General features: G+C 41.8%; 1 non-coding gene and 1 pseudogene across 1 annotated transcript; one reads left to right on the top strand and one right to left on the bottom strand.

Annotated features, from left to right (window-relative positions):
- Positions 1-32,360: 32,360 nt before the first annotated feature.
- LOC115577463 (uncharacterized) lies at positions 32,361-32,533 on the bottom strand (annotated as a pseudogene).
- Positions 32,534-55,951: 23,418 nt separating this feature from the next.
- LOC115577456 (U1 spliceosomal RNA) lies at positions 55,952-56,115 on the top strand. The gene has a single exon (XR_003983163.1). It is a non-coding gene; the product is annotated as a U1 spliceosomal RNA (small nuclear RNA).
- Positions 56,116-72,089: the final 15,974 nt, after the last annotated feature.

Genomic DNA, 72,089 nt, shown 5'->3' with positions numbered 1-72,089 from the left:
ACCGAAAACATAAACTGTTGCATCATTTGTATTACTTCTCAAACAGAGGGTTCCAGAGCAGATGATGTTTATCTAAAGCAGCATACATGTGAGAATTGATACAACACAGGCAAGGATCTAGTCAGGAGAGAACATGATTAAGTGCCATGAGGCAAAGTTTGAGTCCGATATTTGATGTTTACTTGACTTGTTTTTTTAAATCATGAAAAAGTCTGCCCAAGACACCATTGTAATGGCGTACACCTAACCAGTGGTGCCACTCTATCATCTTCAGATGAAGCTTCAGTGACTCAGGAGTACGATTACCTCTATGGCGCCATACTTCCAGCTTGTAGTTCTGCCATGCACGCTCAATATGCTGAGTATGAGCACCAGTCTCTCGGTCAACAAAGTTTTTTTTATGGCAGACAGAATACTGACCATATCCATACTGAGCAAGTTGCCCCTTGTAGGCACGCCATTCATCAGTGAGAATGGATGTTCTGGGTCTTATATGGCGTCTAATTTGGCCTATAAGGGTTTGTCTTGTGCGATCCCTGACAAGTCTCAGAATGGGTCTTCTGGAATTCCCGTCAACCTCCAGCATCCCGAAGACCCACTGCCGTTCACGGCTCCAAGTGTTGCCACATCGACCACGATGGTACTGAAAGTAAATAAGAAAAGACAAAAACTTTAATAAGCTTTGGGTTTCAATATGTGTCCTTTCCACATGCACTGCAGGATAAAGTATTATTCTGCATTTTAAAAAACAGGTCAGAGGGTGTGCTGCACAATCCTCATTTACAGCTTGTATATCGTCACCCTCTTAAAATATTTGCCGTAGTCATATTTTCAAGTTAAAAAAAAAAAAACTGAAAAAACTGAACCAAATATAGATATTGGTTCAGGTTTCGAAAAACTTTAAAATATGACATAATATTGACTGCCTGATTGTTCTCATGCTGATTGAAAATAAAACATTGCGGAACAAGAACATTTGCATTTCTCCTTGACAGTAATCATAGAATGATAATGAGCAGAACCGCCCCTTGTCATAAAATCTTGGTTTAAATATAGTACAGATGCATACAAATATACAGCCCACCTTTCGTTTGTGGGCAAATTTGCTCTCGTCGATAACAACAAATCGATGACGACCACCAATCCTCATTCCTCTTTTCCTCAGTCGCTTGAGGGCAGCAATGCACACCTTCAAATGAAGAAATAAAACATTAGCACGTTGAGTTGTAACAATGGCTGAAGTATGGAATTTGATAAATATGTATGCACAAGTTTAGGACTATGTAACATTGCATGTGTCACTGAATGTACCAAATAATTGTGTAGCAATATTGAATCCAATTGTCTACAGTAGTAACTTATCAAGCATCTATTTTTTTACCTAATCAATTATAGTTAGAGACTAGTATGTAATGTGACAACCTTTCTGAGTACTTTCGCCATTTTTGTCAATGTCCTGGAGCTTGCTGCTATCCCCTCAGTGATCATGGCAAGTTGCTTCAACTGCAAACCTTGTGCAAATCTGAAGGAAAGAGAAAAGTCATTAGGAAACCTAATTGACATGGCCTGCATAATATCCTGTCATTGCATTGGGCTGACATGAAACTAAAAGTAAACTGTACTAGGCGAGCATGAGTTAGTGCCATTCCAATTTGTACTGTATGAGGTGCAAGAAGACACCTGTGACTTTTCAGAAAGGTGATAATTATACTTTATGTTTATTATTGAGGTTGTAATGGGTTGTTCTGGTGTACTGGAGTGCAATGTATTGAAAAGTGTTCCTAAAATTTTGTCTCCCTCAATGTATGTTAATGGATGGACAATAGTATAAGGAACACGACTCAATATGATGTGCTCCAGTCCACAAGCACCATCCACTATGTAAAGGATCCTACATCAACTACACATATATAAATCACACTGCTAAATATGTTATTTAAGAAACTTAAATTTGATTTCTTTAATATATGAATACTGTACCTGTGCATGAACTCAATTTTGTCAAAGGGATGTGAGATTTGCTGAATATTGAGCCACTGCGTACAGATCGTGGGGAACTTTTATGATGCTTACAGACCCTGAAGAAAAAAAAGGTAAAATCCTGAGAAGTAGACTACCACACAAAAATATCAAATAGCATATGATACGGGATAACTAGAACATATTGTAGTGATTTCCAAAAGTTTTATAATATTAATGCTACTGAAGTTAGGGCTAATTTCAGACTTCTGGCTCTTTAATATGACATGATCCAATTATAACGTTACACCCAAATGTTACTTTTTGCTGCTATGTTGTCTGTCTTGATGGCTAATAACTGTTCTTAAATAACAAACGATAATATAGCTAGATTAGAAAGTTAGAGTTAGCTTCTGCTTACCACCACAGCCCATCCTTGACATGGCATGTCACCAGATGCATCCTTCGATTGCATTTTGCGCACTTCATCGTCCTCTTCATGATACCACGTTTCTGCATCCATCTAATTATTCTTCTTTTGTTCTTCTTTGTATCTGAACGCCTAATAGTTTTAAAAGTTCTTCCATTAGCGCCATTGCATCAACTGTTCACCCGCCTCATCTGGTTGCGTGTGTCGCGGTCTCACCTAAACGGTTGAGAACCACGTCACTTCGTCTTCCTCGTCGCTCTTTTGTAAGACAATACACGCTCCACTGACCAGACAGAACAGCGCCCCCATGTGTGTCTGCAGGGAAATGTCATCTTCATTCATGAAAACAGTCAGCAGAATTAAGCTTGTGAAAGACGTCCACAAGTGTGTTTTATTTTTATATTAAAAAAAAAAATACACTCTATGCAGTACAAAATATCTGAAACATATTTGTTAGTATTTCATCACTGTTTATGAAATCAGAGGTATGATTGTGGTGACCAAATTTACTTTTACTTTTATGTCATCCTTGGGTTTTTCGTTAAAAATATGTATATTATACACACTTCCTTGATGCTTTGGCAATATTGTTGTTGTAATAGTGATAATAGTGTTGTAGTTCAAATTTGAATTTGATCTGAATGCGCGCGTAACGTAACGTAACGTTAACGTTACCTGACTGTCCAATGACAGTTATAGATCTCTGGAGTGCAACCCCTTGCAACACATGGAAACAGAAGAGTATCAAGGAAACAAAGTACTTTCAAAGTTTGCTATTTCAGGTAAGCTAAAGTGAAATATGTAATTTGGGCAATTTTATTTTATTATATTTGGGGAGAATATGATAAAATTGACGTCAGTCTTTGGCGTTTTAAGTAAAGTTAGTTCAACAATTAATGCTAGTTAGTTAGCCTTTACGTTCATGTATTTTATGGCAGCCTACAGGCTATAGTTTGCCCCCCAGTTTTCATCTAGCTAATTCTAAACAACTACAACATTACGTTTGCCAAAGTTGCCTCAACTATTGTAGCTGCCATGACATGGTGCTGGTGTTCTTTGCTTTACACAGCTGTAGCTAGATGGAAACCCGTTTCAACAAAAGGGCGCATAGTGGGGTGAGGAAGGCTGAGGAAGCCCTGCTACAAGTCGGGGAGGAGGCGAACAAGGACGAGACACGAGATGTGGAAGAGGTCGCTATTCCACCAAAGAAAAAGAAGTCAGTCAAATGTTCCCCGAAGAAACTAAGTAAGTCTAGTTATTTTCTTAATTATTATTTTGACTACTTTCGCCAGCAGGGCTTGAAATGAACTCCTCCCACCATCACAGTGAATAAATAAATTGCTTTGCAGCAGAAGTTTTGGCTGTGGTTGTTAAATCTGGCAATTGTACTAGTCACTTTGGCAGCAGATTTCCAACCTGTGTTCACTCTGTTTATTCATAGTCCTTTGGTTGATTGTGGCACATACTATTTCTAATGTTCTCATTTTCTACATACACTATATGTACAAGAGCATTGGGAGTATTGTGCTGGTGTAGTGGAGTGCAATGAACGTAATGTATGTTACAGAATTAGACATAAATATAGGGAACGCAGCTCAACATAATGCACTCCAGTACTCCACCACCATTCACTGACCTCAATAATAAACATAAAGTAGAATGATCAATGGCCCTGTTCCAGTGTCTCCAACAGGGGCGTTGGAGTTGGCCAAACTTAAACAACAAGCCAAGATGGATCGACAGAAGATTGAACACCTTGAGGACTGCATTAAATACCTGGAGGAGGCCAACAGGGATCTGAAAAATGACAAGGACTTCCTACTTTCCCAAATGAAGGGACAACCCAGCATGCCTGCATCTACTGGGAAAGGTACAAATGTACTACAATTAACATTATTCATGCAGTACTAGATATTCAGGGAAGTCATGGGGGAGAAATTGAAATAGGCTGGGCTTTCTGGAGTGCAAGGATAGTTTATTATTTACAATTAATAATAATTATTGCATCATTGTAACACACCTGGGATGTCCACTTGATTGGAAATACTATTTTCCCAAGCCCTTCCAAAAACGTTTTCCCACGTGACCTGACGTAGGTCTCTGATGATGACATTGCTACGCATAAAGTGATATAAACCCTTGCCCAGCTAGTAATGTTAGCCACTGAGATGGACTGAGCCATCGCTGCATGCTGCAGCTGCTGCCCTACTGACATGCTAACTGACACACGCACAGACGGTTCATTCACTGTTGCTGCTGCTAAAAGTTTGAAAAATTAACTCTGAGCTCTCCTCCTGCCAGTAAGCAGCTCTGGATCACTCTACAGCACAAAATACTTAAAGCCATTATCTGTAATAAAACAAAGCCTGTTTTACAGTACAGTTGTCTGCTTTAATAAACTTAAGGCAGTACCAAGAGTGAGCCTGCATTGAAAAAAGTATATTCTTTTTTTGCTTTGTTACCTTATACACCTCTATGCTTGTCCACCCACCCCCACCCCCCTTCTCCCAGGCTCTGGAAAGACTTCTTCATCTTCAAGTTCGATGTCTCCCTGTTCCTCCTCAGACTCCAGCTTCTCATCATCCTCAGAAGAAGAGGAGAAGAAGAAAAAGAAAAAGAAGAAGACCAAGAAGTCCAAGAAACAGCCTGTTTCTCACGGACGTTCAAGAAGTAAGCACAAGTATTGATCATCTTTATAACCACCCTAAAGTTGACCGTTGCTTAACTCCCTTCTATGGTTTATATTTGTACTACCACCATGGGCTTAGTTAATAATAATTAGATGGGACCTAAGAGTTGCTATGTTATATCCATGTCCCACTTTAATGTTATATTTTAGTATTCTCTCTAAAAATCAATGATTTAGATCTCTACAGCTTTCTCGTTCTCCACAGGTTATTCTGTGGTCTTCTCTGGTTTTGTTAGATATTTAGCCTCTGAAACAGATAAGAAAAAAGTCTACTTACTGTACCATGTTGGATCACTGTGCATCCTCTACCCAAGCTGGTTATGTTTGGTACAGCTTCTGAGGCAGGTAAGAAAGGACGATACTTGCTTGGCATCCTCCTTCCATGCTGGTGATGGCAGATATTGCTGCCCACAGAGGCAGGTAGTTAAGGAGCTAAATCTAATATAACCAGCCTAGAAGGAGGATGCACAGTAAACCAGCAGTATGATAAGTAGGATCCTTTCTCATCTGCTAGTACTACAGGACCTATAGGGTGACAGATCAACAATGCCAATGCATGCCTGAAAAAAGATGACTTTTTTTGTTTGTTTTTCTGTTGTTTTGTGAAGTGACCACAACGGATGGAGTTATCCGCCGCTACAAGAATGCCCTCCACATATTCAACAAGTCTGGATCCATGAAAAAGGCCTTTGCCAAACTTCATGTTGACCGCAACACAATTGCGAGAACAGCTGTAATTGCTGAGCTAGCGATCACATTTCCAGACACCTTCAAGGACCTGCTCCCAGGAGATGAGAAGATGTCAGCATTTGCAGAGCGGTGCAGGGGGGCTATAACAGAGGAGATGGCTGAAACCATCACAGCAAAGAAAAAAAGAGGAAAACTCCTCCCAATAATGTATAAATACACTTAAGACTGTTCATTGAACTTGTTTATGTTAAACAAGTTATTCTGTTTATACATACAAAGTATATGTTGGAACCCTCTGTTTGAGGAGAAATAATACGAATAATGCAACAGTAATGCAACAATAATGTTTTTTTTATGTTTTGTGTTGAAATACATGAAGGAAAAATCTCTTGACTTGTCTGTTGCTTTTGTTAAGGTATTTAAATCATTTGACAGTATAATTACACTTAATGACACCTTAAAGAAAGGTTCAAATTGTTCCACTTTACTTGAATTCATAGAAAGCAGTCATGACACTGTTATAACCTGATTTAACTATGTAATTACACTTCATGACATCTTAATGAAAGCTTCAAATTGTTCCACTTTACTTGAATTCATAGAAAACAGTCATGACACTGTTATAACCTGATTTAACTATGTAATTACACTTCATGACATCTTAATGAAAGGTTCAAATTGTTCCACTTTACTTGAATTCATAGAAAACAGTCATGACACTGTTATAACCTGATTTAACTATGTAATTACACTTCATTACATCTTAATGAAAGCTTCAAATTGTTCCACTTTACTTGAATTCATAGAAATTAGTCATGCCACTGTTATAACCTGATTTAACTATGTAATTACACTTCGTGACATCTTAATGAAAGGTTCAATTTGTTCCACTTTACTTGAATTCATAGAAAGCAGTCATGACACTGTTATAACCTGATTTAACTATGTAATTACACTTAATGACAGGTTCTAATTGTATATGACAGTTACAAACTCATTCGGCAGTGTAGTTACACTTAATGACATCATAATGAAAGGCACAATGTTTAGGACACAATCATAATGGTCTTGTGACAGCTAATGTCAAAATGAACCACATATGACAGTTTAATGTCATGTTATCATATAAAGCTAAATAGTTTTTTTAAAGTTTGACAGTGAGATCTACTGTGTCATGTTTATGACAGGGTATGTTGTCTTGGCTTATGTCAAGTTGTCATAACAAAGACATCTCAAACAATGTCAACTTTGCATCAAAGGTGACATAATTTACCGAATGACACTTAACGACAATTGTCATAAGTATTCATTAATGTTCATGACAGGTGTCATGTCACGATTATGATAGTGTTATGACAGTCTTATTCACCCCCATTCAAATAAAGTGTTACCGTTTTTTTTCAATATTAGTGTTTTTCCAATAATTGGAAGTTGTAAAAACTGATTTGATAGTATACTAAGCAGTTTAAGGGGGTGGTAAACACATATGTGAAATCACATTTAAAATATGTAATTGTTAAATGGGTGAAAATTAATTTAAACCATATTTGACAGCGCCCCAATTGGTGACTATACTCACATGATAGCTGAGATCAAGAGTTCTCTAGAACAGTTTCTCTCATGTCTCTAGCCCCTTTTTTTTTGCTGAATTATAAACATTCAAACTTGCACCAAGGTCAAGGTTCAAAGGTCAGCATTTCAAAGCAGGAGCTTTCATAAATCTTGATACTGACATATTTTACTCTCCAGGTCAAGACCTTACCAATGATGTATTTGGTTTAGCTCCACGTGAAAATTTTAATTTTTTCGTTTCATGGACACACACCATCCCAGGCCGAGAGCACTTTGAAGACCCCATTTATTAAACGAAGCTGTTTGTTTGTTTGTTTGTTTATTTTTTATTTTTTAGTGGAAATAGTGACCAACAGGAGTCACTTTAAGAGCTTATAATACTGCTGAAAATCTAGGGCATTACTACTGGCTTGGAGGAAGGAGGGTTTCCATGGCTGAGCAGCTGCATCCAAGCCATACTTCAGCAAGTGCAATGCAAAGCGTCGGATGCAGTGGTGTAAAGCACGCTGCCACTGGACTCTGGAGCTGTGGAGACGCGTTCTCTGGAGTGACGAATCACATTTCTCCATCTGGCAATCTGATGGATGAGTCTGGGTTTGGCGTTTTTCAAGAGAATGGTACTTGTCTGACTGCATTGTGCCAAGTGTAGTTTGGTGGAGGGGGATTATGGTGTGGGGTTGTTTTTCAGGAGCTGGAGGAACTCTGAATGCTTCAGCACACCAAGAGATGTTGGTCAATTCCATGCTCCCAACTTTGTGGGAACAGTTTAGGGATGGCCCCTTCCTGTTCCAACATGACTGTGGACCAGTGCACAAAGCAGCTCCATAAAGACATGGATGACAGAGTTTGGTTTAGATGAACTTGACTAGCCTGCACGGAGTCCTGACCTCAACCTGATAGAACACCTTTGGGATGAATTAAAGCGGAGACTGAGAGCCAGGCCTTCCTGTCCAACATCAGTGTGTGACCTCACAAATGTGCTTCTGGAAGAATGGACAAAAATTCCCATAAACACTCCTAAACCTTGTGGAAAGCCTTCCCAGAAGAGTTGAAGCTGTTATAGCTGCAAATGGTGGACCTATATCATATTAAACCCTGTGGATTAAGAATGGGATGTCACTTAAGTTCATACGCGAGTCAAGGCAGGTGAGTGAATACTTTTGGCAATATAGTGTAGCTCACTCTTTATTTGTATGGAAGCGTATTGCTGCCATGTCAGAAAAAGAAATACAGACTAACAGCACAGCCTGGGTCAGGGGGCATGCTGGAGACAAATATTCCAGTGCTGCCACAAGCTTCATGCCTGGCACCCTTGCAAGCAGTCTGTGAGAGGTCATAGGCTGGGGGTAGGAAACCTTTTTATATGAAGAACTACACTGGGTTAAAAAAATCCCTGACAGGCCAGGCAGCCTGAGTTATGCTAACTCATAGTTAGTATGCTTGAAGAGTAAGTGGGGGCTGAGTTTATTTCATGGATAATGCAACACTTTGATGACAAATCCAATCTGAGGCCTTTGATCATGAAGACATTGGCCGGATTAAACAGGCCACATGTGACCTACCTTGCACTGTCATAGGCCTTAGTAAACCACCCACCTGTTAAGTCATTCCAGGGTGACCAGATAGATGTCCTTAGTGTCCGGGCACATTCCCTATTGTAAGGGAAAACATAGGAAACCTACCTCTGTCCCTGGTTTTATGACAAGAAATTATTAGATTTTTAAATTATATTGATGGCCAAGCTGGAAATGTTCCTGGCTGTCTCAGGCTCATGTCTCCGGTTTTGATCTCTGAAGTCTGATCACCTCACATACTGTATGTTGACACAGAGGATGAGAAAATAATTAGTGAAACTTGACACCGATCTGTCTGTGTATGAGGTAAAGAAGATGAAAAAATGGCCTTTCTGAGTATTTTTCAATTAATATTTCCTATTATCCAATTACTGTCAAATTTGGTACTTGTTCGACACTGCATGCGACTTTCTGCTATCTCACTTTTTCCATCAAATACAGCACAAGTAAAGGATACAGCCAAACAGGTTACAGAACATAGGGGCCAAACAAAGATTTTTCAAGGAATAATCAACATAATGCTTCATTATTCATCCAAAATTTAATTAAATTGTGCACAAATATACATACATACAAAACAAACAGTAGAAAAAAAAGGAGTAGTAGGTGGTGTTAGGAGTTAGAATCTGGGAGGACACCTGGGAGCCAGCCATGAAGTTTGTCACTGTAAATAGTGCACAAGTCATCTTACACACAGCATATACAAAAAATATGGTACTGTGTTGTACAATAGGTCATTCCTTTCCAATAGGTCATTCCTTTTATAATTTGTTTCTTCACTTGGTCCCTTACAGCTCTCAAAGCGAACTCAAGACTTGTGACTCAGCATTTTGTGCGCATATGTGCCTTCCAACGGAAATCAGACCCCTTCACAGAGAACAGTTAGCTTCATAGTCCATTGTACGGTTCACGTTTTGTGTACTGTTAACAACATGACCCTTCCCATAGACCGCTAGAACATGCAGACCAGCCAACAACTACTCTTCGGGCTCAAGTTTGAATATTTATCATCTGAAGCTGATAAATAAAGGTTTGCCCTTTTTCTGTTAGGTAATTTTATTTTGGTTTGTTTTATGTGTTTTTTGTCAAACAGCAGTCATTTTGTTCCTAGTGAAAACTACTGTACCCATAATGCAGCAGAGATCTCCAGAGGGGAGAAGTGTGAACAGAAACAGGACTGAAGCCCAATTCATGGTTACATAATATAGCAAAACACTGGACACTCAGTCGCTTGGACACAGTCATGACACCTTTGAAGTTCTGTGTCGGGTTAACCGTGTCGCTATGTAATTCATTGCCATGGCGGTAGGGGGCACGGAAATGTGGTAGGTAGACCCTTACAGTAGTATCTGTCTGGCACCACAGAGCCCTCTGCACTCTGCGTCAACGTGTAACCCTGAATTAGGCTAAAGACCCCAATCAGGGCTTAAGTGGACTAGCAAGTGATCTGAGTCCTCTTTACGTGATGTCATTATGTGAACACAAGGGGACCCGAGTTATTTTTCTTCAGTCCACTTCACGGCCCATTTTAAGAGGACTGAGTTTGGTTAATTATGGGTACAGCAGTTTTCAATTTGAACAAAATGACTTCACCAAAATCCAAAATCCACCAAATAAAATTAGCAAATGTATGGGCAAAGCTGGTTCGAATGTTAGCTTAAGATGTCATACGACCAAACCTGAGCCAGAAGACTACTTGTAGGCTGGCAAGTACTGCATGTTCTCATGTAGTCTCAGTTTGGTTCACTTCAAGAGTGGTCTGAGTATGCTTGGAGTGTTCGTTATTCCCAAAATGGCTGAGTCACTGGTCTTTGTTCACTTTGAGGGCTGAAAGAGACCAAGTGTGAAAACAGTAAGCTATGGTATGTAATAACAAGTATATTAATATGAATATTATACTACCCATTTAATTGTGTAAGCAATACTCAATCATCATCGTTAAGTAAAACGATGAATAGCACTTACCATGAAGGGCAAGGCAACCAGCACACCTTGACCTCTGCCTTCCTCTGCAGAAACACACACACAGACACACACACACACACACACACACTCAGTTTAGTGAAGTTACTGTAAAGATTTTACCATTCAATTAATGGTTTTCACACTTGGCTCTCTACACTGGCTTGATAGCTCAATAATAATAATAAAAGTAACATCTGTTGTGGCATTCCATTTGCATTGTTCTTGGCTAGTATTTATTGTATGTAACACTTGTGAAAGGGTTGAGATTTGAAATAGGTTGATAACCTCCTGCTTCAGTGTCATTGTACTGTCACATGTGGAATGACAGATGAGCCACACAAGAGTCAAGAGATTATCAGACAGCTGAATGAAAAATATGGTTCTACATCTTACCCCATTCATCCGTCTCACGATTATCTGGTCATATGGAAAGACTGTCTGTTGCACACATTTTTTGCAACCTTAAATGACAAAAACAAAAAACAGTTGTCGAACAACAAATCAACAAGTAGCAGATGTTCGGTGATCCTGTGGGTATTCCAAATAGGTGGAGCAGAGTCATGCTAGGAAGCAGAAGCGCAGGCAGACAGAGCAATACAACAAGAGAGTGAGGAGGGCAACACATTCTGATTTTTGAGTTTACTTAGTTTAAATGGAACTATGACTAATTGTTTCTCCTTATGTGAGTTAAGGAACACGGACAGAGGGAGGCTCACAGCTCCAGGGGTCCTAAAGTAGTTTTTCAACTGGTGAGGGCTAAAGGTTAGCAGAAGGCATGCCATCATAAAGTACTAAAACCTGAGGTTGCCCCCCCATCCCCCCGCCAAATGGTGGGAGATGCCCAAACGTTTATGTTCCCGTAGAAGTATAGGAAACCCATTTGGGTCATTTTGGGGACAAGACCTACAGTTGACCGCAGCCAGGTCAGATGAGTTATGGGAGAAGAGTAGGGAGACAGGTCAACTCCTCTTTTAGATAATATGCCAAAATGACCAATTAGAAGAAGTGGGTGTTTACTGGAAAAGGGTATCTTAAGGCCGGTGCAGGAAGAGAAGAGGGGGGTGGCACTTGGTAGAACTCCTAAGATCAAGGGCTGATAGGAGTTCTGATCGGGCAGAGGGAGAAGCATTTTGGCATTGCTTTTTCCAGAGGTTTGATAATATCAGAACACGGTCGCTTCTGATCCGGACGCTGGGCTCTAAATTCTGCTTCAATAAAGACTGCTCTATCATTCCACCCAGCCTTGCCTCCACAGAATTCTTTTTATCATCAAACTACACGCCAACACCTTTGAGAAGGGAAGCCCAGAAACTACAAGAGCTAGGGAGCAGCTTGCTACTGGCTAACAAGGGGGAAAGAGGTAAGAAGAAGCTGGCAGAGAGATTGGATGGGACAATGTACACTGTTGTTTCTGTGAATGACACTACTCACACAAACAAGATCAAAAGTCACTTGGGCAACATCAAGACTTAAACAGTCACTTAAACAGTTTCTTAGAGTAGCCTCATGCAGTCTTGTGTACTTTTCTAACGCCTTTAATGTAACAATGCCTATGCCATAAAGTGGCCACAGGTACACAGTGAAGTTTGAGCCCAGCCGAAGGTCATTTCACAATCTCAAGTCCCAAGGGGCAAGTACATGCACATTGTCTGTAGTGACTTTAAAATGCTGAGCTGACACAAAAAGCTTAACCTTAAACAGTGTTGGGGAGTAACGAATTACATGTAACGACGTTACGTAATTTAATTACAAAATTTACGTAATTGTAATCCGTTACATTACTGGGAGAAAATATGTAATTAAATTACAGTTGCTTTTGGAAATTTCAATGATTACAACTTAAGTTACATATGAAAAATCGTATCCCTGTATTACAAAGGTGGCTCTCTTTTAACCCGGCTAGATCATCATGGTAACTTATGGTTAGCTCATAACCTGGTCCCGACCAGGTTCTGTTCAGACTTTCAGCTTAAAATCGGCTATAAAAGCGCCGCTGTTTCACGATTTAACTAATTTACAGCTGGCGTCACCTTTACTTTGAAAGTCCAGTGGAGCTGGATCAGAGCGGAGCATTTGTACGGAGGGAGAGATCGCGCTGATCCGCTGCTGTTTACTTTCTCTCCGCGTCTCCGCCTACAGATGTTCAGCTGAGTGGATACGCTGCTCAGCTGATGATCCGACTCATGTCAGGAGGTCATTTATTAGGCTATAGCCTATTTACTTTTATATACAGTCAATCACCACTGAAAGAAGTTGTGCGCTCGCAGCAGGACAGATAATTTAACTTAATGTGGCCATGAATAAATTATTTGTTTCGCCTGTTATGTGTTGCCCAAACGCAAATCTTGAGTAGGTCTTCTCTGTTTTCTCACATTTAAAAAGGTCTTTGTACAGAGACAACATGAGATTTGCTTGTAGCTACAGCACCTAAAAAACCCACTGTAACCTATTTTCATACGCACACCCAGCCTCGCTTTCAATAAAACACACACTGGCATTTTATAATTGCGATCAGTGAAATATATGAAAACACTATAAAACACAGTTTAAAACAACAGTTGTTGTTGCTCTAAAGCGTCATATTTGAAAGCAGCTCAATGTAGAGCTGTCAGAAATTAAAATCAGCCTCCTCTTGTCATATTTGCAGCAACACTGTTGCTTCAGGCTGTGATCAGGCTTTTTTTGTATCCTCATACTCTCTCCATTAAAACAACCTGCTCCTCTTGGCTGAAATCAGCCCGTTGTCGCTCCATTTAGTGAGGAAGTGAGCCTCCTTCGCAGGTCAGGCCTAAGGTCAGACTCATAATATATGGTTAAACCTTTGAACTGAAAGGTTTATCACACTATAGGTCTTAAAATGTGAAAATGGTTAGCAGTTGAGAGATTTCATTCAAAATTAAGAAAAGTAATCAAAATGTAATCAAATGTAATTAGTTACATTACTTTGAGAAAGTAATTGAAATAGTTACACTACTATTACATTTTCAACAGGGTAACTTGTAATTGTAACCAACTACATTTCCAAAGTAATCTTCCCAACACTGACCTTAAACTATAAGTTAGTATTGCTTACTTTATATTTATTTGCAGCCTTAGTGCATTATCATTAACATTCACCTTAAGGTGAACCGAACTAATACCTTTTATAGTGGACCAAAGCAAAAAGCACACCATTCTATTCATGCACACATTATGAGTTCATCTCAAAGAAGAGGACTCAGATCTCTTCCTGGTATACCTAAGCTCTGATGGGACCTCAGTTCTCTAGTGCTTTGTGGGCTGTGTAATTGCTCTGCGTTGATTGTATCATCAACGTCCTTATTATGAGACTTATATATTAAAATATATATAAGGAGTAAACATTACAAAGAATAAATGGAGTGCCTGTCAGTCCGCATGGAGGGAATAGCATCGTCCACATCAAAGTTGCGTCTGGAGGCCCCGTGCACACAGCGGGGCGATGCAGGAGACCAAGAGATCCAATCCAACCGATGGAGCCTGGGGTGAAGTGACAGCAGAGGTCCAGGAGCTCCTGCGCTGAACACCTGAAGAACCCGCAAGCGGAGAAGCGACCATCCAACATTGCTGAGAGCCGGGGAGACCACAGCAGCAGAGGAGAGCGACAAAGGAGCCAGGCGGTGAATAACCCCGAGGTTGTGGTGGAGGGATGACCAACGGAGCAACGATGGACAGCCCACAGAGTATTGAGTACGTTGGTTTGAAAGTTAGCATTGCAAGGCTATGCTAACAGCTGATAGACGGGGCTAACGGCTGTTACTTTAACTGGACACCTACTAAGTCTGTTGTTCTGTGTGCAATTGTGTAGCTGAATAACTTGCCTTTCCAGATTAAATGTTTGTCCTTGGTCTTGGATTTTGTGAAAATTAACTTCCAAATAGATTCGACTTATATATGCTTTTTTCCTCTTCATGACACATTTTTTGACTGATGCGACTTATAGTCTACAGCTACAGCTACAGCTCTATAGCTACTTGTAGTCCAGAAAATACGGTAATTATGATGATGACAATATATCATGTTTAGTATTTTTTTTGCTTGTTTCACAAACATAAAAATAAGTACACTATTAATGTCTGGGTGTTTTCTAATATAGTCCCCTTTAACTGAGCTAAACCTGGTCCTTTTAAACTAAACCAAGAAGTGGACCAAAGCAAAAAGAACTCAACATCGTTATGTTCACATTATGAGTTCTCTAAAAGAGGAGTCAGGTCTCTTTCTGGTCTACTTCAGCTCCAATGGGATCTCATCCTATTCCTATTCACACTCACCTGCAGCTGGGGCTGAGGGTGCAAGGGGAAAAGTTAAAGAATGACATTTTCAGATTCTTGGGGGAGGTGCTGATCTTGGAAATCAAAACTGAGCTGTAGTGGTACTGCTATTGATAGATAAATTAATAGTTTTCCCAAAAGTTTAAGTGGATAGAGAGATAATAAGAAGTGGTGAGCCATGTCACAGTATATAGTGTAATTCACTGACTTATTTGTTGTTGGCATGATCAAAGTTATTCATTAAAATTAAGCATTTTCTGAAGAACAAACTTGTTGGTTATACAATTAGAAAAGTAAACAACTTAAAGGAAAGGCGGAGGATTAACTGTGTACATCAGACTGGCATGGGTGTATTTTACCCTTTATTGACCAATTTACAAACCAATGTTTCTGGCTAATACAACAATTTATAAAAAAAGGTGCAAATTTACAGATTGGGTACAACGAGTGTGTACTTACACTGTTTTTTTCTTTTGTCGTGGCTGCTCAGGGTCTGCAGCTGCGGAAAAAGTTAAAGAATGATATATTCACAGTCTCGGGGGAGCGGCTAAGTTAATTGAAAGAGATGGAATTCCCCTTGTGTAACTTGTTTTAGATTAACACAATGATTACAAAAAACATGGGACAAATTTACGGATTGGGTGCAACAAATGTGTACTTACTCTGTCTTATCTTTTTACGCTCCTGGGGCTGGGGCATATAGTGGGGCTCCTGAGGCTGTGGCTGGGGCTGAGGGTCCACGGGATAAAGGATTATAAATTCTTGGGCTAGTTGCTGGTCTTTGGGGTGTGGCTGGGCTTCAGGGAGGTGGTGGTCTTCGGGTTGAGGCTTGTGTTCGGGGAGGTGGTGGTCTTCGGGGTGGGGCTGGTGTTCGGGGAGGTGGTGGTCTTCAGGGTGGTGGTATTCTTCGGTGTGGGGCTGGTCTTCAGGGAGTTGGTGGTCTTCGGGGTGGGGCTGGTCTTGTTGGGGCTGGGGCTGGGGCTGATCTGTTATGGAGACCCAAGTAAGCAAAAATTTCAATTCTGTACACATCGTCAGAAGAATCTACAGAAAACAGTAATGAACTCTGCATAAAACTAATCTTACCTTTTATTTTGAGTAAAAACTCATAAGCCGTCCTCATGTTGTTTGGGAAGTTGGCTATGCTTTTATTGTTTGGCAGATTTGTCACTAAATCTGCCACCCACTTGCCCTTGCTGTCCTTGTGGCTGGTAAATAGGACTGGTGTATAGCCCAAGGCACAGTTTTTGAACCTGAAATGAAACGAGCACATTATCACTACATCATTAACCTACATTACTACATAAATTGTAGTCCATCTACTATTTAAAAGACCCTATCTGGCAAAAAATAGTTTTTTTATCACTTTCGATAAGTGTTTTCCATTTCATTAGAGACATACTGTGAAATTGATACACAGAACTATTCATTCATGAGGATTTTTTATTGCAACTGCCAGTGCTCCATTTCGTTTGAAAATAACTGATCAGATGTTGTGACAGTACTAAAGATGGGTCCCACTAAACACTGGAGTGGGTCATTATATTACTAGGTACACAATTGACATAATCAACTTCCTTCATAAAAAAATACCTTTGTACAACCAACATTCCCATAGTGTAATGCGCTAGGTGATGGTGGTGTAGTGAATAGAGGTCTGGGTTTCTAAACACTGTGAGGCAAGTTTCACATTGCAAGACTCCTACCCCAGTGTGGACTGAGGACACTCTTAAACTGATATCCTAACCCTTTAGCAGTCTCTCTGAAATAAACATGGAGACTAAAGACTGAGTGTCACATGTTTATGTGTGGGCTATGCAGTGGTTTACTAGTTTGCCTGTGTTGTTGGCCATTTACTTGGTGAAAATCTTGAGTAACTAAGAAAAAGACTTACATAATTGATGGCTCAAGTGAAACAATTAGGAAATGTTTTTGGTAGAGTATATCAATTTTAGAAACTGCTTGGTGTTGTGTACCAGGATATTGGTAAAATTTGCCACAAAGGCATTTAGAATACATGCCACATTCATTTAGGACCTCTGAAAAAAAAAGTCCACAGCTTATAAGGCCAACTTAAACCATCAAAGTGTTATATTTAAAAATTCCTATATTTAAACCTCAACTTCTGTTAACTCTCAGAAAGAGTCATTGACCATGGTCTGCAAAACATGATGGTATTGACAGAATTGACAATCACATTACATACATTGTGAGTGAGTTGGAGCAGCGGTTAGCATCCCCAACTGACATCTGGGAGACTGGGATTCGATCATGTCGCTTAGGATAAAACGTCTGCTAAATACCGGTCACCTTTATCTTTACATACATATTAGATGATAGGTACTACTTGATTCTTGTTTGTTTTTTTATTCCCACCGCATATCCCAAAAAGCATGTGTATTCCAGATGTTTATCTCAGGTTCGTATTTAACAGATGAAACTATTTTTTTTCTTCTGATCTATGCATCTACAGATGGGGTCCTTGCCCCATCACACATTATCACTGAAAAGTGACAGAAATCATGTTGGGGGGACTTTCTGTAGGGAGAGAGATTTTTTATTTTGGACTGATGGAAATGATCCCCTTAGGAGAGACGGATGGATGTGCATGTTAATGTAAATACTGTATGTACTTTGAGTTTCACATTGGTCACCACTCAATTCATGAAGTATGTGCATTTTTACTTACAGCAATTTTGGCAGAGGCCACCACCCACGCTGCATTCCTCTGGTTGAGGACCTCCTGCCCCCACTCACTCGTGTGGTGGTCTTTAGATTGTTGAACCTTCATGTTTCTGTAAAGGCTTTTAAAACAGCCAGTGCAGGATTTCCAGTTTGCCTGATTAGGCACCTGGCAGTATGGGCAGGGTCTGAACTTTGGCTTTGTCATTCTGAAATGTACAACAGACATACAAACAAAATATCAATATTATACTGTATATCAAACACTGATGCAAACACATGTATGCTCAAAAAAGACATAGCATTCATGCACATTCAGGTGGGCGAGTTGGAGCAGTGGTTAGCATCCCAGGAGACCATGTCGCTTTTGAAAAAAGCATATACTTCATACCTGTCACCTTCACCTTTACCTTTACCTAACAAAACCCTTCACAACATGGACTCAATTTGTGGTGATTGGTGTTTTGTAAGTCCTGACTGCTATTGCTATGTTATATTCAAAAAATCTACTTTTGCACCTGGCTCAAATGGCTGTTTGTTTCCCATCTGTGTGTAAAGCTGAATAGGCCTACAGCTTGGGGATGGACCTACTGAAATAGCATGTTGAATTTTCCATATTTGCCATATCCTGGCAATAAGTCCCCTCAAGTGTTAGATAATAGCTTATTTTAACATCTACACCCAGCAAATAAGAGTAAAGAAATGTAAAAGTTATAGTTACTTATTTGGCATGCTACTTTATCCTGAATATTGGCCTGACAAGACAAGACAGCAGTAGGCTTAACTTAGCACTAATCAAACATTATCAAATGTTTGCTAGCTTAGAAGCACACTTAGCTAGCTAAGAGGCTTGTCTATATTGTACAGCCTCATGCATATTTCATTTGGTGGAACAAGGTATTATATGTCTCTCTCCCATGAAATTGATAGAGTGCACTCAGGACGACAACAATGGTGGTTTAAGATGTAGGCTAAATACAGTACATTGTCAACTTATTGTTTGCATGCATGCTGTACTTCATAGACAGTAAAGTTGTACTTATGTAGCAGAGTCGAAAAACGCAATGATGCTTGGGATCGTTGTACAAGATGTGTACAGTGACGTGTCACGTGTCACCATCAACGTAGTTGGCCAACATAATGTAAGAACTTGCGGAAAAATAAATCATAAAAAATATGCATTCTTCTCAATTTCCTCAGTACAACGGAGTATTAGGGCCGGACTAAGAGGAAAAAAAAATATTTTTATTTTTACGAGAATAAAGTCATAATATTACGAGATAAAAGTAGTCATTTTATGAGAACTATTCTCGTACTATTACGATTTTAGTCTCTTAACAATACGACTTTATTCTGGTAATATTAGGACTTTATTCTGGTAATATTAGGACTTTATTTTTCTAATATTACGACTTCATGCTCATAATTTCTTTTATTTTTCCTCTTAGTATGGCCCTAATACTCCGTCGTACCTCAGCTCACTCCACCTACACTTGAGCTGAAATTTTTTTTTAGGAAATTAAAATAATCGATTTAAGGATATTCGCTCGCAAGTTGCTTTTCCTTCTTTGTCTGTACCCGACGGTGAGGGATTTACATGCGGGTCTATGAGAAAAACCTCTGCATTGAAGACCAACGCGAAGGGGTAACCTCCTGCGTCAGGTATAGACGCGAGGGGCACTTGACCAAGCGTCAAGCGTCTGACGAGTAGGGATGAGACAGTGTTGGACGATAATAAACAATCAGTGCTATGCATGGAATCGGAAACTTAAAACAGAACACTGATACCAGGCATCCTCACATCAATCGAGTTGAGAGGCAATCTTAAGTCTGTGCCCATGGCAAGAAAATACTCAAGAAGGAAAATATTACTATCTACCTACCTACCACAGCCCACACATACACACCTTTCCATCTCCAAGGCAGCGTGCTTCCCCCACTTGCGGATGTCCCTTTCTCTTCTCCCTTTGACCTCCATTTGCACCCTCCTCACCACCCCTTCCATGCTGCTTTCCCTGTTAATTTTTGTCAGTTCCTGCCTAGCCAACCACAAAAATCTCTTGGTCAGGCTAACTATTATCCACATGGGGGAAACCACCCTCCCTACCCCTGACCCCTAAGTAGCGTCAGTGGTCTCCTGCACAACGACAGTCCTCCTGGAACATCCGTCCTTTCTTTCCAGCAACCAAAAAACTTGACCAATAACTTTTTTTTTTGGTTCCGGACACCCGACTGAAATCCTGGAAAATCTCCAAGGATCGCGTCAGGCAAGCGTCGCTGTCCAACAGCAGTGTGGTGTCATCTGCGTACTGGGACAGCTTGACCCTAACCCGCAAACCTCCACTACCAGGAACCAGGAGGCCTTTCACTCTTTGATCAGCCCAAATGGCTGCAGCAGGGGCTCCATGTACAGAATGTAGAGCAGTGGTGAGAGTGGGCACCCCTGTCTCACCCAAGTGCAACCTGAAAAAATCCCCTAGGTGGCCATTAACTGACACCATGCTACCCACACCAGTATATAGTAAACACATCCACCCAACAAAAACACGACTGAAACCTAGCCTCTCCAAAACCCATGAAGCCCCAGTGGACCCTGTCAAAGGCCTTTGCCTGGTCAAGGCCGACCACCATCAAGGGCAGGTGCCTGTCCTCCACCCAAGCAACAGCATCCCTTATGATTTGGAGATTCCATCTCAAGGAGTGCCCCGCTACCCCGCACGTCTGGTCCGCATGGACCACGTGTGGGAGAGCTAAGTCTAGATGATCCCCTAAGACCTTTGCCAGGAGTTTGCAATCCACACACAGCATGGTCAGCGGCCGCCAGTTGCTTAAGTCGGTATGTCCCCCTTTTTTAAACAGAAGGGAGATAACTCCAGTGGCCAAAGACCCTGCCATTGTACCTGCGCAGAGTATTGCCGACAACACCTCTAATACTACCGGCCTGAGTATGTCCCAAAACTTGAGATAGAACTCTACCGGCAGACCGTCAATGCCAGGCACTTTCCGCCTGTTCATTCTACGAAGTACGCCCTCTAATTCTCCGTGGGTGAGTGGGGTTTCTAAAGCCTGAGCTATGTCTGCCGGCACCGCTGGGTGAGTAAATCCAGAAAGACCTCCCCTCCCAGTACATCTATCTCTTTTTCCATAAAAATTCCACGGTAATAGTCCGTGGCAACACGCACCATCTCTCCAGCGTCTGACATTACCCTGTCCTGTTTGTCCCTTATCCCAGTCATTACCCGTTTTCTCCTGTCCACCCGTATGGAGCTGAAAAAAACAGAGGAACATGTATCATGCTTCTCGAGGAAATCCCGGCGTGCCCTATACAGGTATGCTCGCGCCCTACCCTCGAAGACAACCCTGAGCTGTTCATTTAGGGAGTAGTACGCCCTCTGATTTACCATGCCGCCACAGTTTCCTCTGGCATATTCGAGCTCGAGAAGGCGCTGGAGTTTAAGCACCCCTCTCTTCGCCAACCACGCCTTCTTTTTACAATAACTTAGACAAAAGCCCTTTATCCATTCCTTTGCAACCTCCCACCACTCTATCACTGCAGAACACATTGGTCTGAGTCCTAAAAGGCCTCTGAAAAACACTTGAAGTGACTGAAGAAACAAGTCCTCTTCTAAAATACTATTATTCAGTCGCCAGAAACCTGGCCCAAAAACAGGCGCACATGAGCGCACTTCAAAAACCCAAACCATCATGATCAGAAAAGAAAACTGGGAGCAGTCTACCTGCCGTCAAACTAAAGGACTTTGTAAAAAAAGACATAATCCAAGCGGCTGGCTGACCCCCGCGAATTGCGCCATGTGGGACCCCTAACCATTGGCCTTACCATCTTCCCCCCCATCTACCAGGCTGCATCTGGACATAAGCCTGGAAATAAAGGAATCACTAGCATCTAGCCCCTTGCCCAACTCTACTTAAAATCCCCCTCCCCACAAATACCTGCCTATTTGTTTCAAGATGGGGCTCCAGCAGCCCAAACATCTCTTGCCTGCCGGTTGAAGTGTGTGAGCCATAAATTGCAAATACCCTCATTTTGTTTGCACCCCATGCAGCATCGCAGCCCACCATCCTCCCCTGAACAACAACGAAAACCTCCTCAACCACAATCTCCCTCCGCCCAAACAGGATCCCGACCCCTGTGAAATGGACCCCCCCCCCACACACCAAACTGAGTCCCCATTTGTCCATTCCCTCGTGAAAATCCCAACATCCCCCTTGTTTCTTGAAAACTATTTACCTTGCCTTGTTTGGTATCATTATTTTCACCACAACCTCACATGTGTGACTGTACAGTTATTTTTTTCATTTTGACATACTGTATTAACACAATGGACCTAAAATCACAAAAAAACATAAAATCCGAGTAGGAAAAAGTTAGTTTTTTTACTGCGAAAACCCCAAATATGCTCAACGAACCATTTTGATCACTTATTAATTTGTGCATAAGTTTTTGAAATTTACAAAGTTATATGTAACTATTTACATGCAGGCAATGCATCAGGCTCAGGTCTGCCTGAGCTCCTCCAGCTCAATGAAAAGCTGCACTGCCTGCTCCACATTCAGCAGCCTCCTCATTGTTTTGACTCATTAAACAAAAAAACCACTCCACTACGCACTAAACACACTACACTAAACACTACATAACACACTAACTATGCACTCCAAACACGCTAAATGTCACAAATCTACCGACTCAAAACTTGCGATCTCTGTCATTGCCTCTGTGACCAGCACTGCTGCTTCACTTTTCGCCCCGTCTTCCAAATGCCCCCCGCCCTCAGCAACCAAATCACGTGGTTTGCCATGTAATTTGGTGATTGGCTGGTGTGGTGCCTTTTTCCACCCATAGGAAAGTGTTTTTTTGCTTGCACTTCCTGCTTGCGGACACGTTCGTGAGGAAAGCCCCGATCTCTTTACCATCTCTTCCTGCACCAAACGCGCAGCAAACGTGACGGCAACGTTAGCGAAAAAGTGTGGCGTACATAATACATCTTAAATTCGGTTTTACTTGGCCTATCAACACGATTTAAACACTGGGTCATAGTTTGAAGGTTGCTCTAACATATAGAGTCAGAACAGAGACAGAGACACAGAGGCTCCATCTCGCTGCTATGTCATCTTAAATTGGTCACATGATTTTGACATGCCGGCGCGTCAATTGACCTCAGAGGGTTAAAGGTCCAACTGGTTTATCAAGAGTAGATTAATAGCCTAAATGTTGTCTTACTGTAATGCTCATGATCCATTTTCCTTGTAATGTCACCATTAAATAAATTTGAACTTTGTCTATCTGACTACATTTAACCAATATGCATAACTATAGACACATAAGATGATGCATTTTCTTTTAGCAACATTATTCACAATGAATAAAATACATTTGATAGTACAGATAACACTGGACACGGCAGTTAACCACTTCTCCATCATCACCACAAGTAAAGTGACAGAACTGAGCAATATATTGACGACATCTTTTAGGGTTTTTGCGTTACATGAAGGATTTTATAGGTTTATTCATGGTGACTGTCCCATAGGTGCGGCCACACGGCTGCTACTTATCTGAAAGTATGTGATACTTGAGTAGAAAAGAGGCACAGAAGCTTATGGATATGGAAATTCATCAAAACACACGTCATATACGTCAGCGTAGATGAGAGTCAATTAGGGCAAAGTCCTGACATCAAGAAGGTGGGTCTAGGCTCACACAGTACCTGGAGAGCAACTGCGCAACTGCTTTGCAGCCGCCTTGCTCCCGCAATAACTTAAGGTCATGTGACATCGGATGTGGAGCAGAAACCACTCCTAGCCAGGTCATCGTGGACTAGAGTTCTCAACGGGCCTGAAAATTACAATCCGACCCGACCCGGCCCACGGGTTTTTAAGCCCGAACCCGACGCAGCCCGACACACCAGCATGAATTGTCTACCCGAACCCGGCCCGAACCCGACCTGCATTGTTTTCCTCATACACTTGTTGTCGTTACTTTACGCAGCGGCGTCAGGTCTGCATCTGCCCCTCCCCATGAAGCAGACAGCCAGACTTAATCTTCACCACGCAAACAACAAACAAACAACATATAATTTACAACCTGCAAGATATGTGTTTTATGAAATGTGTTTTATGAAAAAGGAAGCCCGAAGCCCGACCTGACCTAGCATCAAACAATTCTTTGACTGTTTACACATCGCACATACAAATAATGATAAAGAAACAAGGAAGAACAAAAAAAAAAAAACTATACTGCACAGAAAAATAAATGACCACATACAAAAACCAGGTCTCTATTAAAACTTCCTTTTTACATGAATTCACTTCTTAACCCCCCCAAAAAAGGAAAACGCATAATGAAGAATCAAACAGTGGAGTCTTGGGAACTTTCCACATCAAAAGTTTTGTTTTTTTGTCTGTTGTTGACTTGTCTGTCAATATGTAGTCATTGAAGCCATTTAAAATCATTCTAAGAACAATTTTCCTAGGGATACAATACCTTTTCATTACAGACACATTTCTGGCTTTCCATAAACTTTCTTCAACACAATTGATGACAACCCGCCATTTTTCCACTGTAGTTGTTTGATTTCTTTTCAGACAACCATGAGCTATATTCTCATAACATCGAGGAACTTCATACAATGCTTGTAGCAATGGTGACACGAGTGACCAGACACCTCTAGCGGTGGGGCATGACCAAAAAAGATGTACAACAGTTTCATTTTCCCCACTTGAAGGCCTTGGGCACTTAGCATTGTTGGTACAATTTCTCCTCTCTAGAAAGGCTCTTGTGGGCAAACACTGGTGGGCAACCTTCCAGGCCAGATCTTTGTGGTCATTTGTAAGAGTGGAGTTGTTAACATTAGACCATATCATTTTGCAGTCCTCTTCGTTTAGTTTTCCCACAGGGGTCAATCTCGAGTGGAGTGGGGACAGAACCTGCTCTAGTTTTGTTCTACTGATCTTGTCAACTGGGATTTGTGATACACCGTTTGTTAGGCATGAAAAAAATGTGTTGTAAATTTTTTTTGTGAATATGGGATGGTTTGTCATGGCCTTTTGTCCTATGCACTAAGCACACCATGCCCTACCCAAAACGTGGCAAAATGTGCCAAATTTGGGCACACCTCAGGCTTCAGACAAGCTTTGATGATGGTGGTCACAAACATAGTCTTGAGTTTAATTTCAGTGTCTGGGACACCTTTCCCTCCCTTCTCTAATGGCCTGTACATTATCTCGCATTACAGTTTCTCATGTTGCCCTCTCTCTGCCCTAAACTGAAAACAGATTTTTCTGAGTGTCATCATAAATGTATGTGGAACAGGAAAAGTTGTTGCCAAATAAGTCAGGGAGGCAAGGATTTCTGCTTTTATAACCAGGACCTTCCCAGTCATTGAAAGGTCCCTGTCTTGCCATTGGATGAACTTTCCTCTTATTTTTGCCAGTTTTGACTCCCAGTTGGTGATCTCCATGTCCTTCCCTATTTTTACTCCCTTTGATTGTGTCTTTCTTCTGTATAAGGCCTAGGTTTTCATTTGGCTCCTTCCAATTGCAGTAAAGTATTTCGCATTTTTCTTTGTTGATGTGACGGATGTGCAGTGGCAGACGGTGTCAAACGCCTTGTGGTTCCTGTGTCATGTCGGCCGATGATAATGCGACTGGCCCACACCTTGCCTTGGGCAGGTCATCTTGGTCGCAACAAAACCTATTTGCGCATATCCTCCCGATTCTATTGGCCTTCCATGTATGTTGATGTGCAAACCTTCTGCAAAACCTGTCCCACCTGTCAGAAAACTTGCTATGTCCGCCAGTCCGACCGCGCCTACCTCCAACCCCTGCCTGTGATCTCCACGCCATTTAGGCGTATAGCCATGGACATTGTCGGCCCATTGGTGAAGAGCAGTGGAGGGCACCAGTACATCCTGGTGCTTTGTGATTATGTCACACGGTTTCCAGAGGCTTTTCCCTTGCGCACCGGGGTCTTTAAGTTGGTCCCAAAAGGTGTTGTAAAACTCTTTGGGCAAACCATCCAGACCAGGAGATTTATTACTCTGCATACTCTGCATAGCTTTAGTTAACTCATTGATTGTCAAGTCTCTCTCAAAGAATTCCTTGTCTGAATTATTGAATTTTTTGGTCAGGTGTGAAAGAAAAAAGTTTACCGACTGTTCAGATATGGCTTTGTCTTCATAAAGGTTGCCATAAAAAGTCTTGTCAATATCAAGTATATCTTGAGGATCATTCTCCACTTTTCCATCTCTATCAAGCACACCTTCGATACAGTGCCTAGACTTGACCAGTTTGTTAAAGAAATAACGGGTACACTTTTCATTTTCTTCTAGGTGTTTAACTCTGCTCCTTGTGAGCAACTCTCTACTCTTTTCGTTATGCAGCTTGTTCATATCTCTTTTTCAGTTTTGCTATATCCTCAAACACCTCAAAACCAGAGAGTAGAAGGAGATAGTTGCGTTGCAACCTTGCCTTCAGTCTCTTTTGGAGGACTCATTTCTTTACAGCTGCTTTTTTACCTTCAGCCATAAAGAAATTTCTTGTTTTACTTTTTACATTTTCCCACCAATCTCCCAAAGAATTAAACAAAGGCTGCAGGGTAGACCACTGGTTAAGTTTTTCCCTATATCTTTTCCACTTCTGGGTTTTCAAGTAGGCTTTTGTTAAGTTTCCAGGTGCCTGGACCAGGCCTGTATGAGCCCTGGATTTCTAGCGAGCAGTCAAGTTTGTGATGGTCTGAGAAAGGGACTGCTTCCATTTAACAGCCAAGCGGTGTGACTCCTGGCGTGGTGAACAAGAGGTCTATTCGGGAAAAGGTTCTACCATTAGTCCAAGTATACCGTGGGGTAGAGGGGTTTTTCACTCTATATACATCCACACGTTTACAGTCTTTGATGCTGTTCAGGAGTAAGTGAGAACTAGCATCTAGTTTCACTGAAGAAGTAGATCTCCTATCTGCTACATCCAAAATACAGTTAAAATCACCACCAATGATAACTTCCGTCCCACAGTAAGTTAGGGTTTGAATGGCCTGCAACATCATTGTGCGGTCTTGAGTTTCAGTGGGGCAATAGATATTAATGATTCTAAATATATCTCCTTCTCCCTCTACGTCTACCAATAAAACTCTGCCATCCATCACCGGAATATTGAAAAGTTGGTTGTTAAAGAGTATTGCCACTCTGGAGGCTCTGTTTTTACTGTCCCCCGACCACACTGACTGCCCATGTTCCCATCTATCTTCATACAGTTTGTAATTGTCTTTGTATCCAATGCAGCACTCCTGAAGGAGGAGTGCTGCATTGGATACAAAGGCAATTTCTGTGTAGAAAACTGAAAACCGACTGGCACTTTATGGGGTCATTGAGGCCTATAGTGTTAATGGTGACAATTTTGAGGGATGACATTAGTTTTGATAGAAGAGAAGTCAGAGGTCTAGGCTGAAGTTCAAGCCATTGGGAGGGATTTACCCTTTTTCTTTTTTTGGGTGCGTCGGTTGCCCTCTGTCTCCTCTACGCCACTGGTCAATTGGGTCGTGATGGAGAAAGCAGATGCACTGGGGGAAAGAAAGGAAAGGGGAAGAAATAGACAAGGGGTCAGGCCATACCTCTTGGTCCGGGCTGTTGATGGAGGAATCACCTGATGGTTCTTTGGGCTGCTTACGGGATGGTGTACACTCGTGGGGATGGTCGGGGGGCAGGGAGAAAGAAGGAGGTACCTCCCCTTCACCGCCCGCAAAACGGTTGGCCACCAGAGGAGCCATGGCTGCACTCACAGGAGATGGCAAGTCTGCAAACATGAGGTCTAGGACGTCTCTGCAGTCCTCTGATGAAACAAGAGCAATCTCTATCAAGGTCTGCGCTCGTTGCGCACCTGGAAGGATGCTCTGGGACTGCTGCATCTCCTGGGCTTTCTGGGATTGGCTGCTCTGGTTGTTTACGGGGGGCAGTTCCCAAGGTGTCCTGTCTTCTGTTTGCATAATCCGGTGGAGCTGGATGATCTACAGTGCCAGAGGACCCGTTTTTACATTCCTTAGTATTGATTGGTGTAGTCTCCTTACCACCAGACTCTGGATGGTCCGATGGATGGACGGATCCCTGTTGATCTTCGTCACCATTAGCTTCAGGTTGATGCTGGACCACAGGACCCTGCTGCTGCTGGTCACCAGAACCTATCTGGTTCTGATTGTCCATTCCTAGTTCAGTCATAATTCTGTCCAGCTCCTTGGAATCAAGCTGCTCCTCTGTTTCCTCTTTTAGTGGAGGCTCAGGATGGTCAGATAAAGGATTGTTAAGTCTGGCTCGCTTAGCATATGACTGAGGGCACCCTCTGAATATATGGGTGGTTGAGCCACAAAGATTGCACCTCATTGGCTGGTTACAGTTGTTAAAATAATTCTGCGATAATTTATAAACTTGAGGAAGGGGATCGGAGTCAGCCGAAAGTTCAAACAAGGTTTTAATCTTGCACAAGAGCATTCACAGAGCAACACGCAGGTCTGTTACAAAGTGAAGACTCAATGTCTGAGGAGAAAAGCATTGTATTTGTCACTCTCTGTGGGTGTGTTTTTACTCTGATAATTACTAGTTAATGCCCTGCACTTAAAGGAATAATTCACAGAGAAGGAAGTGATAACCATCAGTGGTCACTCCATACCTTACATAGGTCATATAACAACACAAAGGGTCATAAATCAACTTAAAACAAGATCACAAGTTACAGGTCATGTTAAACAGCTACATTGAACATTCCTATGTAAGACTTCAGTTCACATCTCTCCTTATGAAGTACAACATTTCCATCACAACAGTCTTTGGTATTGTGCACAGCACTCTTGCAGTTTCTGCAGATGACAGCATTACAATTAGCTGCCAGGTGGGATGACGAGCCACATTTCTTGCAGGTTTTTGGTTGTCCGGCATAGACAATATGGCCCCTAATTGGACGCAGCTGGATGGTGAAGGGCAGGTAGTGAGGTCTCCCAGAAACCTCCTCTCTCCTCAGGTACACATAGAAACGCCTAGCCCCGGTTCTTATGCCATCTTCATCTCCCAGCTCCATGCTTCGCAAAACAGAGCAATGGAAAGACAACCATGTGCAAATGTCTTCAGTTGTTACTTTCTCCGAAAACATCATGACAGTAACAGTTTTGGGTTCTCTCTCTGAAAGACGAGTCAGAAGCACTTTGTCAAGTCTTGGATTGTTGTCTTTCTTCTGATGGAAACGCTCCAGGCACTGTCCAAAGAAGGCAAAAGAAGAAAAGATCACCTCAAATGTCTTCCTTCCAGGCAGAGCAAAGACATAGTCAAGTTGTGCAGGGGTTAAACCAAGCTCTTTCTGGACGATGTTCCTGTTGAACTGCAATTGGTCCATTTCCAAGTCTTCTTGAAGCTCAAAACGAACTGCATTCCTGCGGGAAGCAACTGAAGCCATTTCATAGACGAGGTCAATAAAAGCTTCCAAAATGAAGAGTAAAGGCCAATGCAACCAACCAGAAATGATGCCAGAGAAGGGTGGCAGCGTGAACCACCTTCTTGATCATAGTATCTCCCCTGCTAGGTAAGTATGTGTTGGATAGTCTGACACAGGATGACCATCCCCTGGCTCATCCCCGTTGCTGACGTTGCTTATGGGAAGATAACAGCAGAGTTAGGTGCCTTGGCTCCACCCAGTCTGATGTTCAACAGAAGACTGCGCGTACGTACAATCATTTCCACGCAAAGCTCGGCATGGAGGTGCATTTGGACATGAGCAGAGGCTACGATCAAATCTCACATCAAGTCTCAACTCATGTACGCAAGTTGTCAAGTCAGTGTTGATTTGCGGTGCAGCATAGTAAATCTGGCGGAGACCAAGAATTGTTATTAGACCATATATCCCTGACGTTAAAGGTAGCTTACTAGTTTCAAATAGTTTGCAATTAACGGGGATCACAGTTTATTGCTATAATATTAATTTCTCTTTCATTTTGAGAAAAATTTTGAGCTTTTGAGGCAGGTGACAGGATTACAAGCAACTAAACCAAACCGAAAGCAATGTGAAAGGTTAGATGCTTACTCAGTTACCTATTTAAACAAGAGCTTTGACAGTCATCACATCTCAACAGCTCTGTTAGAAGACCTATATGTGCCCGCAAGATGTAAGAAGGTTTTTCAGGACTGCAGGGATCTTTTTATGGAGAGTGATGAGTGGCTATTAAGTCGTTTTCGTCTCCCAAGGCATCACCTTTTGGAATCATGCCACAATTTGGAGCTTCAGTTAAGGGGAGAAACCCAATGCTCAAATTTCATACCTGTGCCTGTGCAGGTGCTCTCCACATTTGGGTTTTTGGCCTTCAGGACCTTTCAGCAGGAGATAGGGGATAGGTCTGGTATGTCAACCATTAGCAGAACGATGCCAGCAGTGTTGGCGGCTATCAAGTCCCTTTCTTGTCAATACATTCAATTTCCTTACAGTGTTGCTCAGCAAACTGTGATTAAGAGATAATTTTATGAGATTGCCGGGTTTCCTGCACTGCAGGGCCAGAGTCATCTCCTCAGTGAGTAGCCTAACTGCTGCCTTAAATTAATCTTCTAAAAGCAATCAAATTACCACAACTTTGGTGTGATTCATATGCTAGGTGACAAAGGTTATCCCCTTAAGGAATACCTGGTAACTCCACTGGCAAACCCTGCAACACAGCAGGAGTGCAGATTCAACCATGCGCAAATACGCACGTGGGCCACGGTGAAGCGCTGCATCAGGTTGCTTAAGGGCAGATGGCTCTGTCTAGGATATGAGGAGGGAAACCTATTGTACCCGCCAGAGAAAGTTTGCAACATCATTTTAGCCTGTGGGGTTCTGCACAATATTGCGCAGGATAACAGGGTGCCATTTGATGTCCCGGTGCAGCCAGATGAGCCTATGCCCAGACAGCCGTTGCCAGCAGAGCCCCAACTGGAGGCTACACGAAGGAGACAGGACCCCATTCACGGCTTCTAAAAAGTAAAGTGTTAAATATTTATGTTTGGCAACTATTCAATACAGGGAAACAGACAATGCACAACGTTTAGTCAAACATTTTATTCATGTGATGCACGTTTCAGGTTCTATTTCAAAGTGTCATTTACTGCTATAAGTGAGCGATTTATCTCCGCCATTGACAGAAAACATTTCGGTTTGTTTTTCCAGGACCTCTGCTGACAGAATACAGGATCGTGGTGGTGTGCCTGCATGGGCGGCAGAGGACACGCGCCTGCATGCACAGCTTGCAGTTGGCTGGCTCTGCGAGACTGACACCAGACCAGTTTCTTCAACCATAGCCTGACTCCGAATGATCTGCAACATCATTTAAATAAAGAAATAAACTCTGACTGCAACCATGTATTTATTTAAACTACAAACATGGTTCCTACACCTTTTCCATAGTCAAATACAAACACTTTTGAAGGTGCACTTGCAAGTTTTTTCAGCACCATATGGCTGTGGTTAATTTAAATATAGGATAAACAGCCAAAATGCTTTAAGCATTCAGGGATTTCCAGCACCTGAGCCCTGTACAAAAAATATTAGTAGGCTATTAAATGTCTACCAATATCCGTCTCAGACTCAGGTGGTGCGTCTGTGTCTCCTCCTCCACTTATGCCTGAAATTGAAGCAGACCCGATCAGCATGGCCACCAGCGATCCTCTGTCTGGGTCAAGGCAAGGCTGGGGTCCAGCTGGCCTCCTCCAGTCACCGTGGTACTGCACCTGAGGGCTGCTTTTTTTTGGCGAGTTTGAGATCTGACCATTTTTTTCTTGACCTAAATATAAATTTGGATATAATCGATTATATATATATAAATATACATATCGATGACTATACATATCGTGGATGTATAAATTAAATTCAAACCTCAGCTGGAGTTTGATTGACGATGGCAATGCTGTTGAACGCATCAGTGATTTCTTTCCATATGGCATTCTTCCGACTTCCTTTGAGGCCACTTTTCAGGCTGCCAAGTAAAACAAATGTATTTAATTGTACTTTTTATTTTTTTTAATTTAATTGCAATTTTATGGTCTAAATTTCAAGGTCAAAGAAGTTCCTCTTCTTGAACATATTTCGCATCTCCATGTCGTAAACTCTAGGGGCGAAGCCTCTAAACTAAGAATATTTAAGGAGGTGATATTTAAATGACGATTTTTTTCAGCTGCCAAATTTATCAACGCCCGAAAATTATTGCGCTGTGATCGGCGAGATACGAACATTTCATGAATCACATGTGAACCCTGTTGTAAGATGATTTCCGCCCTCGGATCTGCGCTGGTTTCTACGTGAGATTGATAAATGAGGGCCAGTGTGCTGCACAACAGCCTACCAGTCAGTATACCAGCAATGCTGCAGAGGTCCAAGGTCGGCTATTCGACCGGCTCCGCAGAAACCGTTGGAGACCAGCACTTGAGTGTTTTCATTGTCATCAGGGGAGAGCGCGAACACAGCCCCCCCCCCCCCCCCACACACACACACACACACACACACACACACACACACACACACACACTACCACAAATTATGCAGTCGAGAATCCCACATTTGGGGAATTCGCAGGGGTCAGCACAACCGGAATGCAATGGCTGAGCCTCGCCCCGGGTGAACCACTTTTTCACTTTTTAGAAGCCTTTATTGATTTCTGTCAAAAAAGTACATATATGAATCACACAATTTCAATAACCCTTTACCAGTAGAACTTCTATTCACTAAATAACAGTTACATTTCAGCCAAGACACATTTCATTAACAGACATTACAACAAATAGACATTCCATTCAGTAAAGTTTTCTTTTACTCTTAAAAATGATCAATTTAAGCAATAGGAATTTTCTCTATTTTCCACCAGTTTTCCATTTCTTGATCATTATACTTAACTCCATCTCTGATGATGTAATCCCCGTCACTTGTGATGCCAACCTTTGCCACAGAATCTGGTGAAATAGAGAACTTTTTAAAGGCATTTAGGAAGATGATTGCCCACCACCTTTCATTTTTGTCCATTTCATCTGTGTTAATGTTTCAATATAAAACATCCATTTCATTTGGAGCTCTAAAAAGGTCTGTTAACCATTGTTTTATGATTCCCCAAATGGCCTTTGAACAGGGCATGACCAAAACCAGTAGGCCACATCCTCATCATTATAACAGTTACTCATTGGACATTTAGCACTGTGTGTGCATCACCGTCTTAGCAAGAAGGCTCTTGTAGGGACACAGCTTTGGGCTTTCTTCCAGGCCAAGTCTTTATGTACATTGAACAAAAACTGTAAGTTTACATTTTTCCATACTCTGATGCATTGGCTCTCTAGTAGGATACCTACTGGCACAAGCCTAGAGGTAAGGGGTAAAAGGCTACCCTCCACATCAACCTTATCTATTTTACCTACCTTGAACCAATCTAGCTTTGCCTCCTTAAAGAGTGTTAGAGCGTTCTTGTGTAGAGCTGGTCCACTTTCAGCATAAGGTGAAACCCTTTTACCCCTCTCTCTATACATCATGCCACCCAAAACTTGGCAAAATGAAACCAGAGACTGGAAAACAGCATTCAAAATTGGTGTTTACAAAAAAAGGGCTTTGAGTTTGGCTCCCAACTCTGGCACAGTTTTCCCTTCTTTAACCAGAGTTTTGTACATGATGTCTCTTTTGACATGTTCTTGTTGGGAGCTCCAAATGAATTGGAACGTGATGCGTCTCAAAGAGATGAGAAGAGTCTTGGGTGCTGGCAGGGGTGGCTGCCAGAAAAGTCAGAGAGGCCAGTACCTCAGCCTTAATGACCAGAATTTTGCCAGTGAATGTTAGATCCCTCTCCTCCCACTGTAGCAATTTTCCTTTTATATCTGGTAGTCTTGATTCCCAATTTAGAGTTTCCATGCCCTTTCCAATTTCCACTCCCACTTTTACCCTCTCTTCTTTTTGTATTAACCTTGTATCAAGTTTGCTTTCTGGCCAATTAAAGTAGAGAATCTCGCTCTTGGCCCGGTTCAATTTGGCCCCTGAGAGCTTTAACCCTTGAATTATTGCTGGTACAAAGGATTGTAAAAAAAGTATTTTTTATTGTTCTCAATGTGGTGGACTCTGCTGCACATTAGCAGTCCTCGACTGGCCTCTGTGGAGAGGCGTGACATCTCTCTCATCAATTTAGCTATATCCTCGGCTACATCAAGACCAGGATAAGCCATTATGTAAATCTCTATAGTTTTGCCTGATGTTTCTGTAGGTTCAGACATCTCTTTTTTGCTGTTCTTTTACCCCAATCTATGAAGAAGTTTTTTGCTCTAATCTTTATATCTTCCCACCATTCCCCACTTGGTTGAAGAAGGGCTTAAACACAGCAAATCTCTGGAGTAGAAAAATCTGGAGTTAGATAAAAAAGAGTGTGATGAAATTAGATTTTTGGAGTTTATTCTCTAATTGTTACTACAGCTGAAGTTCAGGGTTACTCTTTTGTGGTGTAATATTTCGGTGTTCATTCACTGGGTGTTGAGGAGCGTAAATATGGAGGACTAAACCTGATCTAAGTATAAATAAATAAATAAATAAATGCATAAATAAATACATAAATAAATAAATGCATAAATACATGTATAAATGCATAAATAAATAAATGCATAAATACATGAATAAATAAATACATGAATAAATAAATAAATGCATAAATACATGAATAAATAAATGCTGAAATAAATATATAAATAAACAAATAAAAGTGAAAATAAAAGAATAAATGCTTTTTATTTATTTCTACATTTCTGTTCACCTACATTTATTTATTTCTGTATTTCTGTTCACCTACATTTATTTATTTCTGTATTTCTGTGTCCATTTGTAAATGAGGAGGTAGGAGGTCCTAACCTCAGTCAAGAGCATGATAGGTCAAATTGGAGAGCCAGTCAAAAGCAAACGATTCCTGATCCAAAGCCTCGCTCTCTGAAACGTTGTAAACCAGCTCCAGTTAGCTTAATGGCCTCGGCCAGTGTGACAGGTTAACTGGCGTTCATTTTACAGTTTTTCTCAGTCGCTTTGGTGCTTTTCTCACATCACTATTAACATTTGCACAGCAGTTAGTGCATTTCTCAAAACAATTAGTGCAAACTGCAAAACCTAGTGGATAACCTGCAAAAGCACGTCACTTGCTCAAAATGGATAGTCCATTCCTCAAAAGCAAGTATTCATGTCAATGAAACTGCCAGTGTCATCAAAATGAGAAGTCTTGACATCATCGTTTATAAACAAGATAGTCAAATGGCTTTGTCATGTTTTCATTATGACAGTTTATTCCCTCATTCCCTTTGCAAAAAAAAGGTCAGAACTCGGTGACACTACCTGAAAATGCTCAAGACAGCACTATACACTACTTGTACAGCCTACAGTAAAGTTAGTACAGTGTAAGTGAGTACATGACACTGAATACGTACGTTTCACATTTTTACTGTATATGCTCTTTGCAGTTCTACAGCATTGTGCAAAAGAATAAAACACTACAGTCACTTATTTAGAACAAACATAAGAAACACCGTTTTGGTAGAGCTGTGCACAAATGTGAACAATATAACAGTACATATTGTAACTGAACATAGGTAAATCATTCTGGCACATCCAGACGTTCCTGTCTGTCTGGCCACATATTTTCATCTACATCACAACGGAAATCATCCCTTGCAATGCAGCGAGGAAAGTATCTCATGGGATTCATCCCTAAGTGACTGTGAACAAGTGGCTTGTCATTGGTTAAAACTGATACTTAACACACCTCCTCGTAAGTGAAACCACTGTTAGACGAGCGCTACAGAGCACAAATCGTCCAAAAGTGCATGTTGTCGGTCTCATATCTTTGTTGTGAATCTCTGTACTCTCAAACAACCCATGTGTGGAACAGTATTAAGCATTTGTTCACGCCGAGTGGCTCGAGAGCGGCGTGAACCCTCACCGAGCACACTCCTGTAACCAATCATGCTCTTGACTGAGGTTAGGACCTCCTACCTCCTCATTTACATATGGACACAGAAATACAGAAATAAATAAATGTAGGTGAACAGAAATACAGAAATACAGAAATAAATAAATGTAGGTGAACAGAAATGTAGAAATAAATCAAAAGCATTTATTCTTTTATTTATACTTTTATTATTTATTTATACATTTATTTCAGCATTTATTTATTTATTAAATTGTTCATGCATTTATGCATTTATTTATTTATTTATACTTATGTCAGGTTTAGTCCTCCATACATGAATCACTACTACTCCTGTGTTGATTTGTCTTTACATCTTTGTTGTCGTGCCCAACGGTCTTCACTTGGACCTCGTCGTGTCGTGAAGCAGGTAACAGTACTATTTTACTTCTCAGTTGTTAAATATACATCTATTGATGCAATTAGACACATCATCAGTGGTGGAACCTAGGGTCATTGGGTGTTTGAGGTCTTTCAACATCATACACCCTCACCCAGGTGACCCAGCCAGGATTGATCAAGTCCCAACTTGTGTCTACGTAGCATGTACCCACGGATCACCCCTCTTGATCCAAAGCCATCTAGCCTTCTCAGCTGCCTCTGTGGTGATTTTGATGGCCTTCTCTGGCGTGCACCTGTGATGCCAAGCAGGCTGTATGCTTTTCAGAGAGATCGTGCTGCAGAGCCTCTACAGCCCACCTCTATTGGCACACACCAGGCACGCCACCCCCATCTATGGCACTCCTCCACTAAGTCGCTGTACTTGGCACACTTTCTCTCATTAGCCTCATCCATGCGCTCCTCCCAGGCAACTGTCAGCTCCAGTAGGACAACGTGTTTTAATGAATCTGAGAACAGAACTATGTCTGGTCTCAGGGTGGTTTTGACGATGTGCTCTGGGAATCTGAGCTGCATCCCCCGGTCGGCCTTCATCTGCTAGTCCGGTGCGGTTCCAAGGAGTCCCACTTCCCCCCTTGGCTAGGGCTTAGGCTTCTCCCCTGCTCTGACGAAAGCAATCACCTGCCTTGCTGGTCGGAGAGGATTGCTCTGGGTGATGCTGGTGATGATGGTTTCTGGTATTGCCTTCGGCACCTGGTCAATGCGCCAAGTGTAGCATCCTTCTCCCATGGCTTTTGGGCAACAGCTGAGGATATGCTCTAGCATCTCTCTTCTGAGACACAGAGGACATGATGGTGTGTCAACAGAAGAGGTTGGATGGGCTGGGTAAGACGTCATAGACGGACGCAATCAGGAACTTGATCAAACTATATGTTGCACGGTGAGAGATTTTCAGCCAGTGAAATATATTTGTATATTTTTGCTTGGACAAACTTACTAGCTAGCTGCGGAAGTTAATGCCTGCCCCAAACTTGCTGGACACACAGAATATAACTCGATGGTTTCTTTTAATTTACTCTCATTTTGTGAAGGAAATTGCTGTTATACTCCTATTTACTTCTGTTTTTGCAAGTATTGTAAGTAAGTTAATATTAGCTTACAGTGTTACTTGCTCTATCATAATATTTACTGAATAAACATTGTTTCCTGCAGAATGGACTAAACTGCACGGCTAGGACGTTACCGTGGTATTGGCCGGCATTAAAGGAATGTGTACAAGGTAACGTCTCATACATTTTCCTACAATTTTGATAGAGAAGAGCCTAGTCAGCAGTGTTACTCTGCCTCCACTATTTTTTTCAAGCTAATGGCAGAGAGACGGTCACCTCACTTGCTAAACCTACGTGGCTAACAAGCTAACCGTTGAGCTGGATAATGTAGGCATGCTAAGACAATACTTGAACATCTTTACGGATTAGCTAAAATTGTGCCATACATTCAATTACAGCTACCAGAAAGATTTGTACGTTACAGTGACAGTCCACATGCAGCTTTTATTGTTGGTAAAAGTAATCTCTTTTCCGTAAGTGGTCAAGATGTTGGTAAAGGTCAAAGACAGAGGGACAAAGAAATATGTGAAACTGGAAGATGTCAACTTCTAAGATTTCATCAGTGCAGGTAAGTTAAGTATGTTTTCGTTGTTCAAAATAAATATAAGGAAAATAATAATTGTAATAAAATTATGCTTCAGTGCAGCAGAAGTTTTTCATACCAGAAAATATAGGGCTAAAAGTGACAGATGAGCAGGGTATAGAAGTGGATAAAGACAATTCCTTGCAACAGTCAAGGAAGTGTCTTTTGTCATCTACAGTGATGATGGTAAGGTGATTGTAAATGTATGTTTTATTCTTTTGTTTTGTTGTGGAGATGCTTTGAGAGATTTGTGTCCTGACTCTGAAACAAGCAGTATTAATGTCTGATTGATATTCAACAAAACAGAAATTTTTTAATAATAATTTGTAATTGTCATGTGCTTTTCAGACCTCCCACTAGCAGAATCATCCAAGAACATGACTAACTGCTCAGACCCGACAGAATTTGTGACACTAGGTAGGCAGGATTAAAATATGTTCTTGTAATGAAATACAAAATATCATATCTGGCCTTATGGGGCAAGTTGTGATTTGGGTAAACTAAATTCTTGCCAATTTGTGCTGGTGCACAAAAATATTTTGTCATGAGTCAATGAGTTTATAAGTTATCTACATAGTTTGACTAAGTAGATTCTGTTGAACACAAAAAAAGGTAAATGCTTAAAACATTTACACTACTGAGGTTACTTTTGTCTCTCGGCATCAGTACAACACACTCCAGAAGAGCAAAGATTGAAGCAAGATTATTTTCCACAACTAGAGTTTTAACTTTTAACAAATGTATAGTATTGATGTGATCACAGCTTACCCCATGAGAGTGACATAGTATCCAGCACGTTTTATCATAAAATTGCTAATGCTTAAAAGCAGAGAGAATCGGAGTAAGCATTAGTGATGGGACACCATGGTTCTGCAAGGTCCAGCTAAAGACTGCATCAGATGATTTCACTGATCAGCACTCCTTTCAGATGTTTGGAGGAACTTTCCAGTGAAATCATTAGCTTAAGTGATCGGTCGGAATGAAAATGCCAAATATGGGGCCATATTGGGCCAACAAATGGCCAAATGTGCTATTTGTTAGTCCTGTATGACAACATATTAAGTAAATGTACAGTATGAGCCCTGTATCCTGATATGACCCTGTTGTTTGTGATCCTCAGTTCTTACTGTCCTGCAGCAAAGTGGTGAAGGGCCTTCCTCTGCAAGTCTAACAGATAGATTGTCCATCTCAACCACATGCAGCAGTAACACAAGTGATGCTGGATGTCAAATGATTCAACCGGTCACGAACAGCACCTGTGCAAGAAATGTAGTTTTGTTTACTTACACACCTTTACACTTTTCTCTTAAGTAGGCCTGACTTCAAAACTTAGACAAGCTTAAACAAATTGGGGTTAAGGAATTTAAATACAATTGTAATAGATTATCTGTGTTATTGATGGATAGAGATAGTAGTTTTGCTTAGAAATGATGTCTTAATTCTGTTGTTTAATTGTTGTTTTGTCTTTTATATCAATTGCATTTAGATAGTGGAGCAGGTTCTCACATCTAAGCCACCAGGGAACTGTGATCAAAGAGTATGAAGATACTGGGAGTTTGAAAGATTCCACAAGGCAAATAAAGGTGAACCTCATTGTAGCTCACTTAGGTGAAAAAGAAGGTTAAGAGGCTTGATATTCATAACATGCAATTCTCATTTGTAAAGGAGGCAACACTCTTATCACAAACAATATTTCTGCAGGAGAGCTGTAAGTAAAGCAACAAAGAAGTTTCATGCCCTTTGGATTGTCTCACTCTTCCCATCTTTAAAGGAGCCATACTCAAAAAAGGGATATGAGAGTTTTAGCCATAGTGTGAAATAAGGATGGTGGTTGTGTTTTTGTTGATCTTTTGTGTAGAACCTGTGTGCACTAGAGCCTTCAAAAACTTGATATCGTCTGCACTCTAACCAGAAGTATTATTTTAATTATTTTCTAGGAACACTTCTATGACATCCAGAGCAACACCGGCTTTCTTGAGTGGCATATCAAGACTGTGCAACATCAATCCAAAACCACATCTGCATCCCATATCAGAGTGGTGCTAAAAGGAGGTCCCACAACATCAAGAACATTTGGTTCCATAGCTGCTCCTGGAGGTTCCGAGGTCTAAGTGGAAGCTCAGAGGAGATAGAGCTTTTTCTACTGCCGGTCCAAAACTATGGAGCGACCTCCCACTGCACATCAGACAGCCCTCACTGTCCATTTTTAAAACTCCCATTTTCTCCCATAAAAGCCCATTTTCATTCTTTGGTTTTCAACCCAGCATGAGACTCTGCTCTTGTTTTAGTGTTTTATTGTTTTAACATTGTTATTTGTTTTATTGTTTTTATATTGTTTTTTCTTACGTTTTATGTTTAATGTACTATTTCTTATTTATATACAGCACTTTGTCCCAGCTGTGGCTGTTTAAAGTGCTTTATAAATAAAGTTGAGTTGAGTTGAGTTGAGTTGAGTTGAGTCAACAGTGATTCATGACCCACAGCAATCGGTAGACATTTTTCAAATGTTTCCTCGTTTCTTGGACACTAAGGGACTGGTAGGTGAATGCCAACTTGAAAAATATTTGTGGAAAACAATTGATTTTGTGATTGTAATGGTAATCCTTCCCTTTTTATTAGATTTTGCAAGATTTTTCATTGATGTTTTGAGCAGAGATTGCTTCCAGGTTTCTAGAAAAATGGAACCCCTGTTTTAAAGACAAGTCATCCGAGAGGCCAAGGCCCTGAGAGACGTCTCCCCTGAAAAACTGCTGAAATCTGCCATTTTTAAACTAATGGCTTATAATAAGATGCTTTTCATTGTGTTTCAGTACTGCAGTGAACGGGGTCCAGCAAAAAAGCGAAATTAACCACCTAAAACAAGGCTCACCTAAAAAAATTTACATCAGGTCAAGTGTACGTTGTATAGGTAAAATTCACAGCGCTTTACATCGCCGTCAGGCCGCGCTTTCTTTTGGCACTACATTTTCTCAACCGCAGAACCCCCGTATCCCTACGCATGAGCGCTTATGCGGAAGGATACGAAGAGTTAAGTTTCGTTTTTATCGAAAGTAAACCCATCGTCCAGCAGCTGGGCCTCACGCTGTATTCCGCCACTCGCAGATCAGCTGTTGCCCAGTTACGCTAGTGCGCACGGATACGGGGGTTCTGCGGTTGAGAAAATGTAGTGCCAAAAGAAAGCGCGGTCTGACTGCAATGTAAAGCGGTGTGAATTTTACCTATACAACGTACACTTGAATTGATGTAAAAAATTTTAGGTGAGCCTTGTTTTTGGTGGTTAATTTCGCTTTTTTGCTGGACCCCATTCACTGCAGTACAAAGCTGAGCCTCTGGGCTGGAGCAGCTCTCTACTTCTCCAAACTGAGGCTGCGCTGATCGGTGATTACAGTAGCAAACAGATCGACTATAGATATGTACTTTATATGACCCCACTTCAAAAAAAACGAACTATCCCTTTAAATGATGAAACACCCTCTACTTCGACTCAGTGCCAAAATATTGAAGCAAGCAATTCAGCGTCAAATCACAGCAAAGAAATGTCTGCCTCTATCATAGCCAAACTTTTGGGAAGCGGTGTACCAAATACTGTAGTTCTTTCTACAATTAAGAATTTAGAGGAATTTGTGGGAGATTTGCAGTCTAATATTCAGGAGCGAGTATTGAACTTACTCCCAGGTGACAGTCCCTCCAGATCAGCCATAGAACAGTTATTCAACAGTATGGACAGCTCTTGAAGCCATTTGAATTCTGAAAGCAAATGGAAGAAATTTTTCAGGGAAAAATGGGACATTTTGACATGACAACGGCGGCGCGTCCAGACGCAGCGTCTTAGAGCTCCCTGTTAGTTTGCAATTTTTGATGTCTTTTTTTTTTGTTCTTCTGGCACACACATGCCACCCCATCGACAGTCGGCAAGACCTGATAAGAATTGGCTTTCAGGCAAAAATAGAAATCACGGGTGCCTTCGCACGGACCCACGGCATCCTACCGGAGATAGCGAGACCGCCGGGCACCCCATCGATTGTTATCGGGTCCAGCAAGCACTGGCGGCGGCGCAGGGAGAGGAGGCAGAAACGAGGATGCCGGGCAGGACTACTAAATCAGCTTAGGAACCAACCACACAGACCTCTGCTACCATCTATCTTCCTCACAAATGCAAGATCCCTTGCGAACAAGATAGATGAGCTGCAGTCACAGATCGCCTACAACCGCCACATCCGTGACTGTTGTCTTTTGATTGTTAGCGAATCCTGGCTGCGCCCGCATATCCCCAATGCTACCGTGGAGCTTGCAGGACGCACCTTTCACCGCTGCGACCGGACTGAAGCCTCCGGTAAGAGCATGGGAGGGGGACTCTGTGTTTATGTGCTTGACGACTGGTGCTTGGACAGCAGAGTGATTGACACCCACTGCTCACCTGACTTAGAGGCCATGTCTGTTCAGTGCCGACCCCTCTACCTGCCACGGGAGCTAACGGTTGCCATAGTAACCGTTGTTTACATCCCTCCCCATGCTAACGTTAGCACAACACTCGGCCAGCTTGAGCTCATGGTATGTAAACAACAGAGGGCTCATTTGGATGGCGTGCACATCATTGCTGGGGACTTTAACAAAGCATGCCTCAAGACTGTTCTCCCCAAATTTCACCAGCACGTCAAAGCAACCAGGGGAGAAAACACACTTGATCATGTTTATTCGACATCAAGCATGCCTACAGAGCGACCCACCTCGGACAATCAGACCACCTCTCTCTGCTCCTCTTCCCTGCCTACACCCCCCCTCAGAAGGCAAACAAAACCAGCCACCCAGACCATCAAAGCCTGGCCTGAAAATGCTCTCAACCAGCTGCAGGACTGCTTTGCCTGCACAGACTGGAGCATTGTCGAAGATCAGGACCTGGACACACACACCGAGTCTGTCCTCTTCTACATAAGGTGCTGTGTAGATAACGTCACCGAGGATGGATGCATCCGGATCTTTCCAAACAGAAAGCCCTCGATGACAAAGGAAGTCCAGACCCTGATCAGAGCTCGTAACTCGGCCTTCAGGACGGGAGACCAAGCTCTCTACAGCACTGCCGGAGCTGACCTGAGGAGAGGCATCAAACAGGCCAAGGTCTCCTACAAGAACAAAATAGAAGGATACCTGACGGACAATAACCCTCATCAGATGTCGAGGGGCATCCAGGCTCTAACCAACTACAAAGGCAACCCCCCTCCCACATCCTCCAACAGCAGCAGCACACTGGCAGAGGAGCTAAACAGCTTCTTTGCCCGGTTTGAGACCACCACCACACACCTGCAGTCACTGCCTACCCCTGGTTCCAGCACCCCACCTCTCTCTCTCCAGGAGCACTAGGTGAGAAAAAACTTAAGAGCAGTGAACCCCAGAAAAGCTGCTGGTCCTGACGGTATCCCAGGGGCGGTGATTAAAGCATGTGCAGACCAACTGGCAGGGATCCTCACCAAAATCTTCAACCTCTCCCTGACACATGCCACCGTCCCCACATGTCTAAAGGCCTCTATCATCGTCCCCATCCCCCAAAAACCTGCCATAGACAGCCTGAATGATTACAGACCTATTGCTCTGACGTCTGTAATCATGAAGTGCTTGGAGCGATCAGTTTCCCAGCACATCAGAGACTGTCTCCCTCCCTCCCTCGACCCCCACCAGTTTGCCTACAGGGCAAACCGTTCTACAGAAGACGCCATCACCCTCACACTCCATACAGCGCTGAGCAACCTGGAGAACAAGAAGAGCTATGTGAGGATGCTCTTCGTGGACTACAGCTCAGCATTTAACACCATAATTCCAGACATTCTCATCACCAAACTGCTGGAACTACAGATCCCCCTCCCCACCTGCAATTGGATTAGAAACTTCCTGTCAAGTCGCCCACAGTCTGTGAGACTCGGCCCCCACCACTCCACTGCACGCACACTCAGCGCTGGTTCCCCTCAAGGCTACGTTCTGAGCCCTCTTCTGTACGCCCTGTACACCTACGACTGCTCTCCAACTCACCCAACCAACCGCATTATTAAATATGCAGATGACACCACAGTGGTTGGACTCATCCGAGGCGAGGACGAGACAGCGTACAGGGCCGAGGTGGAGGAACTGTCGCTATGGTGCTCAGACAACAACCTGACCCTGAATATCCAAAAGACAAAAGAACTCATCATGGACTTCAGGAAGAACAGACATGACCACATCCCCCTCCTCATAAATGGAGAACAGGTGGAGACTGTCACCACCTTCAGGTTTCTGGGCACCCACATCTCCGCAGACCACTCCTGGACCTACAACATCAGGGCCCTGGTTAAGAAGGCTCAGCATTGACTACACTTCCTGCGTGCCCTTAGGAAAAACAAACTGGACACAAAGCTGCTGCTGGCCTTCTATCACTCCTCTGTGGAGAGCGTACTGTCGTACTGGGTGTGTGGTACGCAGGCTCAAAGCCAAGGACAGGAAGGCGGTGCAGAGGGTCATAAACACTGCCCAAAAGATCATCGGCTGCCCTCTGATCAGCCTGGAACACATCGGCACATCCTGCTGTCTCAGGAGAACCAAGGCTATCACAGGAGACCCCTCACATCCTGCCTACCCCCTGTTTGATCTGTTGCCCTCCGGGAGACACTACAGGTCAATAAAGTCCCATACTAGCAGGCTGACAGACAGCTTCTTCCCCTGGGCCATACAAACTACAAATACGAACGAATACACTCACAAACCACCCCCCGACAAGAACAAACCCAATCTACCTCCTCCTACCTCCCTTTAGCACCTTATAGCACCTTATTTATATTACTATTTGTTCTATGTGTTGCTTTTTTTTATTTGTTGCTGCGGGAGTACCCTCAATTTCATTGTACTCTCCTGTACAATGACAATAAAGACTATTCTATTCTATTCTATTCTATTCTATTCTATAGTAGAGCCAGTTGAACTGCGCCTAGGAGTAAGGTATGATACCAGAAGAAATAGTAAAACTGGAACCTATGAGTTAGTTCCAATCAATGACGAATTCATATATATTCCCATACTGAAAACATTCCAGTTAATTTTCAAGAATGAAAATATTTGTGAGATGATGCAAACACGTACTCCATGTGACAATTATGAAGACTTGTATGATGGTATCAAGTAATACGTTTGCCCTCCAAATCCAATTGTACTATGACAACTTTGAATATGCAAATCCACTAGGTTCAAAAAAAGGTATACACAAAGTTGGCTGCCTTTACTTCATCCTCAGAAATTGTCCCCCAAGGGTAAATTCTGTCTTACTGAACATTCATCTGGTATCATTGTTTCATGCACAATATGCTAAGAAGTACGGAATTGATGAAATACTGAAACCCTTAGTCAAGGACTTGAACATATTAGAGACTACTCGTGTTGCTGTTCCATTTGCTGAGGTTTCTGTAAGTGGCACTCTTGCACAAATTACTCATGATAACTTGGCTATGCATAGCATTCTTGGGTTCTCAGAGTCATTTAGAGCAAATTATTTCTGGAGATTTTGCTGAATTGATAAATCTTCAGCTCATTCAATTTTCTCAGAAGACGAGCCACGTTTTACTTTAGGATCACCAATTTTAAATATTACATTATTAACATTATACTACTTTAGGAGATTATCCAACATTACCCTCTTCATTTGACATCAAGAGAAAAGCATACTAAATGCATTGCAATATTTCAATATTGCAGAAAACTATGTTGTTGACATCATGCATGATACTTTGGAAGAGGTTGGTCAATAAGAGGTGAAATTGCCATTTGAATATTTGATTGAACATTTCATTTCTAAAAAATGCTTGTTAAATAGGATGTATGCTTTTAATTTTGGTTATTTGGAAAGGAAAAACAAGCCAACAAAAATTAAGCTTGCCTGTGGAGGGCATGGAATAGGGCTGAATGCATCACAAACATTATGTTTGATCACAAACATACCTTTGATATTCGGCCACCTGATATCAGAGGATGATTTGCACTGGTGCTTGATGCTCTTCTTGCTGAACATTATAAACACTATGTTCTCATACTCTATCACAGAAGGGATGACTGTGTATTTAAAGCACCTTATTATTGAACATCACCAAAGAACTGTACCCATCCACCAACTTTATTCCAAAACATAATTTCATGGTCCACTATCCAAGGTGCATTCGAAAAATTGGACCACTCATTCATATCTGGACTGTGAGATTTGAAGCCAAACACAAGTTTTTCAAAGATTGTGTGAAGAACTTAAAAAATTTGACAGTATCACTCACAAAGAAACACCAGTTTGCAGTAGCGTATCATTAGGAATGCTTGACTTTAAAGGCTGTTGAGTCTGGTCCAGTTAAAATGTGTTTATTTGAAACACTAGAATATACAGAAGATGTATCTGCATATCTTCACATTGATTCGCAAGCCACCGTCAACCTCACAAACTGGGTAAAGTGTTATGGATTTGAATATCGTGTGCACAGGCACTGATGAAAATATTCCGGTGTTCAGCAAAATAACCCCTATCATTTTGCATGATGGTAAAGTTGTTTAGTTTTGATTGAGCATGAAACCTGTTTCTATGACCATTTCCATGCTTTCCAAGTGAGTGAAAACATCCCTAGGAAGGTGCTGGTTCTGGAAAGGGAGAGATTAAGGCATTTCAAATGTTTTGATGTCCAAATGTCCTATGGATGCGATTCGTGTTTTATGCTGTTTCAGGGAGTTGTATCATTTAAACAATATTGTCCTAATGGAATCCACATGGCATTGGTTCTTGCATCTATGTACATGTGTACGTACTTTGTTAGATCCCGAGTTTTACCTCTGTCCAGGAGGTACTCGACCAGCTCTCCGTTATAAAGGTTTAGATCCTTAAACCTACAAAAGGTTGCTAAAAAGTGGGAATTTAAATAGGGATTTTTAGCTGGTAATGAGGAGACTCGCCTAGCTTCTAACTGCCTGAATCCGAACGTCTACCCTTCTTCCTCTGGTTTGGCACCAGACATGAATAGCCCTTGAGTCAGATACAGCTATCAGCCATACCCGTTAATGGCAGCTCTCCTCTAAATGATCTGTGCTCTTGGTATGGTGCTAGGTTGGATTTTAAGGGCTTTTGTTAAACCCTAAGGGATTGTTTCAATTTGGTTGGCTAGAGTAATCTTTAAGAACCCTTAAGATATTATGCACACCTGACTTTTACTTCCATCAAAGAGATATAAAATCAATGTCCACTACTTTAACTTTAACTATATTTGGTTGGTTTTATTGCATAGACTTTAGCAAGGGCGAAGCATACAACTCAATACTCATTTCAATTGCAATTAATCATTATCCAAAAATATTTCTAAAATCTAAACCTTGTAAATAATAAATCAAGTTGTAAGAGCTGAGCTCGGTTAAATTACTTGAATGGAGATGAGACGAAGAGGGTTTGGTCGATGCATGGCTTGCCTCTCCCTTCCTCCTGAAAGCTCATGTTGCCGGAGCACGCTCACTCCTTCTCACAGCGGGGTTCTGTGTCTCTCTGGTGCACTGACCTGGCGTGCCCTCTTGCTTTACTGTTCTGCTCGTCCTCGGTGGTGGTTGTGGCCTGGCGTGGCAGAGAACACCGAAGCCATATTTGGTATTTGTTTGTTTATTTCCTTATTATTCAATTAATATATATTGTTTTGATGGGTTTTGTATGTGTGTGTGCGTGTGTGTGCGCATGTGTGTGTTTCAAAGTGGCTGTGCTCGAACTGTGAGGCCTGTTTATATTTTCTCTTTTTCTTTGTGGGCAGGTGCTGCGGGCCCTTGACGGCGACCCAATCCCTGGTGGTGGGCCTTTTTCTTCTGTGTGTGTGCGGTGTCATGGGTGCTTTTGTTAATTATCCCTCCCTTGATTTGAGTTTGGGTGCGGAGGTAGCCCCAGCCCTGTTCACCCCTTCATTTTGGCCCCAGTCTAGCAGCACGTGAGTCAGCCAATGGTGATGATGATGACGATGATGTCTGATGTGTTTTAATAATTAACTGTTAAATAAAATTGTGTTTATATTTTTCTAAAAAAGGTCTCTTGCCCGTGGTATTTTGGACCGTGCAACCTGTAATCATAGTAAAGGTTCTTAATTATTTCTTTAGTCCATGCTCCTCGGGTTACATACACTCTTGCTTCAGATACTGGCTTGGTTGTTGTGTCCTTATTTGGACCTTTCAGCATCTCTCCATCCACTGGCTGATAAGCCCTTGATTAAGATTTCATAATGCTTCATTAAGAAATATGCTGGGCAGAGGCGTGGCCCTACCTCTTGTCCTCATGCCTCCATGATTAGTTCTTCAACACTTTCTCATGACCTCAGCTCAACACTGTTTCTTTACTGATTATCATTAGCTTTCTAAACTTCAATACATTGATTTCAACCACATTGTACATTTTCCACCATACTCATAGCCCAGTTCACATTGAATTCTTACTGTTATTCTGTCAAAGGCTTGAGTACGCAGTTCCTCTTTTTACACAGAATCTGCTACTTCCTCTTTCTCCTCACACCCCCCCTTAACCTTACTTTAATGATTCAACATTCCCTTCATTACATTGCTAACTTCTAATACATTGATTTCAAACATAATCACACATCACACATCCTTTTACTTTGCAAAGCTTATACTCAATTCTCACTTAATTCTGATCATCAGAGACAGAGTGACAGGCAAAGCTTTGAGTGCAGTACTTCCTCTTTCCACAGACACACAGCAATGTAGCCATCTCCTCTTCACTTCCTCCTCCAATGTCTGGATATAATGATTTTAACACTTTATTTTAAAATGAATTTATGGCAGACAAAATGCAGCAGGCAAAGCTTTAATATATTTCAGAATTATTTCAGGACTATGTATGATGCCTGGTGTCTGGCAGGAGTGTATGTATCTCACCTTGTCTTTTTAACACGGTGTCTGTGTGTGTGCGTGTCCTGTATCTGGCTGTTTGTGTGTGCGTGTGTGTGCGTTTGTGTGTGTGTGATTTTTTTTCATCATTAGCTTCTAATAGCTTGATGTTTAGTACAATTACACCAACACACTGAATCTGTATTATCTTCTCAGGATGATTTGGAGGTATGCCAGGAAGTTCCAGCAGCTTTGGTAGCAGTGGTCATTGAGAAGCAAGTAACTGCAGGAATGCCCTTTAAAACTCACCACTTGTCAATCATACTCAACCATCTCACAGATCTTGAACAGATGTACTGTTGATTTTGTTTGGCCTTATTTATGCACACCATATGAGCTACCTTAAGAAGCTAAGTGGTTTCTTTGAGTTCATCCACCTCTTTGAGGTTTTGTTGTGCAAAGTACTATCATACAGCTACCTGATTATGGACAGTAAAGTTGTGTAAAATAACAGAAAATGTTTTTTTTTTATTTTTACATTTCTACATTGATTTAATTTACCAACTTTTAATCAGGTATGTACAGTATAAATTTGTATTTTGAGTATTGCATAACTTTATAAGAAAAGTGTATCTGTAAAATGACAATGACAATAATGTATTTTTAATCATATAACTACCACTTCTTTTACTGTTAATTGTCACTAATTCTATCAAAGTTTAGAAATATTTTTACAGTATTAAACTTTTATTTAACAGTTTCATCTATTAAATGAAAAATAAATATTTGTAAAACTATGATACACTTGCAAGTGTATTTTAACAGTATTTTTATGTGGAAAAAATTTAATTTTCTTTAAATAATTGGAATGTTGTGGTTTTTTCACAGTAACATTTTTTTCGTGTTATTTTACGTTTGACATGTAAAATCACATGTTTATTTTTGTAACTTTACCTACATTTTTATGTAACTTAAAAATACAGGGAAAATTCTGTAAAATAAACAGGGAAAATTCTGTTAAATTACAGATTTTTTTTACATTGTAGCCTAGCTGGGGCGCGTTGATAACGATGTGGCTATATCGCTAACCAATTGGTCTGCAATGTGGTCACGTCACATTGTCGGCTCGACTCAGCTTGCTTGGAACCCCGGCCAGGTATGTTCTGAAATAGTACCTGGTACCAGGGACTACCTCCTGGAAAACCTTACAAACCGAGTAGAGTCGAGGAGAGTAGGTGCTAGTGGAAAAGCAATAGTATTGTTTTTTTCTGTTGGGTTGCACAGGTCCACCTAGTTCACAGAAGCCCGTTGGAAGTAGGTCCTATGTTGTTGAGGAATGCCATTCGTTTGTCTCTTATCAGAGCACAATACGCAGACATAATCATCTGATGGCTACCCTTTTTTTCCTTTTTAGATGCAAGGTCCCCTTCTATTTCCCCTGTGAATACCACCAGATCCAGATTCCATGTCTCCGAAGCAGGTTAGTATATAAGTTCACGAATATTTCCATGTCATGAATTCACAACCCGAGCAGTCTGCAGAAACACAACAGAATGAGGTTTGTTATTAAAGCTATGATCTACGATTTGAAAGATTGATCATTATTTTTAATGTCATTTAGATGGTGGTTATGGTCCAATAGCACGGATGTAATTTTGGGGGGGGACACAGGGGACATGCCCCCTGCACTTTTTCAAACGGCCGTTTATGTCCCCTGCAGTTTTCACCGTCCAAAAACCATGTTACGCTATATTTAACAGAGACGCATCAAGCACTAGGACCAAGCGAAAAACAGCCGCTCAAGCCGGAGCCTGTTTTGACCCGCCCACAAGCTCCTCGATTGGCTCTGCCGTTTCTTGTGTGATTGGCCGTCCCCGCTGTCACTCCATCTTGCTTGCACACCGGTCTGCAAGTTGCTCAGTCCTCATTAATCTGCTACTGTAAGTTGGCCGTTTGTTCTGCCTGGGTCACGTCCGCTAGAAGGATTGTAATATCAGAGGTTTCATTTACATTAACGTTTGAATCGGTGTCCATGTGCATATGTTTGTTTGGTAATTAGGCACAGCCAGGATGTAAATTACCAAATAATAGCCAGGGCGTTTATTTGTTTCAATCGCTTAACAGACCAGGCGTTTATTTGGGATCAGGCATTTAATTCAATAGTTGTGCATCTTCTGCAAGTGAAGTTGTTGCGGCGGAGGAAATGATCCAGCCAACCAGCCCTCGTAGCAAACTCCTCATCTCTGCTGTCACTCATGGTGGCATACATTTGTTCCGCCATTGCCCTGATCATTATGTGGGACACTCTCTCTTGGCATGCCCGTTTGCTGATAACCCATCCCCGCATGTTTATCTCAAGCTCCTCGCTCGCCTTCTTCCTACCTCCACCAGGCAGCCTGGCCCTGTTGCTGTCCTCCTCGGACAGACGCTGAAGCTCAGTTTTAGTTTTTCACCAATCTCTCACTCTCTTGGGGTCAACAGAGAATCGTCTAGCGGCTGCTTCTCCCGAGTTTTCCTCTGCATATTTTACAACAGAAAGTTTGAATTTCAAGTCGTACTTTTTTTTTGCTGCACCAGAGCCATGGCGATCATCAGTGTGATACAGACTGACAGAAAGCAAGCACAATACATGAAAAAGGCGAAGAGGAAAAACGTGCAGTGTCAGTGGACACGTCTTCTTCCTTGATTAAAAAATAAATCAATAAATAAATTAGACCCTGCGGTTAATTGAAACCCAGCTATTATTTGGTAATTTATGGTACTTAAAGAAATGCGTTACACCCATCCTGCAACACCTTGACTGGCTCCCAATATCCACTTCAAGATCCTCCTCATCAAATACAAAGCTCTCAATGATCTTGTTAAGTGTCTTTAAGTTTTATTGAAAGTGCGGATAAATAAAATGTATTATTATTATTATTTTTTTTTTTATTATTATAACTGTAGAGCCTCAACAATGCAAAGATTTTAAAAAAGCTTATGTTTATGCCGAAGAAATTTTTTTAAATACTGCAACTGTTCAAAAAAAACACCAACAATGAAAGTGTCACACCGTGGTGAGGGATGTCCTGTCTTAGGTTTTTTGTCTTGTGAATTTCATGTTTTATTTTGAAAAGTAACTCCGCTCTCGTTTCAGGTCACTTGCCCTTCCTCTTGTGTCACCGGTCTGGCGTCTCCCCTGATCCCTGATTGTTTCCACCTGTGCTCCCTTCCCTCATGTGTATATAGTCTTTGTCTTCCCCTGTCTTCGTTGCCAGAGTATTTCGTTCGTCCTGTCGAATACATTCAGCCTCATTCACAGCCTTGTCTTGTCTCCAAAGTTAAGTATTGCCAAGTTTTGTTTTCTTAAATAGTATTCCTCTGTTGTAGAGCGATTTTGAGTTAATACGTTTTTGGTCAGTCTTTTGTTTGTTTAGTCAGTTTAATTTTCATAGCGTTTGCTTTTCCAACCTGCATCTGAGTCCTAATTTTCTGCCACAGTCTAACAGAAAGATTTAGGGAAAAATACAGTAAAACCTCAGTTGTGAAACTAAGTTTTTTTCCTCTATAAAATGATGTCTGTTTACCATATATTCCAAAAATAAGTGTAAAATTGGTGGTACTGAGTTGGAGTGAAGTTGACTAACAAGGTGAACAACCAGTCAAACCAAAAAAGGGAACAGTAAACTTAAAAGTAGCAATAGAAAACTAGAAGAACTACTAGAAAACACAGTGAACTGAAAGAGTTTTATTAAAAATACTTGTGTCCCCCCTCACCTCTGAAATCAAAATTTCATCCTTGTCCTGTATGACATACACAATGTGAAGAGCAAAAGGAAACAAATAAATCCATTCTCTCCAGTGCCTGCAAAACTGCAAAGAAATTGACCAATTGCAGCCATCTGGTCCGAATGGGAGTTTCCCCTTGCTTAAATTTGCATTCTCTCTCTCCGACCTTCCATCCAATCCCTTCGTTCAGACCCTCCAACCAATCCCCATGCTCACTCCCTGCTCCTTGTCACACCTCGTCCCCTCACTATTCTCTTGTATCCCAGTACCAGAGCTAACTTAGCTGTTAAATAGAAAGTTATTACGTAGCTGTAACATGCTAATGACATTACGCTAGCTTGGCAGCGGTGAGTAACGAGACTTGCGTTAGTTTCAGCGTGCATTGTAATAACTTAACTGTGAATCCGACATCATTACTCCGTATTCGAAGCTGGTGCTGTGTTTGGTTTGTGCCGTCCGGCGTTTCGGTTCAACTTGCACCCCTGTTAACTGGCCACCTTGCGACAGCGAGTAACAACAAAGATGTTTAAAATCAGGCAGAGAAACGTAGCTGTCCCGGGGAATTTCTCTGGGTTTAGTTTTTAACCCTTGCAGACTATTTAGGCCCTCTCTAAAAGGTGTCATTAAAATTCAATGAAAAATATCAGTTACTTAGCCTATCATTTTTTTTTGCCATATAAAAGTAAATCTTTTAACCCTTTTAAATGCCCGTTTATATGGTGTGCGACTGGCTTTTCCTTAATTTTAAAAGCTTAAGGTATCTAAATGGTCCTTAGTGCCACCAGAGGGTTAGTTTAATGTCGACTACAACAGACGCTTTGGCCTGAGGGTCGCCAGTTAACATGGTCGCGAGTTAAACCATGACACCAGCTTGTTGCAGCGGAGGGGGTGTGTCATGGGAAGCTCCAAAGGAGGGCGATACAAGCTTGGAGGAGTCATGGAGCACAGAGTGAAGGGGGGGAAGCTTTTTTCAAATCTGTCTCTATCGAAGACCATAGCTTTAATATTTGGATGTAATAACATCAACATAGCATGCATAGTAATAGCATGGATTTTAGCACAGACAGTAATAGCTGTTACTCAAACGTAAAATCCTCTGGGAATTTACAGAGTTTTGAGTACATTACACTGAATGGTCCATTCTTCTTTTTTCTGCATTTTAAGAGTTCCAGAAAATTGTAATTACAAAACTGGTAACACTTCATGAGGAAATTCGGAAGCAGCAAAGAGACACAGCTGAGCCAGGAGCATGTATGGACAAAATGGACAGCATGGAGGAATTTCAAGAGAAGGAAGCCTCCCTGTCTGATCCAGAGACCTCCTGTAATTTGGTAAGAAGCTTTCAATCTAGGAACTGTCATACAAGTCAATTGTTGACTTGGTTGGTGAGTTGGTGGGAGGGATTCAAAGGAATGCACCCACAACGTGCTGGACAGATATTTCTTGATGCATTTGCTTGTTAGATGGTAATGCTTGATAATGTGTCTCAACCCTCTGGAGTCTGGGGTATAATTGGCCCTTTTTGACTATTTTTGATTTTTACCATTATATTTCACCTTAAAAACAATTAACTTTGCCTTGTTTGGTGTCATTATTTTCACCACAACCTCACAGGTGTGACTGTACAGTTATTTTTTCATTTTGACATACTGTATTAACACAATGGACCTAAAATCACAAAAAAACATAAAATCCGAGTAGGAAAAAGTTAGTTTTTTTACTGTGAAAACCACAAATATGCTCAACGAACCATTTTTATTACTTATGAGGCAAATATAAATTGTTGTTTGCTAAATTTGTGCATAAGTTTTTGAAATTTACAGTAATATGTAACTATTTACATTTAAATGCAGGCAACGCCTCAGGCTCAGGTCTGCCTGAGTTCCTCCAGCTCAATGAAAAGCTGCATTGCCTGCTCCACATTTGGCACTCTCCTTGTTGTTTTGACTCAATAAACAAAAAAAACGACTCCACTACACACTAAACACACTACATAACACACTAACTATGCACTCCAAACACGCCAAATGTCACAAATCTCCCAACTCTCAAAACTCGCGATATCTGTCGCTGCCTCTGTGACCAGCACTGCTGCTTTCACTTTTCCGCCCCGTCCCTTCCAAATCTTCCCCTCCGCCCTTAGCAACCAAATCACGTGGTTTGCCATGTAATTTTGTGATTGGCTGGTGTGGTTCCTTTTTCCACCAATAGGAAAGTGTTTTTTTGCTTGCACTTCCTGCTTGCGGACACGTTCGTGAGGAAACCCCGATCTCTTAACCGTCTCTTCCTGCACCAAACGCGCAGCAAACGTGACAGCAATGTTAGCGAAAAAGTGTGGCGTACATAATTCATTGTAAATCCGGTTTTACTTGGCCTATCAACACGATTTAAAAACTGGCATATAGTCTGAAGGTTGCTCTAACATATAGAGTCAGAACAGAGACTCACAGAGGCTCCATCTCGCTGCTATGTCATCTTAAATTAGTCACGTGATTTTGATGCGCCGGCGCGTCAATCGACCTCAGAGGGTTAAAATAACAGTGAAATAATGTGCCGGTCCGCTCTGCGCTCTGTAAATAAAAATCAGTCATGATTGTGCAACCCGTTCATGATTGTAGACCAGGTTTTTTTTGGTCAGTGGCGCAGTTGCTTTCTGTAACCTCAAACTAGCAATGCGCCACGATTGTGCCTGACCACTTCTTACTCTTAGACCAACATGCCCCGCTGCGCTCGGAGAGGAACAAGTTAATTTCTTAGTTTGACGGCGAGGGCACAGAGTGAGTATGTGACAACTGCACCGGTGTCAAACTAGCAAATATACCTGCATCATGCCAAAATGACACTCACGCCGTCGATTTTAGACCGTCAAAATAGAGCTCTAAAATTTGTTACTCTTTAAAAATCACATTTTTATTGCACTAGTGTTGGAAGTAAACTGACATGCACCAACAAATAAAAAATTAAATAAATCAAATAAAACTAAAACGGTGAAAAATGTTGATCACTGTTCCCCAACGCCTAAGAAGACATCCTCAAATGTCTTGTTTTGTACAAACCAACGGTCCACAACCCAAATATATTTACTTTACTGTCATAGACTGGAGAAACCAGAAAATATTCAGATTTAAAGGGAAAATTTGTGTTTTTCAAAGTGGGGTCATACAGTATAAAGCACATATCTATAGTCGGTCTGTTCCCTACCATAATCACCGATAAGCGCAGCCTCGTTTTGGAGAAGTAGAGAGCTGCTCCAGCCCAGACTTTCAGCTTTGTACTGCAGTGAATGGTGCCCAGATTCAAAGCAAATTTTAAGCACCTAAACAAGGCTCACCTAAAAAACGGTTCAAGTGAACATTGTATAGGTAAAATTTACACCGCTTTACATCGCCGTCAGACCTTCCTTTCTTTTTGCACTACATTTTCTCAACTGTAGAACCACCATATCCTTACGCAGCTGCACTAATTACCTGGCAGGGGAGATACCATGATCAAGAAGGTGGTTCACCCAGGGTGAGGCTCAGCCATTGCACTCCGGTTGTGCTGACCCCTGCGAATTCCCCAAATGTGGGAATCTTGACTGCATAATTTGTGATAGTGGGGGACTGCGTTCGTGTTCTCCCCTGATGACCATGTTGACAGAAAACACTTGAGTGCTCGTCTCCTGTGCTTTCCACCGAGCCAGTCTTAGAGCTCTGCGGGACAGTTGGTTTGGGTTCGCGTTTCAATCCGGGCTGAAAGCCCCAGTGCTTCTGCACACTGGTGTCTGCTGCGTTGCGCACAGATTACACTTGTTTCCCGTTGAAAGGGCAGGGTGGGCGGGACAGACTCAACTGCGCCTCCTCCTCTCCGAGACATTGCATAAGAAATGTTGTCTGGACGCGTCCGTTGCTGGAATGCTGACTGTTGTGCGGCACATTGTCTCTGGTTGCGTTCAGACTGGGCGGAAACATGGTGCCAAGCGGCCATCGGGACAGGGTGTTATTTTATTTCATTTTGCCGAGCAATGGATTGCTGGAAAAAGGAAACAAAACTGGCAACCTTTCTGTGACCAGTCACGCTTGTCCAATTTGCATCAGCGTTTACACATTGGCAGCAACTTTTAGTGCCCAATGCCAAAGACACCTAACTCTGCTGTCATCAACCCATAGGCACCATCAGCCAGGGGGCTGAGGCCACGGTGTGGTGCGACCGTGGCTCAGGTGGTAGAGCGGGTCGGTCTATGTTCGGCGGGTCAGCGGTTCTGTCCCTGCCCGGCCAACTGCATCATGGTCGTTGTGTCCTTGGCAAGCACTTAACCCACCTTGCCTCGTGTGAATGTGTATGACTGCTGTATGTTTGAGGTGGTGGTCGGAGGGCCCGTAGGCACCTTTAGCTACAATCGTAGTTTGATACTTACCTGGCAGGGGAGATACATACCATGATCAAGAAGGTGGTTCACCCAGGCTGACTCTATTGTTGTCGTGCGGTGTATGGGGCACAATAAAGTGTTTTGTGTGGGTTCTTATGCCAAACAGCCCCCTCCTGACAGGAAGACCAATATGGCATCAGCACCTAGTCAAGCCAACCGCAGGAATGCAGTACGCTTTGATCTTTTGGAAGATCTACAGATGGACCGCTTGCAGTTCAGCAGACAAATCCTGCAAAAAGAATTCGGCATCTCTACCAACCAGCTTGACTATTTATTTGCTTTTCCGGGAAGGAAGATCTTTGAGGTGATATTTACCACCACGCAACACTATGAAGGTTGCTAAGAGAAGTTTCAGAACAAGCTTCAGGAAGCTTACCATATCACCCTTGGCAGAGAGAGACCTGAAAACTGTTCATGTCATGATCTTCTCGGAGAGAGTCAGTAACCAAGATGTCTGGACATGGATGGCACGGTACTGTGAGGTGATTCACACCATGGAAGTGATGGACATCGATGGAATCAAGACAGGCACCAGGCGCTTCAATGTCCGGCTCATAAGGCGACAGGGGGTCCTACAGCATCTTCCAAACACCATCCAGTTGGGAGTCTTCAGAGGGTCTGTATTCTACCCTGGTCAGCCCAAAGAATGCCGGAAATGTGTCAGCCTAGAACACCTTGCTGCTGCATGTACCATGGACGTCTGTAGGAACTGAAAAGCTTCAGACCACACAACAGCACAATGTCCAACTCCGGTATAATGCAACCTCTGCTCCTCGGCCAACCACCGCTTTAAGGACTGCCCTTAAGCATACTCCAACCGGGTGAAACTGTCTACACTCAGATCAATGGTATCTTTAAGCCAGAAAGACATGGATGAAATACCAGATGAAGATCAGGCACCCATTCCACATGCAAACCAGGTGCAGCAGCCACCAAGCACTACTCTCCAACAACCAAGTGAACAGCCGGCGTTGGACCTGGAGGAGGAGATGCAAGATGGGGCACGGGTCGTGGACTGGAGTGCTGAACCATCCGAGGAGGACGATGAAGTGTCCTATTCCTCTGCCTCCTCAACAGCCCCCCTCGCCTTGCATCAAGCAGAGCACCTCTCAAGATCAAAGATAGAATTGACACCAGTGGCACTACAGGAGGCAGGGATCCGCCTGGATAACCTGCTGGCTAGCATCCCCCTTCAAGAGACAATGGCAGATCTTCTCTTCCAGGAGTTAGAGAGTTCAATATCTCAGCTGCTGAGCATCACCATCCACCCAACACCAGGTTCATCTGCCTCCTTATCCGAGAACAGCCAACCCGTGATTTCAACATCTGCAGCTAATCTTGCATCAGTACCAGATTTCAACTCCCAAATCTCCATGGATCAGGCTGAAGAAGCCCCCCTATCTACATGAGCCTCCTTGCTCCTTCCCATCGCCACCTCCTTGGAATCAGACTCGGTAGGCTCTCCTACAAGGAAACGCCAAAATGAGTCTACAATATCAGGTGAATCTTCTCCCTCGAACTCTTCCGTGATTCCTCATACCAACTGGCCCATTTCCTCTCCTACCTCAAACCCCTTTCTAGAGCAGATGTTGTAGTTGCCTTCTCTTCTACTACACATATCAAAAACATGGCGAGAAATGCAGAAAAAGTTGTGAAACCAAAGAAAAAGAAGTTCATCAGGAAAAATATTTTTGTCACTGAACTAACCCTCTTGACCCCCCTGAACGGCATCCCATCCCTCTTTCCATAGCATCCCTCAATACTAGAGGTCTCAATGACCCAGTAAAGTGTTCGTCAGCCTTCACTTTTCTACATTCAGAAGGGAATGACATGTTTTTACTTCAAGAATGTAATCTATCCTACAGGGAGAATTACAAGGTCTTTGAGGACAGATGGAGGCATGGCCTGTCAGTATGGTCAGGTGACAACAAAAACAGATCCTCAGGGGTTGCAGTATTATTTAGAGGGCAAGAATTTATCATTCAGAGGGTACGTGTGATTGATGGGAGAATTCTATGTGTTGATGTTTCACGGTTTAAAAATAAGTTTAGAGTAAACAATGTGTATTGTCCAGTGGAGCTCCAAGAGCGGTTAGCAGTACTCAAAGAATTACAGCCCCTTTTGTTGTGCAGCAGAGAGGTCATTCTGGGTGGTGACTTCAACTGCTTGGTAAATAAAAAAGATAAGCTAACCACATCCACAGTAAGGCTTGATTCCAGTTCTGAAATCTTACAAAACATCATGAAAGATTTTCAATTGATGGATGCTTACCGCTCCAAAAATCCAGTTTTACCTGGGTACACCTGGTCCAATGGCAGAACCCATTCCAGAATAGACTTTCTGCTGACATCAATGGGACTGCAGGTTGTCAATGCAGCAGTTACTCCAGTGTTTTTCTCTGACCACCATAAAATTGAGTGCTCTGTCAGGTTTAAAGGAAACATACACAAAGGTAGAGGCTCATGGAAGCTAAATATATCCCTACTGCAAGATGCAAAGGTGGTCAGTGAATTTAAGGTGAAACTCAGCCAGTGGCTCTCTCTGAAGCTCTTCTTCAATCTAGTGGGAGAATGGTGGGAAGAAATAAAGATTAGAGCAACAAACTTCTTTATAGATTGAGGTAATTGAGGATTGAGGAGAACAGCAATAAAGAGACGTCTGAAGCTACAGAAGCACGAGGCAAAACTACAGAGGTTTCATATAATGGCTTATTCTGGTCTTGATGTAGCAGAGGATATAGTAAAATTAAAGAGAGAGATGTCTGGCCTCTCCACATAGACCAGTCGGGGGCTGCTGATACGCAGCCGAGTCCACCACATTTAGAACAATGAAAAATGTTCCAGATATTTTTTAAGGAAATTAGCTAGGCCAAAAAACTTTATAGAGGGATTAAAGGATAAAGACGAGCAAGAAAAATCAGAATGACATGAGATACTCAGCTGTGTACACTCCTTCTACTCTGATCTTTACAAAAGTGAAGATTTAGATGAAGCAGCTTTAGAAAACCTTCTATCTAAAGTAAATAAAAATGTCTTGAAACTTGCATGAACTCACAAAAGCAGTAGAAAGTATGCAAAATAACAAGGCCCCTGGGGCAGATGGTTTGCCTGAAGAATTTTATACTACCTTCTGGGCAGAGTTAAAGGAGCCTCTCTTGGAGATGTACAATGAGAGCCTCCAATTGGGGTCACTACCACCATCCTTAAAGGAAGGCACCATCTCCCTACTATTTAAAAAAGGTGGGAAGAAAGATTTTAAAAACTGGCGCCCCCTTACACTTCTTGGGGTTGACTGTAAGATTATAGCCAAAGCTATCTTTCTTTGCATACAAGAGGTGATAGAGAGGTTGGTTGGGGTGGAGCAGACCTGTGTGGTCCCCGGTCGCTCCATGTGTGATAATCTTGCCTTAATAAGAGATTCACACTTGTATGCCATAGATCGCAATGTACCCCTCTGTATTGCTGTCCTGGATTTAGAAAAGGCCTTTGATAGAATTAGCCACGAGTATCTAAAGCAAGCACTGTTGAGGTTTGGGTTTGGCCCACAGTTGAGGGCATGGATTAATTTACTGTATTTTGATGGCTCTAGTAGAGTCAACATTAACGGCCACTTCACGGAACCTATTAAGATTCAATCAGGGGTCAGACAGGGATGCCCGCTATCTGTCAGCCTGTTTGTCCTAGCCATGGAGCCTCTAGCCCAGGGATGGGCAACTGTCCTCTCTCAATGCGGCCCGCGAGTCAATTTCCAAATATCAATAATTCAGTGTCAACAGAAGGAACATTATGTAAACAATTTGTATCTTGATGAGAGAGATAGGGCTACTTCTCCGCCCAAGATCACACCCCCCATATCTCCAGCCTCAAAAACACAACGAACAAACATGTTCTATCGTTTGTAATTCAAAGAGAGGTGTTAATGGAGCCTGTTTCATATGTCCACGTGTGCTCTCCATGGCCTCTCCATGGATAACACCGGAGCGCACTACAAGGATGCGCTCCGACACAGACTGCCCTTCAACCTGGACGCCGCGTACCTCGACCCTGTGCATGGCCAGAGATTACCTTACACATGGTTCTCCTATTTCCCTTTTCACGGACTACTCGGCGTGTGTGATTACTCCTTCGAGCCTGCGTTCATCTGCAAAAGGAGCAGCACCGAGTGTGCATATGAAGGCCACGCATGGCTCAGAAACCATCTGCTGCAGGAGTTGGAAGACAAACGACTTAGCAAGGTGGAGACACTGAGGGCGGCTATTTACTATATCAAACACCTGCAGAGCCTTCTGGACTTGAACGCGTCTGAGTGCAGCAGTGACGGAGAATACTTGCTCAAGCTGGCACAGCGATATGAATGTGCCACAAAGTCAACCCAGTGGGGGACTTGAAGATCAGATGCTAAATTCAGATTAGCTGTTTGTTAACGCAGCGCTAGCTGATGTGCAGGCAAAGTTGAGCGCACAGAAGGAGAGATTGAGAGCAAGAGTGAGTGGTCTGCAGTGCAGCCAGCAAAAGTCTGTGAGAGCGCAAGCGTTATTATTGCACCTTAAAATGCATAAAAGCAAACATGCAAATACATTTATTGAGCACAGAATTAACAAAATGAAATTGTGTTTTGCCCGGGTAAAAATTCTCTTCAAAATATAAATTATATGCTAGCAAAATATATTTTTCTGTGATCAAAATCTCCCATTGCTCCTTTACGAATGTGGCACAGATATCACGCCATAAATATGAAACATGTCATGGAATGGGAGGGCGGAGAGTAGAAATGCACATCAAACATGAATATTGTTTTTTATTATTATTGTGGCACTTTGTTCCCGTTGTTTATTTTATCGAATGACGATTTTTGAGATTCCATTGCACTAAAATAATTGTATATCACTCAGGAATGTTAATGTTTTGTCTCTGTGTTAAATTGGCTAATTGAATGATGGGGTTACAGTATCCTACAGGTGGAAGTGTGTGATTACAATCTGGCCCTCTAGCAGTGAGGATAACATTTTTGTGGCCCTCTCTATCATTAAAGTTGCCCATTCCATGGATGACTTGACAATCCTTTGTACCAGCAATAATTCAATTGTTATAGCTCTCCAGTGGTGTGAGCAATTTTCTCAAGCATCAGGGGCCAAAATGAACCGGGCCAAGAGCAAGATCCTCTACCTTAATTGGCCAGAAAGCAAACTTGATACAGGGTTAATAGAAAAAGAAGAGAGGGTAAACATTTCTGGACTGGAAATTGGAAAGGGTATGGAAACCCTAAATTGTGAAACAAGACTTCCAGCTATCAAAGGAAAATTTCTTCAGTGGGAGGAAAGGGATATAACATTCACTGGCAAAATTCTGGTGATAAAGGCTGAGGTTCTGGCCTCCTTGACATTTCTGGCGGCAACCCTGCCAGCACCCAAGACTTTTCTCACCTCTTTGAGACGCATCATGTTCCAATGCATTTGGAGCTCTCAACAAGAACATGTCAAAAGAGACATCATGTACACACCTCTGGTTAAAGGAGGGAAAGCTGTACCAGAGTTAGGAGCCAAACTTGACTCCCTTTTTTTAACTCCAATTCTGACTGCTGTTTTTACATAGAGTAATACCAGTCTCTGGTTTCATTTTGCCAAGTTCTGGGTTGGTCACATGATGTATAGAGGCATGGGTAAAAGGGTTTCTCTTTGTATACCCTATGCTGAAAGTAGACCAGCACTATACGAGAACACTCTAACACTCTTTAAAGCCCCTGTACGGAGTTTTTAACTGGATATGCAAAAGTCTCTGGTTTCTGCTGATGTGTCTCTGTTACCTACAACAGCAAATGAGCCCATCAGTGTGAAAATACGCTTTTTCTAAGTAGTCTAATTCTATACCTCTGAAAGGCCTTGGTCGGGTCGGACCACTGACGAAACGATTTACGGCAGTCAGACCGGAACTGATGACACTCAGCATATCTGTTTTGTTGCTACGCTAGCCAGTGCTAACCTAGCTAAAACTTTTGTCATGGCTGATAATGAGACAAAGAAAAGAAAAAGAATTCGAACCGAAGACCAACGAAAGGCCAAGAGGGAATCCGATCGAGCTAGGGCTAAACACGGATAAACATTGGCGATTCCTTCGAGAGATGGAGAGAGTTGCAGGGATTGAAGGGATTCAAGTCGGATCCAGTATTTGCCCGATTCCTCCTAGACAGGTATGTAAATTTTATTTAATTTATGAAATGTATTGCGGGACGTAGTTTACAGCAATACATGAATTTATGTTGTTACAACAAAGCTGGCTAACGTTACCACTAGATTAGCTCTTGATACTACACTCGTAAAAACGACAACAAACGTCTTAGATCACGCATCCATTTCAGCTGTGTGTATCAGCCCAACCGACCTGCAACGATGCATCGGTAATATCCTCTGTCATTATAAATGATTCAGTTTCTTACTTAGAACAAAACATCCATCACAATCACTGTGACTTTGCTGTAACGCTAGCTCTGTAGCACCGTGGGTAATATTTATAGCTGGGAAATTGCAGTGCAACAGCAGCATTACACACAGTGACAATAGTGCAGTCTTTGCATGTTTAGCCTATGTCACAGACATCACGGTAATACAGTTAGCTTACAACGTAAGGTATTATGTTAGTAATGCTACTGCAGTTTTTTCCAATGCTGGGTTATTGCACTGACAATAAAATATTACTAAGGTAAGTTGACAACTAAATTAAACAGTTCTACTACCGAGTTATCTAAACTGTTGGTTGTAGGCTTACTGTTACGAACTTAGATGTATGTCTGTGTAAATTCTCATTTGTCCAGGTCAAGGGATGATTCAATTACTTAGAGAGAACTTAGATACAAGTTTTAACATTACTTTGTTTCACCGGCGGCATATTATATTACATAGAAATACAAATAGACACATTACCTCATCCATATGTACGCTGTAGATGGCTGCTAAAAAAAAGAAAGTTTTCAAAGCAAGTCCCGTCTTCTTCCCGACGTTTCCAAAACAAATCTACACGCGCCGGTCAGACAAACGTCTTCACGACAGTGAGCGCTAGGGCTCATGGGAAATGCGGTCTTCATTCCGTCAAAACACCACCGCTTTCGTCCACCGGGGCCGCCAAAATCAACACTAAATGAAAAGTCTGTACAGGGGCTTTAAGGATGCAAAGCTAGTCTGGTCAAAGGGAGGTAAAATAAATAGGATTGATGTGGAGGGTAGCCTTTCACCTCTTAACTCTAGGCTTGTGCTGGTAGGTATCCTACCAGAGAGCCAATGCATCAGAGTATGGAAAAATGTAAACTCACAGTTTTTGTTAAGTGTACATAAAGACCTGGCCTGGAAGATAGCCCAAAGTTGTGTCCCTACAAGAGCCTTCTTGCTAAGACGGCGATGCACACGTAGTGCAAAATGTCCAATGAGTAATTGTAATAATGATGAGGATGTGGCCCACCAGTTTTGGCCATGCTCTGTTTCAAAGGCTGTGTGGGAAATTGTAAAACCATAGTTAACAGACCTTTTTAGAGCCCCTAATGAAATGGATGTTTTATATGGAAACACTGACACAAATGAAAAGGACAAAAATGAAAGGTGGTGGGCAGTCATCAACTGTATCAAAGAAGGTATCTATGAATGCAGAAACCTAACTGTCTTTAAAAAGTTCTCTATTTCACTAGATTCCGTGGCAAAGGTTGGCATTACAAGTGTCAGGGATTATATCATCAGACATAGATTCAAATTTAATAATCAAGAAATGAAAAACTGCTGGTAAATAGAGAAAATTGCTTTTGCTATTGCTTTGATGGATAATTTTTAAAATTAGAAAAAAAAAAAACTTACACTGTGTGAAATGTCTATTTGGTGTAATGTCTGTCAATGAAATGTGCCTTTGCGGAAATGTAAATGTTATTTATTGATTAGAAGTTCTATTGGTGACTGGATATTGTTTTGACTGTCGTGGATGGAATGTAAATCTTATTGATTAGAAGTCCTATTGGTGATGTAATATTGTCATTGTCTGATTCATGTATGTCTGTAACTTTTTGACTGAAATTAATAAAGGCTTCTAAAAAGTGTAAAAAAGTGGGTCACCAAGGGCGAGGCTCAGCCAGGGGAGAGCAGGAATGCAGTCCCTCTCCACCAGGAAAGATGACAAGGGAGATTCCCCTATGGAACACATGAGGAATTCAGTGGCGTCTACTGAAAACTACAGTAATCTATCTGTGGTTTACCCCCATTAGAATCAAATAATGCATAGACTGTTGACATCATCTGTATGCATTTCATATGAGTGATATTTTGTATTTAAATCAGCTATTTATTGTTGTAATAAAATGCTACATTCTATAAACACAGTTTCAAATTGGAGTTGGAGCTATGAGTGAGGATGCACAGGTTTATCCTTGATAGAGGCTTCTCCAGGGATCTGCAAGCTCTGTGAAACAGGTAAATTATGGCATCCTCCCCGCTGATGTCAGCCTGACATGTGAACTGCTGGGAGGTCGTGTTTGAGGGGGAGAGGAGGAAGTGGGACAGAGAGATGAACAGAATTTGTGATTTTAATTGACATGGTTGTTCTATAAGCAGGTGTAGCAGTAGCTGCAGCAAGAGTTCAGCTATCACCTGTCCTCTACCTCTGTTTGTAAATGTGTTACTAACTTACTGTTGCAAATATTTTAGTAACTATTCATTAAAATACTGCTGCGATTACTGAGAAAAAGAAATGCAAAATTTTGTTGCACCGTGGTATAAAGACAACTAAACATTTCATTCAGTCACTCATTCTGTCAAGTGTCAGGATATGAACAGCATGCAAGGGCTGACACAGAATACATATTGATCAGTATTGCTGATCTTTAAATCTATGGTGTGGGTAAAGCAATGGAATGGTTTATTTTGTTCTCATGTTTATAATTTATCTTTGTATGCTTGTGTGATAATAAAGATCAGAGAAATGTAAAGTTGTATTCACAAATTGTTTAATAAATAAAAAGGAATCCAATGAAACAGGGGTTCTTCATTGCTGAAGTTATTTAAATAGTAAATATGATATTATTTGATTATATCATAACATATAACATCAGTAAGTCGCACAACAAACTAACATTACTGTACAAAACAAACTCCCGTAAACAAATTCAAATATAATAATATAAACCCCATGATATATGTAAATATATAATAACAATGGCACACAGTAGCATGTACGCCTCTGCCAAGGCCCAACAGCCCCCTTTAATTCATCCAGGATTAATCCAATATCAAACTGGTAAAAAGGTTGATAAAAAGAGAAATACAGTTACACCACAAACACGATCTCAGGTGCACATTGGTGGTAGTGAGAGGTTTCTATCACTACAGTTACAGTAGCAGTTTAAGAAAAGACTACCCTTCATGAAAACATATTTACATCAGTTTTGGGCCTGGGTCAAACTGTACTAGGTCAGAGACTGATGATTGTAACCAAGTACATTATATCAGATGAGACAATTGGCCAGGCAGATAATTGTATTGTTGTTTCTTACTTTCACTTTTGATACGCGAGTACAGTTAAAGCCAGAAAATCACTGTTATAACTTTTGTACATTTAATATCAGGTACTGAAAGACTGTTACTCAAGTACTACTCATATAGACGACTTTTACATTTACCAAAGTAATATTTGAGCCCAATTATTTTTACTCAAGCATGAGTTTGCAGTACTTTTTACAACACTGTGCAGAGACACCAGCCACCACAACAGAACATAGCAATAAAACACAGCCACAATAAAAAACCCAGCTGCAATAAAAATGAACACAATCAAAACACAGGTACAACATGCAAAGTGCATGTGTGTATGAAAATATGTACAGTCAGGAATGTGCTCAGACAGCTTGATGGCTCTCTGACGGCCTCTGTGACTGCGACCTAAAGCATCATCCACTGCTTTTTGAAGTCTGGCCGGCAAAATCTTTGGAGGTGGATGATTTAGATTTTTCACAGTACGTTTTTTTCCTGTACTTTTTGTGTCCTTGAGTGGATTGGCCACACAGTACACAGGTGTACAGTCTCACTGTGCTCTGACATCCAGTGCCACTGTGCTCTGCTTTGTTCATCTTGTAGAAGGTTGATCTTGCAGATACCTGCAGCTGGGGAACAGCTGCAATTAATGTTAAGGGTGTTGCTAAGGGGCTGCGTGAACGTGAAGGTGGGCTGTAGTCCTGTTGTTGCAGTAAGGAACGGTGCAAGTGGCGGCTGAGTGGGGGGTGCAGCTGGGGCAACGAGGATCAGTGTGAGCGACGGCTGAGCGGGGAGTGAGAAATGACCCAGCCTCTGCTTCAGTTTCCTGGTCCCTGCCAAAGATGAACTGACCAGATACTGCACTTGTGGTCGATCAGTACGGGGTCCCTCATCTGGTAGCTCTGCTGCTGGGGGTTGACTAGTGCTGGCAACACTCTGAGGAGGTGGAGGACTGACAAACCTTGATCAAACCTTAATCGATTTTTGACTGACAAAGCTTCCTGTCTCCTGATGAACTTAGCTTAGCGGGGTCGTCGACTGTTACTCTCTGCTGCACGCGCTGATACATTTTTGTTATCCAACGCTTTTGTGGAAACCCTCGAGCCTTTCCACCACAGTCAGGATGAAGCCACAGCTGCTAAATGATGCAGTACATCAGGCGGTTCTTCCTGGAGTCTAGCAGGTGGGTGGCCGAGTAACGCTTGCTGAACTTTAGCTTTTGCACCAGCGATGACTCACCCGGATCACATTTATTGCGGCTGAACAGAGCGTTACCTCAGCGTGCTGAGTAGAGGTTGTCAAACTGCTGAATGCTGCAATCGTGGAGATCGAGCTTGTTCCAACAGACGAAGACTCTCTGTCTCGTGGCTTCATCGAGAGCAAGCTTTCCCTCCTCCAAGGCAATCTCGATTAGCACGCCGCTCAGCTCCTCTATCGGCTGGTACCCGGGTAGATGACTTGGAACGCACACATCCTCCACACAGGGATCATGCTCAGGAGCCACAAACTTATTGGTGAGATGCAGGCCCTTCTTCAGCGGAGTCAGATTGTTGCTCTCACTGTCAGATGGTCGTAATGGTCTGCTCCACACCATTACGACCAAGACAGTGACCAAGACAGTGAGAGAACAGATACTCCAAACCAATTTGCTTGTCCCCAGCAGGAACAGGAGGCCGGTAGTTTGCCTCCTTAACCTTGCCAAACAAGTCCTGGCACCTCTGGTTGAGGCGGTGTATCAGAGGAGACACGTACACCATGTGCTTGCTCCCTTTCTTGCCTTTGACGCCGGCTGACTCCCTGTCGGAGGTCCAGGGATGACACACCATGCACGCGACAGCAGCCGTGGTCCACGTACATCAGTTCAGGAGGTGCCTCTCTTGCTCTTCTGTACCTCGCCATGAGGCCTTCAGCCATTGGCCGCATTTTGTCCAGAGACTCCTCACATGCACGTTGGTGCACCATTCTGCAGTGCCTTTTCCGTCTCCAGAAAGTTTCTTGCAAATCTGATGATAAACAGAAAACAGAGAGACTCAAACATTTAGGAGATAGATAACACGTTATGATGCTATGTAGTGATGTCCTGGGTCAGTAGCATTATGAGCCGTAGATCAACATTGCTGCAGAGGAAAAACATACTGCTCTAAAATAAGGTTATTCTATACATGATCCAAGAGGTGCATGCTGTAATTATCTTTCATTTGTTTTGAATTCATGCTTAATGTTTGTAAGTGTGCCTTAAAATGGTCAACAGTTATACATTTTCAGTAATTTTTGGACATATCTTTTGTGTTAACTAATCAGGGACTGTTTATCCACAGATACAATTTTTAGAGACTTGAAGATTGACAGAGAGATCTATGTCTTTTATTTTCTTATACTTTTCACTGTGTGTTCTGAGGAAACAGAGAGCTAAAATAAAACTTAAAAAGACATTTGTATGAAGCTTGGCCATAATTTCATCGGATTTTCATTCTCTAAAATTGACTGAATGAATATTTTTTTCAATTAAAAATCTTCCTGTTAGTAAGGCTGCATCAAAATTACCTTCTTGGTTGAGTCGTATTTAAGGATTTTCCCAAATGTGGACATGATCTGAGTACAGTAGTCCTCAATGTTCTCTGTCTCAGTGATCAGTTCTGATCTGTTGATATTTTTAAGGGAAGGTTAAAAACACACCTTTTTAATCAGGCTTTTAACTAATATTTTAAATTCTTATTCCATTCTTATGTGGTTCTATCATATTTTATGTTGTTGTTCCTATCTTGTTTTTTGTTTGTTTTTTTTTTAAACTATTTTCATCTTAAATATTTTTTTTTTTTTTTTTATTTTTATTTATCTTCAATACTATTTTATTTTATTTATTATTATCTTATGCATTTTATCCTATTAACTGTTCACTTCATTTAATTATCTTTTGTCAGGGTTTTTATCCTATCTTATGTTTTTAGTTTTTAAGGGTTAACTCCAGAGTTTCCTCAGGGGGGTCCTCCACACTGGGAGCTGTGTCTGGGATGCTGCTGGGGGTGCTGTCCCTGGGTCCCTTTGGCCCAGCCAGTCGTTGTCTGTCAGGGTCGGGGGGCCTGGGCACTGGTGCCCCCCGTGGCACAGCCTGTGACTCCTCCCAGTGTAGACGGCCCCAAAGGTGGCGTTTCCTCAATCCTCAGTGCCTTGCCATGTCTCCTTATTTCCTGTAGTAAAAGTGTGTGTGTGTGTGTGTGTGTGTGTGTGTACGTATGTGTGCATGTATATAGTACGGAGGGTGGGAGGGAGGGGCTTTATTTATTATTGTTTTATGTTTCCTGTGTAAAGCACTTTGTGCGACATACTCATGTATGAAAAGTGCTTTATAAATAAAGTTGATTGATTGATTGATCAGGAAAGTTTTCCTCAGCAGCCTTGGTGACGGCAGCTCTCTCTTTGGTGGTAGTCGCTGAAACTGATGGTTGAGAATCCCTAGAAACAGAAAGGAATGTTCACACAGACACACACGCACAGTGAACTTCAACATTAGACTGTAGGATCTCCATTTGCACTACTGACTGTTTTAATTCTCTTCAGGGGTAGAGGAATCTAACAGGCTCAGTGTTACCAGCAATATTCATCAGGGTTACGGTAAGTATTCATAATGTAAGGTAAAATGAATTCTTTGTCAAATGTAGCTAATAGATCATTTCCGTCTGCCAGCCTTAATAATGAAACGTTATACAACAGGAGTGCACACTGTAACAGGAATGAGGGAGCTTTCTAAGAAGACTTACACTGAGGCAAAGAAAATACAGAAAGAATTCTTATTTACACACTTACCTTTACTTAAAGGTAAGTGTGTAAATAACACTGCATGAAAAGTGGGATTATATATATATATATATATATATATATATATGTATATGTATATATATATATATATATATATATATATATATATATATATATATATATATATATATATATATATTTTTTTTTTTTTTTTTTTTATTATGTTTATATATTTATATTTATATGATTTATTCATTCATTTATATTTATGATATCATCAATGACATGAATGAATTTACTGAGGAAAGGAACATTTGCCAGGAAGGAGTTGTTTATTCAAAGAAAGAGTTTTATTAGCACAAACACACAGCATGTACAAAGCATAATCTGCCCACACAACAAACGGGAAGCTCACAAGAGGCCCAAAATCCTACAGCACCGCTTAGTGTCCGTTTTTGCAGACGTCTGTGGTGCGCTGCCCTGTACTTCGGAATCGCCTCTCATGTGACAGCAGTGTGGCGCAGAGCTCGGTGAGCTCCCGGCTGCGAAAGGACGGAGGTCAAACAATTCATCCAGACACCCGCCATCTTGTGCCGTCTTCCTCCTCAGACATCAGGTCCATGGCGACGCACTTCGAAAGGTCCACCTCATCCTCAGCTAGCACTCTCGCTTCCAGCAGCTGTAAAATCAATCAATAAAGACGATCAGTACTGCGCGATGCACTGCGTATGGATACAACACATCTATTATTTAATAGAATAATAGTCACATTGACCAAAAACGGATCTAATCTAATAAATCTTACCCTCTTTGTTCTTGATCGACTCCGAGCTGAACTCCTCACAGCGTCCGCCTGCGATGCAAGATCCGGTTGTTTGTTGTCCTGCGTACTGTCTCGTAATATGTCTTACAGGCAGCTGGAAAACAATTAAAAAGACTGGTATGAATAAAGAAACGTAAGTCACAGTAAAATTAAGCGAGGGAGAAAACAGTAACAGTTACTTACACACAATGGCGTCTGTTGATGAGACACGGACACGGAGATTGTCTTTCTTTGCAAAGGGGAAGAGCAGAAGTCAGCACACAAAGTCTGGGCTTCCGAGTTCCAATGAGCTGCTCTCCCCAAGCATCTTTTATTCACCTACAATAGGGCGTAAGCGTATATGATTGGCTCTTTGACAGTACATATGAGTCATACAGTTGTTATGCATGGTGAAGAAGTACACGTACACACTTTCGGACCTACGGCCTTCAGCATCTATCCTTCACACAAACATTCTTATGATGTCCACCATCAGTTATTCACACAAGATGCCATTCGAGGCCTTGTGGTCCCGCTGGAGGGTGAGTGTGTTTCTTCACAGTACTTTTCCAAGAGCTCGGTACACTTCCATAAACATATAAAGGAAGACAAGCAGGTTATATCAATGCAAAGCAAGAAACTGATAATATAAGCATAATTTTTCCAACATTTCCCTCCTGTTTATCAGTTTTATTGCTCGTACTTTTAATTCGTCAGGTTATTATCTCTTGTCGCCATTTTCGATAACACCTTCATTGGAAAAAGACGAGGCATAAAACATTTTTAATCAGCATAAGGTTGAGGATTAACAAACTCATACCTTTGGGAAAATAAATAAACTTTGTTGAACCATTTTCTCAAACGTCGATCGTATACAGGGTATCACACAAGAGATGAAACAGAGGAACAATAACATGACTATGAACACGGGTACCAATGCCTTTAGGAGAACCTGCCACCAGGTGCCGTTAAAGAATCCAGTCACCCAGTCCGGGAGTGGATCAGCACCGGGGGTTTGCTCCAGCACATAGCTTTGGAGATTGGTCAGGTTTTGCAGAGCTTGGTAGATATCTCCTCCGTTTGTCATGCCGTTAGGGATGTAGGTACAGCAGGTTTGTCCAATAACTGCACACAC

Source organism: Sparus aurata, chromosome 24, assembly GCF_900880675.1.
Source record: "Sparus aurata chromosome 24, fSpaAur1.1, whole genome shotgun sequence".
NCBI classification, from domain to species: domain Eukaryota; kingdom Metazoa; phylum Chordata; class Actinopteri; order Spariformes; family Sparidae; genus Sparus; species Sparus aurata.
This window is presented reverse-complemented; position numbering and strand designations above follow the sequence as displayed.